Source organism: Gymnoscopelus microlampas (genome assembly GCF_963454915.1).
Source record: "Gymnoscopelus microlampas genome assembly, chromosome: 8".
Classification (NCBI taxonomy): Eukaryota; Metazoa; Chordata; class Actinopteri; order Myctophiformes; family Myctophidae; genus Gymnoscopelus; species Gymnoscopelus microlampas.
The window spans coordinates 43,237,515-43,309,603 of record NC_139945.1 but is presented as its reverse complement, the minus strand read 5'-3'; the positions used below and the strand labels follow the sequence as shown (position 1 = coordinate 43,309,603).

The window sequence follows — 72,089 nt, the reverse complement described above, 5'->3', positions numbered from 1 at the left end:
GTCTGTTTCCTACAGAATAAACTGTCAAACGTGGTTCCTGGTCTCATCCTTGCCTACCAAGTGGTATCCGTTACACTTGAGTAAAAGCACAAAAGTATTGGTATTAAAATGTACCAAAAGTACCAACAGTAGAAAGTACACATTATGCAAAGTGTCCAATTTCACAACTTTTTAAATGTCTAAAATGTATACAAATCTATTGAAAATAGCAGAACTACAAGCCCACATTGCATCCTATGGTCGCATCCATATGCATTGTGAGCTTAGATCGGCTATTTATAAATGGCGAAATGTGGGCTGAAGTGGGTAATGTATGTTTTGTAATAATAAGCAAAATCTACAAAGTAACTACTAACTAGTGGCTAAAGTTTTCAAATAATTGTAGTGGAGTAAAAGTATAATATTTGCCTCGCTCTGAGATGTAGCGGACTAGAAGTAAAAGTACAGAAGATTGGAAATACTCCATTAAAGTAAAAATACCTCCAAATCGTATTTGTAAATTGTATTAAGTACAGTACTTGAGTAAATGTACTTAGTTACTTTTACACTACAAAAGAAAGAGAAAACATGTATCTTGTATGAAAATAATGTTTGTCCCCCTGACAACCGACTAACCAATCATTGTCTGAGTCGGACCGTCCCTCCGGGCGATGGGCTGTAGACTTTACTTTTGGAAGAGACGCTCGATTAAGATTGAAACGGTTCATCTTTTAACTCTATGGTTATCATGCAAACACAACGTTTTAGCAACTTTGTGGACGGATACAAGTCAGCAGTGGTGTAAATTAACTAAGTACACTGGAAGTAGTACTGTATTCATGTACAATTTTGAGGTATTTTAACTTTACTGGAGTATTTCCAATTTTCAGTACTTTTACTTCTACTCCACTACATCTCAGAGGCAAATATTGTACTTCTTACTCCTCTACAATGATTAGAAAACTTTAGTTACTAGACTTGTAGATGTTTTATTACAAAACACACATTAACCTCTTCAGCCCATTCGGCCATTTGAAAATAGCCATCTACAGGTTGCGAATGCGATGCAAGGCATTGTGAGCTAGATCTGATACATTCTGCATAATAGACCAATTATTTGTTTACTAACATTGAGCCTGGACGCACAGGTGATTGTTTCACGCAATCAATTCCCAACCTGTTTCGGGGTGCACTGGTTTCAGCACACCCCAACCCCCTCTTGTGTGTGTTGGCTAGTGAGACGCGTCCTAACGAGACCTGATATAATGGGTTTCGTTGCGCGCATACTGGCTGCGTGCAGCCAGTGTGACGTCGTCTGTTAAGGGGTCTATGAGTAGCCTACTTACTACTTTTGGTACTTTAAAGTTTAAGTACATTTTGATACCAATACGTTTGTACTTTACTCAGTATTATTGCAATATTGATACTTTTACTTGAATAAAAAAACATAGTACTTTTACCACCACTCCAAGTCAATGATGTCAAGGTCCCAATCGGAGCAAAACAATGATGCCGTTTGGGTCACGCATTGTAATGTATTTATTTATTTGTCCAATTTAAAGTTAGCAACTACATAGCCTAATAGTGGATTGTGCAGGTGAGATTTACACACCATGGGCTTAATAAAGTTAATCTCACCTCATTTAACAACAAAATAACAATAGAAATAGGAAAGTAATAAGAAAAATAAAACGCATGCATGATAGTCAACAGCCATCGGTAGTCGAATCGTGTCTTCCAAAATAAAAGCTTTGCAGTTGAAACTCTCCATTATTTGATTGGCCTATGCTTTCAAAGGATACAGGATAGGTGGGCACTAGGTTCATCTGGGCACCATACTTTTTGGGAAGACTGGGCACTAGGGAAATGTGGGCACTTTCGGGTGGAGAAGAGTGGGCACTAGGGACATCTGGGCACTAGGATGAGTGGGCACTAGGGGAAATGTGGCCACCCGGAGGACTGGGCACTAGATGCACTGATGCACTGCCTGTGAGATTGAATACTTTATTAACAATGATGCTAGATGCTAAATGTTCCTGGTTTGGGGGCTGAAATAGTAAGAGCAGCTCTCATGTGGAAACTTGTGTCTTGTATGTCAAGACAATGTTTCAGTGGTTGTTCCATTCATGCTCATTCTTCAATTTGCATATACAAATGCTGCGATCAAACAGCTATCCCCCCCTCTCTCTTTTTTAACAGTAAGCTACTAATTTGTATCTATTTTTTAACAGCAGGCTTCTATTTATCAAAAATATACAATTTTCTCAAGAATTTGTTCTATTTTTTAACAATACTACTATTTTGGCAAATACACTCTTATATTGTACTTTGAAACTCTGTTATAATGTACTATTGACCTCAGTACTCATTTAGGCAAATAAACTCTTATATTGTACTTTTGACCTCGTTGTGTTGTGCTTGGGGGTTTAATACCACTTACCAACAACAAAGCAGCATGCAATGTAAAGTAAAAAAAAACACTTGGACACAAATCCTAATTCAGGTGCCCAGATTTCCCTAGTGCCCACTCTACTCCACCCCTAAGTGCTTGCTCACTCTTCCAGGTGCCTGCATTTCCCTTGTGCCCAGAATGTTTGGTGCTCACCTTTCCTGTTACCAGTAATCCTGCGTGGTAATTTAACTTAGTACTGGCCTACTTGCGCTTGTAGGGGAAATTCTGTTTCAGCTCAACCCAGCTGATTGCTGCCCACAAGGGGCGCGGAGCAGATAGGGGTTGGGGTCTTGCTCAACACTTGGACCAGTCGACACATTGTTTGCCAAGCCTGGAATCGAACCTGGGACAACTGGGTTCCCCAGACGGGCTCTCTCACCATTCAGCTATGACGCCCCCATAATGTGTAATGGAGCAACTTTATTCCTATGGTAGTATAACAGAAGTTGAAGTAGCCAATAAATGCCGCTGTGCAATTGTGTCGTATGGGTAACCGGATCAATACACACTCGCCCCAATTATTTTCACGGGCCGCACGCCCCAGCGGTTCTTGTATTTGTTTTACTGAGGTTAAGGTTAGGAATAAGGTTGGGCTTAGGCATAGTTTTATTGAGGTTATGTTTAGGAACACCTGGTGGCGTGCATGTTTTGGGGCGAGCGTTCTTTTATTCGTCATATGCATGCAGACACAAACACACAATAGTTTGCGTCTATGACAAAACATTTTATTGGACATTAAAACAATGCATATATTTTCAAGATGAAACAAAAACAATAATTCATTACTCATTTCAACAATCCAGAACATGAGGCTATTACATTTCAACACAGGCTAACTTGTGGTCACAGTCAGGTGCATTTGGCTTCTGTCAAATTGCTTCTCTATGCTTTTCTTATAAAAATGTATTCAATTTTGGAAAAATGTATATAAAAAAGATATGCTGGCTGCGTGCCCCCTGAGTAGTCATATCTTGTTTAAAAGAAAAAGAAAGATATTTTCGATGCCAAGTCTAAGCAAATATATTTTTGAATGGCATTTGTACTATTTGGAGTGAAACTAATGATTTTGAAAGGCACTGTGGTAATATAAGGCCACTGCAACTCACAAAACACATTCTTTCTCTACAATTTGCCATTATGCTAAATCGATTCAATAAAAACATTTTGGTGTACTCATTCTAATCAGTACAGTACAGTACAATTACGTAAGTACTCAACATTTGTGGAATGTATGAAATGTATAAGAAAAGGAATTCATAATCATCCATTTCCAAATTACTCTTTAAAAAAAGAAAGGGAGTTCATCTTTATCAAAAGTATTGATTGTACTGTTAAGTTATAGTGCTGCTAGTTATTTCAGTATACTGTAGCACCCTCCCGACTGCATAATCCATGAGACTATTCGATGGTAACTGGCGGTTAGGACCCCTTAATCCAGCACATATTCAATTATCATTGAGACAAATTTTAACAAATCTATAGCAATTGTAAATTGCATTTATAAATGTCAAACTATTGTGTCATTGTTAATTGCATGTGTCGAAACAGCATGTATCTTCTGTTACTTTGTGAGTATCAATAGGCGTCATACAGAGACATCATTTAAGGACATACAGTACACCACTGTCCTATCTTCCACTGGCTGTAGCTTGTTCTACAAGTTGCTGTGAAGCAAGTGGCTGTTTTTGTGTACAGTTTGACACAAGGAAGCAATGTTGGCATGAGAATAACAGTATCAGTCTAAACAGACCAGGTAACAAACAAAAAAGTATCTCCAAAAATACATTATGGCAATGTCTATGTCAAATCTTTTCCATTCAGTCATTTAGAAACTTTCTGTTGTTATTGTCGGGTCCATTCTGTACCACATGGGCCTTGCTCCTTGGGAAAAAGTCAGCGCGTAGCAGACGGTAGAAGTAGATTAGGATCATAATGTTCATCATCATCATGGTACAAAATAAGTAAAAACCATGGTCCAACCAGGAGTAATTGTGAATGATGTAGCAGGTTAGGTAGAACTGAGCACTCAGACGGAAGAAAACATAGGTAAAGAGGTTGAGTACTTTGTTGATTCGGTACACAGGAGAGGACTGCGCCCCTGCTAGCTTAAACAACAGTCTCAGGTGCAGCGTGACACTGTTGACCTCTACAAAGAGAGCGATCACAGTACCTGCAATATACCGATGGGTGTAGAGAGTATACAGGAAGCACCAGAGCACCTACATGGCGAAAAGGGAAAGAGACATGAAGTGAAGAGTTATACCATATGACAAACAGGGGATTCATTTTACAAATCTCTCTCCCTCTCTCTAAAATACAGCAAAGATAAGCAAAAATCTATGACAGGAAAAACACTGAATAAGAGGCAACTTTAGTGAATTACTGATAGAAATGTGCTTACAATGTTAACTGTGAAAACTCAAAACCAGCAATGTAACCATGATGCTGTTGAAAAGAGAATAAGGCCAGTGCATATTATATGTATATTACCAATACATGATGCAGTAAGAATTCCCATGATGCTTTTGTGTGTCCAGTTAAGATGATGTCACCTGCGTCTTGCAAAAAGTATCCTGCAAGCAGAGAGGAAACAAATGAATATATTTCACTGACCGATATGTGTACTATGATAGATTAATTCAGTATAATAATAAATGATGTAATCACAATTTGCACCTTTTTTTTTGCTAAACCAATCACAACTACGGTAATGCTTGTGCTTAACCCTTTAAGACCGGGAAAGCATTTTCATTTTAAGATTTCTTTACCGCGCTATGAGCTTGTAGATCTGCCATTTGTTTTTAATCTTGAAAATGTGTGAAAAGCTTGGAATACATCTTTTTTTAAGTGAACATTTGTAAAATATTTAGTTCCAGGGACCCCCCAGAAGCAAAGATTTGCGTTACAAATGTCAATTTAAAAAAATATATATATATATCAAATATTTGCAAAAATGTTCATGATTTAAAAAAATAGCAGATCTACAAGCTCATAGCGGGGCACTGTTCTGTGCCATGAGCTTGTATAACTGCTATTTTTGAATAGCCAAAGCAATCTAAAATGACAGAGTTGAGTTCCGGATTGAATGGGCTAACAGGAGATGACTGATAAATTGTTGGCATGCCACTGTGGGTCATTCTTTATGATCCCTTCCTGTGCTTGCTGTCATAAAGCAGTGCACAAGATTATTAACACAATGTATTTGACAGTATACTGTAACTCTCTCCAATGTGAGCAGCATGTTGCATTCAACCAGGACACTCGATAGACAGACAAACAAGCCACTATGATTATCAGTAATCTGATCTCCACTATCTGACATGGTTTGTCCCTGTGGAAATAATGTTTGTTTGATGTTGTTATGGCATTATCTCCACAGATTTGCGTCTTCATGGTTACAAACAGATGCACATAAATCTGAATGGCACACAGCACACACCCACAAATATCCCAGAAGCACAAGAATAGAACAGACTAGTCTTCAGTGGATTAGCTTGGCGCCCAATAACAATTTAGAAGTGACATGTCAGTTTAGTATACTAGAGGTGCGGCCCTCACACCTATGTCACACTGCCGATCTGACCAATATGTCTGAGTCATAGTGTTGGGGGTTTGTCAGAGTACCTGTTTTACCCATCTGTCTGTGTCCCTTTTGTGCCAATATATGGAGATGCCTGTTTCTGTCTGTCGTGTCCCTTTTATGCTCATATATGGAGATATCTGTATCTATCAGTCCATGTCCCTGTTATGCCAATATATGGGTATACACCCTTTTGTGTCCATATATGGAGTTGACTGATTTGTTTGCGGCTGATGCCATGACGACACATTGGGGTGTTAGACAACACACTCCATATTTGGGCGTAGCTGCATTGGGAACTCCTTATATGGTTATGGCTCAGAGTCAGAGTGACGTCAGAGGTCCGCCCGCACTCCCATTAGCCAATTTTATTTTATGCTACCATCTAAGACATCTTCAAGATTTACATTTTGTGCATGAGTCTGGTGTTCAAGTTACAGTCTGAGACCATTTAATGAATACATTTTTTTTTTTTTAGCGGCGCTAGCCGCTCTATACCTTTAGGTATACCTTTAGGTATAGAGCGGATCCTGCTCTATACCTGACTTTGTCCGTGTTCACCGTCAACGTTCTGATTGGTCAGACCCGTCAACGTTCTGATTGGTCAGACCCGTCAACGTTCTGATTGGTCAGACCCGTCAACAAAGTGATTGGTCAAGCTTCACGTGACACATGGCTATAAACACATTATAAACACATATCGATGACAAAATGTATCAAAGGCGCCGCTACCTTCACACAGGGTGTGCTTTTTTATATTATAAACAATCTGAATGGTACAGAGTGTTGATAAAATGTAACTAGAACATCAGCAGTGGTTGGAGGTGGTCTTTCTACTCTTCCATTGACATTTGTTTACATTACGATACGAAATTTAAAAACTAGTGATAACCTATTATCCATCCACCACAGCTTGCCAACTTGGACGGCGCACTTGTTGAAGCGCAAGGCCATCAGCTGCTTGACACAGGCACTCACGAGCCTCAAGGCCTCGCTGTTGGAGCGCCTGCCTTGTTGATTTGCATACAGTACGGCTGACTTGGCAATGACTTTCACGCAGATTGGACGCTAGATGCAGCGCCATCTTTATTGTTGTTATTATTGTAGACATTGTTGCAATTACCTCTCTCCGTTGGGAAAGTGAGACAATGGGGGGGGGCTTTGATATTTTCTCTCACAGACAGTACTGTAGGCTTGTAAATATTAAGTGTGGGAACTTACTATCCATTCAACAATGTTAAGGACTTCCTGCAATGCCTTGTTAACTTATTAGAATTAGATCAAACCTGGTGCCTTGTATTATGTAAAGTAAAGTCTGACAATGAAATATGATTTCTGACTGTTAACACAACAAAATCTTACATACTGTATCAATGCAGTCATTGCATGTTCTTTTTCCTTTCTGTAAAATGTGTTATGACCTGGTCACTGACCTGATGAGACACAGATGAGCAGGTAGGTCACAGGAGTGTAGTAAGAGTGGATGTCTTGCAGCAACTCTGGCCAAATCAACACACTGGAGAGAGACACACGTTATCAGTACAGACTTAAAGGCTGTTCACAGTCACACCAAGCACTTTATCGTTCACTATTGTATTTGTTATACGTAGTTGTGGTGTGAACCCTGCCATTCACTTGACTTAAAATATTTTTATAGTTGTTATAGTGCTCTGTGTGAACGGCCCGGCCTACACTACAGGAAAAGAAATTCTAGCAATCAAATTCCAACTATGTCACCTACTAATTACCATCTCTCCCTGACTAAGTTAATATTACATGTGGTCATTGACAGCTTTCTCTTGTGAAGTAGTAGTATCTTTGATCTGACCATATCACAAGGTGGACATTTTGCTCTTACGTCATAATGGAGGGAGGAGGGAGATGAGGGAGGAGGGAGGGGGGCACCTGCAGCAAACTGTCTGCCTAAAGTAATCTTATTAGTGTGGTTGCCCTAACATCCTCCCACAGGATTATGCAAAGGCTAAAATGTAACTTTATAGCATGTTGTGTAGACAGTTGCCAGGTCATTGTTGACCTGGCATCCTATAGTGTGTATAGTTTCAATGTAGGCTGATGATAGGTTCTTGGTTTACGTATGTATTAGTTATTATTAGATTATCGGTTTACTATGTATTACTTTATTATTTTTATGCATTTGATGTATTATATGTTTTATGATTGATGATGATGGATTAAGAGCGTCTGCTAAATGGCTAAACTGTAAACATGTACCCTGTATAAATAATGTATGTATGACCGTGAAATTAACAACCAAGTGTTTCGTTGTGAGCTGTGACAAGTCATTATGTAAATTAAAACATGTCATATCTCACATTTATCACCGTGTGCTTATAATAATAATGCCACAGGAACAATAGCTACCACACAAAACAGGATTCTTAAAAAAAATCTTCCCTTAAGCTTGGCTCTAGATGAAAGACAATTGTCTCCACCCCATGATGCCATCTGCAGAAAATCGTTTTTCAAAATTATTTCACAACAGAGCTCTGAAGTTCCCAACAGGTTTTTCCTGTTCATCTGCCCGTTTCCTGCCTGAACAACATGATCAGGATTGTGATTAAAGCGAGTAGGCCTAATATTTGACAGTTGTGGTTTGTAAACACAATGTTCAAATTCAAAGTTGGCCGCTCCCAAAGACACCAAAAGTGGGCCATCATGACATAGGCTAAGTGCTGATTGAGAGTAATTTGAGTAATGTTTTTGGTGAACACGTCACATGGTTATGATCTAGGCGGGAGTCTCGTGCAGCCAGGCTACCTTTCATTACACAACCATGTGTTTGCATTGCCTGATTGAGTAACATTTACTAGGCCTCATGTTTGAATTTGGGGTGTTCCCTATGAATGATGCTACCTTTCTTTTTAATGATCCCCAGAACACACCATAATGTACCAATGTAAACTAAACTTCAATGAACACAACAAGTAGCCTACAACCTCTGTGTGGGTGTGAACACTAACAGTGGTATTTATTTCCCTTCCCCACTTGAAAATGCCATTGTCTTCTGCAATGCATCCCCTCCCTGCTCCCTGTCTGAACAAGTTGTAGCTTCTTCCCTACCACCATGGACTGTCACTGACACACACACACACACACACACACACACACACACACACACACACACACATCCACATGTCATGTGGATCCACTGTGAATGAACAATGGTGTCCCAGTGCAGAAGAGACTTACCAGCTCACAGCCCATGCCCCTGTGAGCAGGGAGTGGATCAGGGAAACGGACAGATTTCTCCACTTCCACAGGCGAAACTCATCGTGTTGCACTAGTTTGGGCACCGGGAGTCTCTGCAGCAGCCGGTGTGCCACCCTGAACAGCAGCGAGCACACCACAACCGACATGCCGGGCCGGCTCTGTAGTACAGGAAACAGGGCCTCCATCCTCTCCTCCCACTTTCTTTTTCACACTACCGTGCTTCTTTTTGCTTTCTTTTGTCCGTTGTGTGATCCTTTAACACTTCTATCTCGAACTCCTGTCACTTTTAGAAGGCTGGTTCACAGTCGGTACGCGTGATGGAAGTCTTCTCTGTTTGGATCCAGGGGTTTGTCAAGGGAGGGGTGTGTGTGTGTGCGCTGCCTGGACCTCTCTCCACCCCTCTCTCTGTCTCTCTCTCTCTCTCTCTCACTCACTGTCTCTCGTAGTAGGCTACTCCTCCTTTCACTGGGCTAGTCTTCAACAGATTGTGGCTTTTCTCACTTCTCCAACTGTCTAAAACTCTATAAAACTGCTTCCAGGGGCTCCCGGGATCAACTCATTCCGACTTGATTTGCGTCGATGCCTTCGGTTCCATTTGCAGCGTGTTGCTGCTCAGCCTGCCAGATGATAGTGTGGCTGAAGTGAAGTAAAAGGGGAGTGGTGCAGCAGAGGTGCTGGGGGCGGTGGCCCGCGTTAAGAAAGCCAGAAAATCAAGGAGGGACAGAGCAGAGGAGGTATCATCTTACTGAAAACAACAAATCACATCCGACAAATCGAATCTGATGTTGTGTATGTATATCAGTTCACGCCCATATTATCAAACAAACAACATTGATCGTGTACATCCAGTAATGTTCTCTTGTGATACCTCCATTAAGATTTAAAGTTTACAAGTTTAACAATAGGCATCTTTTAGAAATTGTATTGATCATAAATTGGCAGTGACAAATGCTAAAGACGAATGACATCAAAATGTTTAGATGGACAACGCCCTCTTCTTTAGATAAAAGACATTCCAACTTCAGCATAAACAGCACACAAGTTCAACTCACTCCCCACAGCTGGCCTCTCTGGTCCAGTGGGGGGAGGGGAAGGGAAGTGAAGAGAGAGGATACAACTACTTGGCCTACTACTACTACTACTACTCTTTTTTTGTCTCTCCATTTTTACTGAATTCAAATGTTCTGTTGTAAAGTGTTTATTTTGGTTAGTTTTTTATGTAAAGCATTCTTATTGTTGAAATGTACTAAGCCTATTACTACTACTACTATTACTATTGCTGCTGCTGCTACTGCTACTACTACTACTAATAATAATAATATGAATACTAATAATAATCATCATCATCATCATCATCATCATTAATAATAATTATTATTATTATTACGACGACCACTCAATTAAGTCACATGCACTACCTGTTGCACCCATTTTCAAAGTATCTGTTGTACCCGTCTACCTGTGTCCCTTTTATGCCCATATATATATATGGACATCTTTGTATCTGTCTGTGCTTGACTGTCCCTTCTTTGCCCATATATTGAGATTCCTGGTGTAATCAGTATATGTCAGTATTATTATTGATGAATGAATTAGTGGTTATTGCCAGACCCAGGGGGTCGGGCCTACATGAGGCTTTGTACCTGTTTTCTCCATACATGGGCATGCCCCCTTTGCCCTTAGGCCCCAGCCATAAAAGTCTGTCCCCCTTCCGTCCATACATGGGCATGTTTTGTACCTGTTTTCTCCATACATGGGCATGCCCCCTTTGCCCTTAGGCCCCAGCCATAAAAGTCTGTCCCCCTTTCGTCCATACATGGGCATACACAGGCTGACACGTCATGTGAAGGCTTACAAAAGTCTGTCCCCCTTTCGTCCATACATGGGCATAGACACAGGCTGACACGTCATGTGAAGTCCGGCTTAGCCGTGACGTAGTGATCTTATAAAGTACTTATTCTGGGTCTGGCAGTACCAGGTCTCCTGGTTCCCTTGTTTATGTATAGGCTACTTGCAATATTTAAAAAAAAAAGTATTTGGTCAACCACAATGACATTCTGGATATATCCTGTCTAAGGAATGGTCATAATTCCTTTGTATATGGTTATGGGTTGAAGTAAATCCTGCTGTGAGAGGCAAGGCAAGTGTATTTCGCACATTTTATGTGTGGGAGACAAATTCTCAAATGGTAGTATGAATACCACTTCGTATTCAATACTCAAGCACTTGCACATCAACATGTCTAGACAATGCTGGCCAGGTATGAGGTTCATACCTATCCGTCCTCATACCATTGAGTGATTTAAAAGAGGAGCAGAATTTTTTAAGGCATGTTTATTTGTATAGACATACACAAAACATACACAAAGGCAATTCAAGGTATTTTTCATATGGCATAAAAAAGCATTCAAGGATAAAAGGCATCTAGAAGTATACTGTAAAATACAGAAAATTATAATATTAAAAAGATAATAAATACATGTGTAAAGTGATTTTTTTCTATATCCTCTTCAACAGGAGATCCCAGACCCCTAGGGGGTCTGCAGAGTTACTACAGTGGGGCCGCCAAATCTTCGTGTGACAGGAACTTACATGAACCACTTGAGAACATATCTCCGCCAGACTAGGTTGCCCAGCCAGGGCGTATTATGGGTTGCAGCAGTCAGGACGTGAGGAAGATGGGGGGGTAGATGTTTTTTTGTGAGGTAAAATCTATAGGAGTAGAGGCAAAAAGGATGTTTTGAAGAAAATGGTAAATGTCTGAAAATGCAGTTAAGCAGGCTTGGCAAAATGTAAAGTAGCTTGGTATAGTACCATGAGGCTGAAAGTTTTAGTGAAGTGTCTTCCTTTGCCTACTGGAAATGTGCATGCAAAGTTGGCCTTCATAAAAAGAGCACGATTTATTTTATTTATATTTTCGTTTTTTTTTATCAGTATCTGATGTAATTTAGATGTCAGAAATGATCAGATAATACAATATGTCTATGGTAACAACCTTTGAAATATTGAGACTCTTTGTGATAATCAAATGTAATGTGAGCCCCTGACTGTTAATGGGCCCTTCACATACTGAGTCCAATGGAATGGAAATCAAATTTGATACATTTGCAATGTAGGTTTGTGCTGGTGGTTAGTAGTTGAGGCCAGAATTCACCAGTTGTTGTTTTTCCATTATCATACTGTATGTCATGAGCTCCAAATGAGGACAGCTGGGTGAGAGGGAGAGGGGGAGAATGACCTCACCTGAGTGTCATCCAAGGGGTGACAGAGGCCCAAATATTGGCCATGATAGCTCTACTATCGCCACGGGATAATGAGACACACCACCAGATGACAGCAAAACCTCATGTGAAGAAAAGACCATAAGGACTATCTTCTATAAATGGCTCTGTTGTTGAGTTCAGTAGCTTGCCGTTCATCCATACACCACTTGGGGATGGTATTGGGTATATAATGTATGTATTAGGTGAAAACTGGCAGTGTTTCCTTTTCTAATGCATTTATATCATAATCCAATTATGCAATTCTATTATGTATGTATCTACAGTAGCATGTTGTTTGTCTTACATAGATTGTCAATGCTTCTGATCCTCTCTTTGTGTGTGTGTGTGTGTGTGTGTGTGTGTGTGTGTGTGTGTGTGTGTGTGTGTGTGTGTGTGTGTGTGTGTGTGTGTGTGTGTGTGTGTGTGTGTGTGTGTGTGTGTGTGTGTGTGTGTGAGTGTGTGTGTGTGTGTGTGTGTGTGTGTGTGTGTGTGTGTGTGTGTGTGTGTGTGTGTGTGTGTGTGTGCATTCGTGTGTGTGTGCGTGCGTGCGTGCGTGCGTTATAAATAATGTGACATTTGTGACAATCTACGCTGTCACTATACCGTAATATACAGATTCTGATACTATGTTTCAGACCCAATAAATAGGCCTGCCTTTTCTTTTCTTTACAGATGGTGACATATGGACTACTATAGCCTAGGATATAGTTTGCATAGATGGAACTTGTGAGGAATCTATATTCTGTAAGCACAAATAGCTCTCGGTAACAAAATAGCCTCTAATTTCAGAGGGAAAATGTAACACGATGCTAGAGCTTCAGTTTCATTGTTACTTTACAGAGGTTCTTTTGTAAAATAGTTCAGCTTTCACACAGACGTCAAAGGCTGAGAACCCAAGCTTTTGTCCTGGTATATCACTCTTTGTTTTTTATGTTTTTCATCACCGATACTAGTGCAATCTGTCCACTTCCCATACCATCCCCATGCATTCACCACGTTTACACTCCCCCCCGACGCCCCAAAATGATGTGCTTACTTTTGCATTGGCATTATTATCATGAAAAACTTGACACTGCATCACATAAACATTTCAGCTGAAAATCAGAATCTTCGATGTGTGAGAAAGTATGCATTTGGCTTTAAGGTCCTAAATTCTTGAGAATTAAACCAACAGGGACTTTTAGCTCAATCCAAGTGCCTTACTCCTCACATCGTGGTGTCTGGAAGGACTCAAGGAACCTTTGTGTTTGCATCAGCGCTCCTGAATTGTATTGATCACAGCTTTCCCCTGAGGCCTTTAAGAAAAGGCGACTTTTGACAGAAATGCTGTGGGTTAATTGAGGGCCAGCTAATGTAATTCAAACAATAATAGGTCTGTCTGGAGAGGGAGTAGTGGAAGGAAAATAGTTAATCCATTTGAGTCCTTGGTTGTACGTAGTAGTACTCATTATTAGTCAAAATAGTGTATTTCGAATTTTACATTTTATATGTTTTTGAACAGATTGGGTATGAGTGGTTAATGTCAAGACAATAATGTGCTGGCGCTGTAATTAATTGTGACTGTCAGAAAAAAATAGAAACTTATCTCCTTCTTGAAGAAATAAACTGTGTTGTAATTCAGGAAATATACCCCACAGAACACGTTTTACTGTATGCCCCACATTGTGTCCATGGCAGCCTGCAGGCAACAGTGTTATGCAATCATACACAGAAAGCAGACTATGACAGCCGCAGCACATTTTTTGATTTAATCGTAACAATGACATGCATGCATGGATTATCACCAAGGTGATAGACAAATTAAATAAGTTTACACTATGAAAGCATATCTTTAGCATAGTCAGTCTATTAGGCTACAGGACATCTACAAATAGCATGCCAGTAGTGCTGATAAAGGGCTTATTTAAAATTAGTCAACTGAATATTGACAATGCTGCTGAACAGAAATCATTTTACTTCCCCACACACACCACATTCTACACAAACTTCAAGTGGTTTCAGCATGATGCAACGCAATGATTCTCTTTGTCAGTAAGCTCATACCATGTGTATACAGCAGCATGTGTCAGCAACACACTGAACTGAGCCACACAGTGCCATTCTACCTCATAAAGAGATGTCAGACTTGCAATGCTCAGGCAGTTCTTGCCAACAGGTAGCCTACATACCTGAGTTTATCATCAGTTTCACTGTACAACCTGCTGTAGCTACACAAAGTGCATTCCTGGACATTGACTGTTGCAGTCAGACACATATCCAATGCAGACAGTCTCACAGTCTCTAGATAAAAGGACAAATATGTCACTGACAATATGCTATTCTAAAGAGTGAGAAAGAGTGTATGTGCAAGGTGCAGGTGGGTGTTCTGTTTGGTAACAGGACAGGTGGCCACCAAAACTATCTGGGCACTAGGGACAACTCGGCACCAAAACCATCTGGGCACTAGGGACAGGTGGGCACCTGGACAAGTTGGCACTTAGGGGTGGAGATAACTGGGCACCTGGACAACTGGGCACCAAACCCATCTGGGCACTAGGGACATGTGGGCACCTAGACGAGTGGGCTCCTGAATAACTGGGCACCTGGACGAGTGGGCACCTGAAGAGATGGGCACCTGGACAACTGGGCACTAGGGACATGTGGGCACCTGAATTAGGATTAGTGTCCACAAGTGTTTCTTAACTTTACATGAGTGATATTTAACGCACTGTTCTTTAAACCCGCAAACACAACACAATGAGGTCCAAAGTACAATATAAGAATTTATTTGCCAAAATAGTACTGAGGTCAAAAGTACATTATAACAGAGTTTTAAAGTACAAAGAGTGTATTTGCCAAAATAGAAATACTGTTAAAAAATAGAAAAAAATTGTAAAATGATAAATTACCAAAAAGAATGAAGGATACCAACAAATTGTCAAATGATCAATGTTAAGATAGAGAAAACATAGGTTAACAGTACACAATAAATGTTTTGAAAAAATATATAGTAGTCTACTGTTAAAAAAAGATACAAATTAGTAGCCGACTGTGAAAGAATAGAGGGAAAAAATAATTGAACAAGGGGAAAAAATGCTGGACTGAATGCTAGGATAGAGAAAACATAGCTATACACTAAACAGTGCACAATAAAATTATTTATAAAAAAACTAAATAAACAGAGATTATGTATACACAGGGCCAGTCAATCCACTAGCCTGCTTAAGTATCTGCCAGAAGGTCAGCTGTCCGTCTCATAGGCAGACCACAAGTTGGCCAGTTTGCCCTGAAAAAGTCTAGTTTGCTTGCCAACTTACCAACAACAGAGCAGGACACAAATCCTAATTCAGGTGCTTACTCATCCAGGTGCCCACTCGTCCAGGTGCCCAGTTGTCCAGGTGGCCACTCACCCAGGTGCCCAGTTATCTCCACCCCTAAGTGCCCACATGTCCCTAGTGCCCAGATGGTTTTGGTGCCCAGTTTTCCAGGTGCCCACCTCTCCAGGTCCCCACTTGTCCAGGTGCCCAGTTATCTCCACCCCTAAGTGCCCACTCGTCCAGGTGTCCACCCTGTCCTATAGTGCCCAGATGGTTTTGGTGCCCACCTGTCCAGGTGCCCACTCGTCCAGGAGCCCAGTCATCCCAAAAAATATGGTGCCCAGATGTCCCTATAGACATTGCCCACCTGTCTTGTATTCTTCTTATGTTTTATTATTGAATCTATTTAGCTATATTGCAAAAATGCATTTGTTACAGTTGAGTGTGTCTAAAATGTAATTTCTCCCTCACTCATCCAATCTAGTAGCCTATGAAAAAAAAAAACTCTTGTCTGGGTTCTGTCTGGAACCTGATATATTACAACTCTATCATGGGCCTGACAGTAAGGTCTACATTAGGGCTTTTCATGTGACTACTTTTGTCCCTCGTTGTTTCATGTAGGGGGAGGAGACGGTTGCCTGGAGACGACGGAAATGTTTGAGTACATCGATGGAGCGCGATGGAGAAGTATGAGAAAATCAAAGTTGTTGGAAGAGGAGCCTTTGGGTAAATGCCGAATACATTTGACTGTTGTAGTTGTACATATTACGCTCATCATTCATTACACGTTTTGCTTGTGTAGCTACTATTGTGCTGTCGTCAAGTTATTTTCGGAAATAGGACATTCTGAAGTCCTTTCTTTCCCAAATAGAAGTGATGTGTCAACGAATAGACTACACCCAGTGGTGTAGTCTATTCCCAGCTAAGTACATTTACTCAAGTACTGTACTTATAGGTCAAATTTTGAGGTATTTGTACTTTATTTGAGTATTTCCATTTTTCAGTACTTTTACTTCTACTTCACTACATCTCAGAGGCAAATATTATGTTTTTACTCCACTACACAGTTTATGAAAACTTAAGTTACTAGTTACTTTGTAGATTTGGATTATTATTACAAAACACACTAATCACTTGAGCCCTATATATATTTCGGACAGATCTACAAGCTCGCAAGGCATCACGATGCAACACATTGTGAGCTTGTAGATCGGCTATTTTCAAAAGATTTTTATACATTTTGAACTTGTGAAATGGGACATTCAGCATTATGAGTACTTTTACTTTTGTTACTTAAAGTATATTTTGAGGCTGAAACTTTTGTACTTTTACTCAAGTACATTTTGAATAGGGGAGAGAGTATTTTTTACATATTTGCAATATTGATACTTTTACTTAAGTAAAACAATTTAGTACTTCTTCCATCACTGTTTTTTTGTTGGCTTTATGTAAAGGTAAACGAGAAAGAGTTCACAAAATGAATTAAAACAATACAGTGACTTGCTTCGTATATATTTCAGTATAGGCTACCTTAGTCGACATTTCCACCCACTTCTTATTTCTACATAAATACAAGAGTGGGCACTAAGATAGAGGCAACTCAATGTAACATTTCCTTGTTTATTCCCAAAATTATGTTTTGTAGCAGTTGTAGAAATGTTAGACCTTATTTGTCAAATGTTCAAGCATGTTCTAATCATGTAGGCCTATACTTTACCATTTTCCAAATATTTTATTTTTTAACATTCTGAATTTTACATCGAGGTGCCCACTCTTCCTTAATAGTGCCCACTCTTTCTGTTACCTTCTACAGATCATACCTATACCTTGTCACACACTTTATCATTTAACTATCGTACTTCATCTGTTAGTAGGCCTACTAACCCTATGTCAGTCCAAACAGATTTTACTGTCTAGTTTTAACCTCTAAATGCTTCTGTGAAATGCTTTAATTGTAATTGTAGGATAAATTGTAACCCAGATTGTTGCTTTGTTTGGAGTGCAGGCTACTATTTCTTAGTTGACCACAGAGCTCATTTAATTTTGGTTTAGCATAGACGTTTTCATACTTTTCAATTTGAAATACAATTTTTTAAATTGTGCAATGAAAGTTATGGAAGTTATTCATGTTATTTATCTATTTATTTTCTTTGTTAAATTATGATAGGCTAATTTCATTAATCTGATTTTAAGCTTTTCTTATATTAGCCTATTTCATACTTTCTATTCATTTTCTTTCACATTATATTAGCCTATATAGCAAAGAAACAGAATATTCTGGAAAGGTCATGGAATTTCAAAATCCCATTTGCCAGGCAATTTCCCACAGGGATGAGATTAGCTGCATCCCCATGGGGTTCATTATTTCATCTCATCTCATGTGCATGTACGGTCATGGAAATTAAATGTGGGTCAAGGTCCAGGGGAAGTTTTGGAATTTTGTCAATGAAAAGAGGATCAGTGTATCAGTATTTTTCCTCAAATCATACCTATTTGAATGCTATGCTTGCATTCACTAAACTTAATGGAACTATGTGAACAAGTGTCAGAAAAGTGTGTAGTAACGATTCTATTTTCTCCTGTGACTAGGATCGTACACCTATGCCGCCGGCGTGGTGATGGGGCCTTTGTCATCCTGAAGGAGATCCCAGTGGAGCAGATGTCACGAGACGAGCGCCTTGCAGCTCAGAATGAGTGTCAGGTGCTGAAACTACTGAACCACCCAAATATTATTGAATACTATGAGAACTTTCTGGAGGACAAAGCCCTCATGATAGCTATGGAGTATGCACCAGGTAAGGCCTCTGTCATATCTTATTTCATCGCCCCCTATTTGTTTGTTATGTAACGGTGAATATAACGCTGCAGTTTCCCAGTATACATTTCCGTAGGGGCTGCATACCTCTGTGTTGGTCTTGTGACATATATTCCTTGTTAGTCCTCGAGAAGTAATCATATAGCCTGTCAGTTTCTGCTGTGATGCTTCAGGGGATGTGTGATTTGGTTACTGTATGAGCTATGACAATGCAACTTATACATTACACTGTGGAGGGAAGAACCTGATCTTTCGCTCTGGTGGTTACTTCATGCAGGTGGAACGCTGGCTGATTATATACAAAAGCGTTGTAACTCCTTGCTGGATGAAGACACCATCCTTCACTTCTTTGTTCAAATCTTACTGGCCCTTTACCATGTGCACAATAAACTGATTTTGCACAGGGACCTGAAGACGCAGAACATTCTCCTTGACAAGCACCAGATGATTGTCAAAATTGGTGACTTTGGAATCTCCAAAATCCTTGTCAGCAAGAGCAAAGCTTACACAGTGGGTGAATTTGAATTAAATTCTGCCGTAGTCACTTAATTCCGGCCACACACATTCAAGCTTAATAATATCCCATGACATGCCATTTTGTCTTCCCCTAGGTGGTTGGGACTCCGTGCTACATCTCCCCTGAGCTGTGTGAAGGGAAGCCATATAATCAGAAGAGTGACATTTGGGCCCTAGGCTGCGTGCTATATGAGCTAGCCAGCCTTAAGAGAGCCTTTGAAGCTGCTGTACTGAAACATTTTCTTTCACAGTATTTTCACATTTTCATTCATCCTCGATTAATTTTAGTCTTTGAAGTGCTTCTCTTTATCTCAATTAAAGTGGGTTGGATTTTCACCAAGAAAATCTGTTAAACCAAAATATCCCACATTTTCCCAAGCAGAATGTAGGCCTTTGGAGCTGCTGGATTTTGGATAGATGTATTTGTTATTAGAATGTTCCTGAATACAGACAGTAATATATTCAAGTATGACACTGATCCATTGTCCATTTGATAAGGTTTGGCCCACTCCTCTTTATGTTTCAGAACCTACCTGCCCTGGTTCTGAGGATCATGAGTGGTACCTTTGCTCCAATTTCTGACCGATACAGCCCAGAGCTCAGACAACTCATCCTGAACATGCTCAATCTAGACCCATCCAAACGGCCTCAACTCAATGAAATCATGGCTCACCCCATATGTATCAGACCCCTGCTTAATCTCTACACCGATATTGGCAATGTGAAAATGCGGAGGTAATTCACCAAACTATGAACTCTTAAGTTAACCTATGTGCAATCAATGCCCATAATATGTACTCTTCACTACTAATAAGTACTAAGTTTCACTACTATGTATCACTTTTCTAGAATTGAGAAGCCGCTGTATGTACAATCGGGTCCTCATGGTAGACCAGGGGGAAGAATGCCAGGCAACAGATCCAGATGTTAGTAATGTCCATCTGTATGTGAACATTTAGCACTATAAATGCATGCTACTGTATGTTCTTGGCTGATCTAGATGTAATTCTAGGTCTAGGAACAGGAAAGGTGCACTCCCTCCCGCTGTCCTCTGTGTACACGTGGGGCAGTGGCATTTCGACGCCTCTCCGTCTGCCCATGCTGAACACTGAGGTGCTGCAGGTGTCCCTGGGCCGCACTCAGAAGATGGGGGTCACAAAGTCAGGTCGACTTATCACCTGGGAGGTTTGTGTGCTCTGGGAGTTGTTTGGACAAAGCCTTTACAAGCTTGAGGATATTATCAATCACTTTTTTAAAAAATGGTATTTGCTTTAGTCATTCTCCTGAGTATAGCAGCTTGGTTTTCAATTTGTATCAACAATGTGTATTTTTTCAATGATCTCTGTCCTCACAACTGCTTATTTATTTGGTGTGTTACACAGTAAAATCTTCAGTGTTTATTTCTCCATTTGTGACTCAGAAAGTGAAATATAACCAAATGGTTCATTTGGATGCATTTGTACACAGAGTTAATTAACTGAGGATTTTCCCATGTAGGCTCCATCAGTAGGATCTGGGGAGCCCAGTCTGCCTGGTGCGGTGGAGCAGATGCAGCCTCAGTTCATTTCACGCTTTCTCGAGGGTCAGTCGGGAGTCACAATCAAGTCTGTGTCCTGCGGTGATCTCTTTACCACCTGCATGACAGGTTTGTATAGGCCATCTCTCTTTGGATAGCTACAGTATCAGAGAGCTAGTATGCTACTGTGTGAGGTTTTTCTACTGAAAATCAGTGTTTATACTTTGTGTTTGCCTTTACACCCTGTAGCACATACATAATTGTAAAGTGAGGTTGCAATAACCTTTTATTACACTTTTTACCAAGTTAAGTTGTAACATTATTTGTTCAGTGCTGTGTTGATTTCATATAGTGATGCCCTGTTAGAGGCAAGCATCTTCAGGAAGCTGTTGTTTATCCATCAGTGAACGTAGATAACACAGGATTAAAGGACCATTCTCCTCGCTTACTCGGCTCTCTCTCATTGCCACTTATCACTGTGGTGAAGCGGATTAGTATTCCCTTTTTAGGGATTATGGACAATATGTTGGTCTATACAATAATCATCAACTAATAGTCTGTCTAATCCCCTTTTTGATTGTCAATTTGCAGACAGAGGTATTATCATGACATTTGGAAGTGGAAGTAATGGTTGTCTAGGACATGGCAATTTCAATGATGTAATACAGGTAAATGGCTAACCTTTAGAGGAAAATGTGAGTTGTTGATAATGTTTAGAATTTTCCTCTAGATTTTGTGAGAATTCACAGTATCACCTTCTTCTCATAGATGACATAGTATAAAAGTCCTTGCTGCTGAGACGTTCCTAGTGATTCAGGCATTGATTCATCATTATAAATTCCACAGAGTTGTTTATTACTCACATTCAGGTTGTAATTTTGATAGCTGGCAGCAAGAATGATTTAATTCAGTCTGTTACATACATAATACATTCAAGTGGTGATTGTTGTTTCCACATTTGCGGATGATTGAAGCTGCACGTTACTTTTTCAATACATGAGCTGTAGCGTGAGAGAGGGGGAGAAATTTTGAATAATAATCTGTATAGTCTATTGGCATAACAGTGGTTTGTTGTCATGGATATCAGTTATGACACAGAAATGGAGCTTGATATAGTCTTTCCATGTTTTTTGTCACTAGCCCAAGATAGTGGAGGCGCTGCTTGGCTATGAGTTGGTTCAGGTGTCATGTGGTGCTTCCCATGTGCTTGCAGTGACCAATGAAAGGGAAGTATTTGCTTGGGGAAGAGGAGACAATGGTAAATGAGCCATGCCGTCTTTTATGTTGTTTTATGTGTCTGTTTTTTACGTGATGTTTTTTATGTGCATGTGAGAAAACTTTGCATTTGATTTGATCGTTCAGATTTCTGTCCTCCGTTCCTCCTCTCAAAGGTCGCCTTGGCATAGGCACCCAAGACTCCCACAACTCACCCCAGCAGGTGTGTGTTCCTGTGGAATTTGACGCCCAGAAGGTTTTGTGTGGTGTCGACTGCTCCATGATCATTGGCACTCAGTACAAAATTCTGGCCTGTGGAAGCAACAGGTATGCATCTTTGCTTTTCTTTTTCTTTTTCTTTTTTTTCTGGCAAAAATGTGTTGTGAAATTTACACCGGCCAAGGTGAGCGCACGATTACCAGTGAAGGATGGTTCCGATTTAATCAGATAGCATAGTGACTACAGTTATATTTCTTCTGATCATTTATTCATTCATATTTCACAGAAAAAAGCATTTCATAATGTTATTGTGAAATGTGCCTTACAGGCCGTGTGATAAAATACTTTCATTTGACATGTGCATGTTTGATGGGGATTTAAAAGGGATTATACTGTATGTCTTCACTTTAGTTAGTTGCACATCCTGTGAGGCAGCATTATTTCACCATTACAAACACGTATCCTCGTTGTCGATCTTTTACTTACTAAGGTTTGGGACAGGAAGCAGAGCCCTATGAGTAGGAGGGTGTATGTCAGCCCCAAGTGGAGACAGCATTGCTCAGATACCAGTGGCTTAGCTACTTCCTGCCAACTCCTTACACTGAACTACATTTGCACTTCTTTTTTAGTTGACCAAAAGACCTTTCTTAAGTTGTTGTTACGTATGTGTTAATACACAAAGTAGGTTTATACTTTTTTTTTTTTTTTTTTTTTTTTTGGCCTTAAATATTGCTGCTGTTCCTCTATCTATGCAGAGCTAGTTTTGTTTTTGATGGTTGTTTACATCATTGGAAAGCCTTTTCATGGCCATGTTGAGATCATATAGTTTAAAATATATTGAGATTGTGTCTCTAGAACTTGAACTGAATTGTCATCCTGAAACGTTTTTTAAGTGAAAAGATAAATCACACGCACGCAAGCCAAGCGTGCGGGCGCCTAAATCGTGTGCAAGATTTTGAGTTTTTTTTCCTCTAATCTAGCTAATTTGGCACTGTGTTATGTTAATTCTTCATTATTAATTACTTATGACGCATAAGTCGGTTTAGGTTCTATTAAATAAGTAATTTTAATCATTTTATCATTTATTTTTATTATTCTAAAATGGACTTGGGGGGGTCTCCCCCTAGCTCAAGCTAGGGGGAGACAAATCGCCCCCGTCCCCCCGGGGTCTCCGAGCCTGACCCCAGGTGAATTTAATAATTTGTTGTGCTCAGGTTTAACAAGCTGGGATTGGATAAGATAAATGTTGGAGAGGAACCGAGCCCCACTGACCAGGTTGAGGAATTGCACTCATTTACCCCTGTCCAGTCAGCCCCACTAAACACAGAGAAGATTGTCTACATTGACATTGGAACATCCCACTCTGTTGCTGTTACAGGTGAGCTCACATGTCGTATTGTAACACGTTGTGAGCATGTATATCTGATTATTATAATTTTTTATTTGCCTATAATGACATGGCCAAAATAGGGATTTCATGTTAGACTAGAATAGAATACTTTATTGGCAACAGTTAAACAAGTTTTCATTGTGGTCCAAAATCTGAAAGTGGGTAAACAATATACTGTATCTTTTAAAACCTCACATACCATTCGCCACAAGTACATGCATGCATTTACTGTATTTTCTGAAAGCTGACTTATAGTATGTCATGTTGCCTCTCTGGTTACAGTGAATTGTGTGTTTTCTTTGCCCATGGTCATGTTGGTTGTGCGTAATGTCATTTTGTTTCTTTGCCCAGAAAAGGGTCAGTGCTTTACCTTTGGCAGTAATCAGCATGGACAGATGGGGTGTAGTTCCCGACGTACTAGCCGCGCGCCCTACCTCGTGCCAGGGTTACATGGTATCACCATGGCTGCTTGTGGGGATGCGTTCTCCTTAGCTATTGGGTCTGGTAAGTAGTGGACAATTCAGATAACTAAATATACAGAACACACACACACACGCACGCACGCACGCACGCACGCACGCACGCACGCACGCACGCACGCACGCACACACACACACACACACACTTTCATATACTGCTGGTAAGGGTCAGTTTGTGTCACTGATACAAGAGGTTCACCCTGACAGCCACATCAAAGCTGAGGTCTCAGTCTCAGATCTATGTCTCCATCTATCTGACTTTTGATTGATTGATTGAATCAACCAGTTGATTGATTGACCAGCATGTTCTCTTTCTCTTTCTACGCTTGTTTCAGAAGGAGAGGTGTATACCTGGGGAAAGGGGGCCCGTGGTCGCCTAGGAAGAAAAGAAGAGGATTCTGGGATACCGAGGGCAGTGCAGCTCGATGAGAGTCACCCGTTCACGGTGACATCGGTGGCTTGTTGTCATGGCAACACTCTACTGGCAGTGAAACGTAATATTTCACCTATGACCTTTTGTTAAGAAATGTTAAGATATAGCCATAACAGCGATTTATACCACTCATACCCAAATAATGGTTTTGTCAAAGTCAGAGATAAAACCAAGGCTACCGAAAGGATTAAAATAGATGCAGATTTAGAAAATATTAAATGATGAAAATAAGTCAAACATTTTAGTTTAATCCCTGGAAGAGACAGAAATGCAAGTGGTAACTGTTCCAGTGTTCACCATGTGACAGGGACCTGTATTGTACCTATAGAGTAGTCTCTATAATTCATCCTTTAAAAAAAAATAAAAAATGATGGAGGATAGTGGGGAAGAAAGATTTAAGGAAAGGGAAATACATATGCCTCTATTTTTAAACATACTAGAACGGTGCCCGTCTACTCTGGGGCCATGCAAGTCGAGAATACACGCCTCAGCCATTGTGCAATACTATTATTATCTGATGTACTCATTGTACCTGTTGTCATTTCTGATACATTTCCGGTGTCATGTCATGTGCGAGGGTTGGGTCCAGACTAATAATTATGCTTAATAGTGTTTATAGAAATTGTCAAAAAACACATTATTGTTGTACCAAAATATAACAGTGAAACACAAAAAAATAATTTTGTTTAATTGAAAAAGTTACACAGTATATTTTTAATATCGCCATGGAATGAGTGCTGATGCGTATACTCCTGTCTTTTCCCTGTTTCTTATACAGCTTTGCTTGAGGAATCTGTCCCTAGATGATTTTGTCCTGAAGAGTGTTCTTCAGCTCCTCAGTGTCTGCCTTGAACGCCTGCAAGGGATGTCTGTCAACTTAAGTGAAGGGTAGCTTTCTCGTCCAAGAGGTTTTAATTTAATAAAAAAGATAAAGGTACGAAGTCACGCTTTTCACTGTCAAAGGAAGTGCATTTCACAAGCACTTTAGCAAGTGGACTGCATGCAAGTAAAGTGATTGTAACTGCATTTGCAGGAAGTCATTGTGGATCTTTCACGCACATCTTTTTGTCTTCTTTTGAGAGTGGGGTTACCATGATGAAAGACACACCCCAGCAGAAAGTCAAACTGGTTAGGTCTCTGTTAACCCTGTGCTGAATGAGATGTGTGGGGAAAAGAATGGTTCTCGTGTTTGACACTTGACTCAACTCAGCTCATACCACTTAAATGAGTTAAGTAACTACATTCATCTTGAGCACATTGCCAAGGGTCATGTTGTGTTTTATTGGATTAGTCCACATATTCTTGTAGGTAATCTATCTATGTAATTAAGACTAGTTAAGGGTGCATTGCTTATTGCCTTATTGCATTGTGCATTGTTTATTGCCAATTAGGGGTGCAACAGTTAATTGAAATAATTGATTTAACCGCTTATCAAAATAAAGAATCTATCACTATTTTGGGAATGTCATAGGCGAAAATTTGCAAAAATGTAAAGAATAGTGAAAATATCACATCTACAAGCTCACAGTGCGTCACATCGCGACACATTGTGAGCTTGTATATGGGCTATTTTCACTATTGTTGCACAACACCGTTTCACGACAGCCCTATTGCCAATAAACAGACCTAAGCATTAAGCTATAGGCTAATTGGTATTCTTTACAGTTGATGGTGTTGCAGTAATTTTGCTGCATATTTTTTGGTAGAATCTGTAAATATATTTTAATTCATTGAAATTCATGTCATCTTTTGATTTAGGCTGTATGTCTATTGTGTAAATTAGGCCTACGTTCTTAGAATAAGCTCAGGCCTTTGAGTCAAAGCATGTCTGCTGCCAAAACAATGTCCTTAAGACACCTATTAGTTAGTGTGTCATTGTCCCTTTGTTCTCCACTATGCAAAGTACATATCGCCAATCTCTTTCTGATGTCTTTTGATTTACATTACATTGTTGGTGTAATTGATCATTATATGTATATTGAGCCATTATATCTTCATCACTGCCAGTGCTACAAATTACATATTGCTAATGCCCTACACATTATGTTCTGATAACTTTTATCAGAATATACTGAACATGTTATATTGTGTAATATGTAAAATATAAAGGTTCATGCTTTCATAATCAGAATAGCCTTCAGTGAAATCAGTGATCAATAATTTTAATGTGTTATAAAGTTATTATATTTTTTTGCAGTTACTTTAATTTGTATGAATTCTATGTATTCTGAGTGATCCGATTTTAATTGACCATAATTAAAATGATTGTTATTATTGAATCTCCAAATAGGAACTAATCATGTCAATATATAATTATGTTATCAATACAATGCATTTTTATATTACATATGTATAAGAATATTACATGGAATACACATTTGACAGGCTATAAAGGCATATTTTGAAAGCATGGATTTATTACTATTGCTTTTCTGTAGTATGATGATGTAATGGTGATGTAATTCAGTGGCAATACAGTGTCTTATTACACCCTAACTACACCCTATTAAACCCTCCCTAAGAACCCCCTGTTGTTTTCTTCCCGCTCCTTGACAATAGAGCTTGATTTGATTGTATATATATTTGTTACAAACAGGCAGTACAAATATAGTTGTGTACTGTGTAAACATACAAGACCAGTAGGCTAGGTTCTTTTGTTTGCTCAACCGCCAGGGGGCATTTATCCCCCACGAGATCAAAATACCTATTACCAGTGTTGGAAGAAGTACTCGCATGTTTTACTCAAGTAAAAGTATCAATACTGCAATATAGAAATACTCTGTTACAAGTACGAGTCCGGAATAAAAAAAATACTTGAGTAAAAGTACAAAGTATTGGTATCAAAGTGTACTAAAGTAGCAAAAGTAAAAGTACTCATTATGCAGAATGTCCCATTTCACAAGTTTTCAAATCTTTTGTAAATAGCAAGCTCACAATGCGTGCATCACCATGCATTGGGAGCTTGTAGATCGGCTGTTTTCAAATGACCGAAATGAATATTTGTGGTGACGTGTGTTTTGTAATAATAGTCAAAATCTACAAAGTAACTCGTAACTAAAGTTTTCAAATAAATGTAGTGGATTGATTGATTTAATACTTTATTAGCAGTTTGCAAAACAAAGCACAGGAAAGTACAGTTCAATACAAGAGGAATTTAAACCCAAGAAAGCCTATGGCTTGTTTCCATTGGGGTTCTTTTTACTCAATTTATTCATCGAAACATTTAATGACAGACAAATATACAATACTATGCAAAACATCACATAAACAGTAGAAGAGAAGAGGAGTCGAACAGGAGTAGAAGTAAAAGTACTGACAATTGGAAATGTACTGAGTTAGGCTACTTTACACCACTGCCTATTACGTCAATTAGTCCAGTGTGTGTCTATCCTCCGATTCTCCCTTTAAAACAAACGGTCGGGGGTCTTTCTTCAGCACATGAAAGTTATCATTATTATTCGTTACGTGATCTTATCATTTAATTAGGTTGGCTCAACGTGGCTGTATATATGACTGTATATTCCCCTCTCATCGTGCATGAGCTGTGGCCATTTGACAGATAAAACATCTTATTTACTCTAATAACATCACACCGGAGGCTGCTACTGCAGCTTGACTATTATGTCCACTTTGAATACAGGGGGGGGGGGGGGGGCAGTGGTGTAAACAAAGTAACTAAGTACATTTTTTCCGATATTTTGTACCCATTGTGAGCTTGTAGATCTGATATACATTTTCATGGGACATTCTGCACGATGAGTAATTTTACTTCTGGTACTTTAAGTACATTTTGATACCAATGCTTTTTGTACTTTTACTCAAGTACATTTTTAATTCCGGACTTTGACTTGTAACAGAGCATTTCTACATACTTTACAGTACTGATACTTTTACTGAAGTAAAAAAAATATGATTACTTTTTCCACCACCGACTGTAAACGCCGGGATTTGGACTCCTCCCGCGGGGAGAAGGAGGAGGAGGAGGAGGAGGAGGAGTGGGCGGGACTCGCTCTACCTCAACACATCCAGGGCTATGCATTGTGTTTCCCATCTGTCAGTCAGTACACTGCATCTACACAGACACACATTCACACACACCGAGAGAACCAGCAGGAATCCTGTATCATTGTCGACCTGTGGAAGGAAGGCTGTCAGGGGAATCTGTAGAATCTGCGGCCCCATCGACTGGACTGTCGAGGCTTTTGTTTTGTGTCGCTGTCATTGATTCACCCGATCTCTGGAAGGACGAAGAAGGAGGACGGTGGACTGAAACGCACAATACATATCGTTGGTAACCGGAAGACTCGCCCCAAAACACGCGCGCCCCCATTTTTTTCGCGGACCAGCGGTGCTTGTTTGTTTTACTGAGGATAGGGTTAGAAATACGTCTAGGTTTGGGCATAGTTTAACCGGGGTTACGTTTAGGAATAAGGTTAGGTTTTTGCACCGTTTTACTGAGGTTACGTTTAGGAATAAGGTCTAGGCATAGTCTACCGAGGTTACGTTTTTAGGAATACCAGGTGAATACCACCGGATTTGCCCCGGGGCGACTGTGTTTTGGGGCGAGCGTTTTGGCGTTTCGTTTCAAAAGACGATCGTTTTGGTGGCGAAGGAAGGGACATGAACGTCGTAGCGTCGGCCCCCTGTTGTCGTTCATCGGCGTAAAAACGAGCACCACATTATACCTAGACTTCAACGGGGACAAAGAGAAGAGCATCCACCTGTACTAAAAGGCCTCAGACAGCGATTTGTTGTTTGCAGCAGCAATATGCCGGGTTTTGATTACAAGTTTCTGGAGAAACCCAAGCGAAGGTTCCAGTGTCCGCTGTGCAGCAAGGCGATGCGCGAGCCCGTCCAGGTCTCTACCTGTGGACACCGCTTCTGTGACACCTGTCTGCAAGAATTCCTAAGGTAAGGGGTTATTGTGTGTGCCTTTGTTTGTTTGTGTGTGCGTGCGTGCGTGTGTGTGTGTGTGTCTGTCTGCAAGAATGTCAGGTAGGGTGATTGTGTCTGTGTGTGTGTGTGTGTGTGTGTGTGCGTGTGCGTGTGCGTGTGCGTGCCACGTGCGCGCGCGCGCACACACACACACACACACACACACACACACACACACACACACACACACACACACACACACACACGACACACTGTGTGTGTGACTGTGCGTGAGAGAGCCAGCACTGTAGGCGATACTGTAGGCTACAACCGTGTTCAGTGTTGCCATGTCCGCTTTTTATAAGCGACCGTGGGCTTGTTTTTCTGTAAAGTTGCTTGTAAAGCTTGTTTCTAAAGTGTAGTTGCTTATTTGGGCTTGTTTCCTAAATGTTGTTTAAACCAGTGGTTCTCAAACATTTCCATGTCCAGGAGGACCTCCAGATTAATATGTATTTTATTTGGCCGCCCCCCCCCCCATCCCTATCTGAAAATATTTTGTGCCAGTGACCATTCGTGTAAAATGTTTCAAAAGGATTCCACATTTTTCACATTTTCTTTTAGATGTTTTGCATCGCAATGTGAGCTTGTAGATTGGCTATTTTCAAATGGCCGATGTATAGGTTTAAGTTTAAAGTGCTCATGTGGCCTATGTCGCTTCTGTTGGGGTTCCTTGACCTGCTTGCTTGTTTCTCTCTCAAAACCTGGCAACAGTGCAACCGTGTCGTGTGTAGTTTCGGTAGAGCTACAGTAAATAAAGGATGTGTAGGTGTGTCCTACTGTCCTCCTCACCTTGCCTTCCCCAGGCGGTTAACACAACAACACTAAAGATTCACTTCACTAGACCAGTGGTTCTCAACCTGTGGGTCTGGACCCCCAGGGGGGCCCCCACATGATTTTGGGTTGGTCCCCAGATGACAGTGAAGTGACAATTTAAGCACCTTTTTATAATACCTGAAAAAGACCATTACTGCATCAAAAGTAATCAACAAACTAGACCAGGGGTCTTCAACGTTTTCAGCCCAAGGACCCCCTAGCTGAGAGAGAGATGAAGCAGGGACCCCCTCTATATTATATAAAATTGTGTTTCAGATACATATTTGCAGCTCTTTTTCCCCTCTACACACCTATAACTCTTTCCCAAAAATAGCCGATCTACAAGCTCACAACGCCTCACAGCGCGAGGCGTGTGAGCTTGTAGATCTGCTATTTTTGGCTAAAGTTCTCCTTAGAGAAGGGATGCTAGGGTTCAAGTGGTTAAGGTAAAATTAAAAATCCTGTCACACAAAGATTTGGCGGACCCCCTGTAGTAACTCTGAGGACCCCCTAGGGGTATAGTACCCCCTGTTGAAGACCCCTGAACTAGACTATATTAATAACTGGTCAAACATTGGCCAAATTGTCAAATAATATAAGAAAGAGGCAAACAACCCCCCAAGGACCCCTGGAGGTCCCCGGACCCCACTGTGAGAACCAATGGTCTACTCTAACCCAAAGCGACACTTGCGCTGTTAACTGATAATCTAAAACATTATTGAATGTGTGTCTGTTAGAATAGGTCACTCACTGTCACCGACTAGATGTATATTGCAGGCCTTACATTAGAACAAGTATGTGTGTATATACAGACTACAGTAGGCTATGTATGTATGTAAGTCTATGTAGCCTACTAGCCTATGTATACTTGTTACTGTATGATGCAAGTATATTCATACACCAAGGCTGGGTGAGAGCCTTTGCCCTCCATCCTGTCTGTCATTTTGCCCTGAGGCTGTGTTGCCTGCCTATATAGATTTGGGGTCGGGGGCAGAGAGGCAGACTGGGGCATTTCAAACAAGTGCATGCCTTGTTTGAAAGATTACACACATCCCATCATGGGAATAAGGCACCCAAAACACAGAGGGATCTTCCACTGCAAGGTCATGTGTCTCTAAAATGCCGCTTCCATATTAATCCCCTCACTAGTGGTGTTATTCTTAAAGATGACCAAATATATTTGATGGACGCTTGCCTTTTTGTTAGGCCATGCAATCAAAAAACAATCAGTAAGTAAAGTTAGCTCAGTCACACGCACCCTTTTTAATGATTCAAATGCAAAGTGACACATCATTATGATATAATTATATAAGCATAAACAATTAGGGCAATATAAACCACAAGTTGACAGAAAATGCATTTTCATGAATAATTTAATTTCCCTGTGATGCTGACAATTTCAGTAGTAGAACCTTTGTATGTATTCCTCTATTCAGATGATCTAACAATAACCTATTTTATGTATTCACTAAAGCACTATTCAGTGCTATGCATGTTACTTATGTTCAATGCTCGTTGTCAGGCAGAGAAAAGACTGGGTGACTAAGCTATATTTAATATTAGGTAGTAAAAAAAAACGACTTCAGAAATAAATGAAATAACTTCAGCACTGAAGTGTTTGTTTTAATGTAAAATCAGAGCTCTAGCGTGTCTGCTCTTAAGTAGTAATTATATCACATTTTGACTTTAATACATAAACTAAAGAGGACACTGAGGAGGGAGAGAGCCAGTGAATACACGTTTTTAGACAGAATTAAACAGCTTTATGTCCTCTACTCTGGTTGGCTGTGCTTGATAGGTTGAAATACAAATAGACAAAGAGAAGGCGTGATCACTGCTGAATAATCAGTTTTATGCCATAACCATAACAATAGAAAGATGATTTGTTGCAACAATTTAACATGCACCGGTAAATCTCATGTTCACAGGGATGTAACATCCAGCCATGAGTTCACTGAGTGGGCTTCAACTCTTTTAATTGGCAAAGTGTGTCGGTAGAGGCCGCAGACATTTCAGCACCCAGGGATGGACAGCACAAAGGGTTAGCGTGTCTCATTCTGACTGGAGTACCAGTTTATTGAAGCTGAGAGAGAGAGTAGTTAGCTAATGCTCTTTACCCATTGTGCATCTAGGTTGATCCTCTCCTTTTGATTTGTGGGCTGTATGAGATTCAGGGTAGGCTTGCCAACCCAGTCTGCCCACTTTCACTCTTGACAGTTGTGTCATTGTAACTCACCAGCTCCTGTCACAATAAGCTTCCCACAATCCCTGCAATGTTCCGTCGCCACAGCATGTCAGGCTATGAATCCTGATATTTACACATTTTCTGATTTTTGATCATTAACTCATTCAGTGCCACTGGACATCTAAGACGTCCGTTGATATAAGCCCTGAGTGCCACTGGACGTCTAAGACGTTTTATTTTTATTTTTTTTTAAAACATGTTCAGAACCCAAGATATGATGATTTGAAGATTTGCTGCTCCATTCACTCTTTGTTTAACTTCTTACTGAAAAAGGCTGCATCTCGGCTCCTAAGCACTTTTTTTTTTACAATGAATTTTGGCTGTGGCACTCAGAGCCAAAATTCCATAAATAAGCTGGGCACTGAATGAGTTAATGTGAAAGCGATGACCAAAACAGGTAGAGGTATTTGTTGTTCATTTCACTCGGCAAAAAACATCAAATACATGCAGAACATTTGATATATTTACTGTAATACAGTCTTTAAGAAAAGACTACATTTAAACTCTATAGGACGATCAAAATCCCAGACAATATCAAGTCTCATATCACAATATTGATATATCACCCAACTCCATCTTGAAGAGATACATTTTCAGTGTATGACATTGCAAGTTAATGTGAAGCTATTTTAAAATGGGGTAAGCATCGTTTCATCTTGTCACAGAGTTAAATTTACTGAAAGGCACATAAGGAAGGGAAAAAAGAGACCAGCGTGAATGGCCTTCCTTTACTTTGCCACGGCTTAATGGTGAAAAGAGTTGGTGTATAGCTCTCTGTTTGCTGGCACGTGATTTCTAATGGGCTGTGTTTCCGCCACGGAAGGAATGTGTAAATACTATACAGCAGCAGCCCTGGAGGCTGCCCTAGCTCTGAGGGAGAGTCATGGGGTAGAGGCAGCCCATCCCTCCAGGCTTAACACTCCAGCATTCAAATGTGAGTCACATGTCTCAACATTTCACCACCACGTGCTGATTAGGCCTCACCTTTATTTGAGCAATGATGTGTCAGGGCTCTTATTGGTGAGATTAAATAAGCACTTAATGGTATTTAATAAAAATGTCCTCAGGTGTTCGGGACTAAGGGGTAATCGGGCCTGATGCCCATGTGCCACACATGGCATGGCTCATGGCTCATCAATCTTGGCTGCAGTGAGCCAGAGCTATGTTATACAGTGTTACTGTTGTGTCTCTGTGGGAATGATACAGTGCTATGGCCTGGCCTTGACAAGGGTGTAATTGGTTTGTTCGGCTCTGTAAGTTTTTCCTAGGCATAAACACAGTGAATCTGTAAGTTCTAACTCAGAGTCCCATGTCACAGGAAGCTCCGAAGTGGACTATTATGAGAAACTTTCATGGGTCAGTTATTCACTCCCATGGCCAGGAATTGGTGTCTTGAGTGGTTTTGGAACGGTGATGATTCACTGACTGTAACTTAGACATGTCAATGTTTTTGCTGATGTAGGCAATAGACTGGTCAATTCTTCAGCTGTAGTCTCCCACACTTGAACTTGATCTGAACGCCCGTGTGATGAATACTTGTTGCAGTCAGCTTCCACCCCTTCTTTCTTTCTTTTTTTTGCTTTATTTCTTTCATCATCATTCCCTGTTTGCTCTTCACTCCCAGAACGTTTCTGCAGGAAAACTTTGCAGAGTTTTTTGGAAGGACGTTTTGTGCGTGCATGCGTGTGTGTGTGTGTGTGTGTGTGTGTGTGTGTGTGTGTGTGTGTGTGTGGCCATGCGCAGAATTGATTAGAGGAACACATACAGAGGCACATTGACTACTGGGATAGTGGTATCCTTAATAGATGGGGTGGCATTAGTGTGCTGGTGCTCAATGTTGTGTGTAAGTTTGCCACACTTGGGCAGCTGGGCTTTTGTGTGTGTGTGTATCTCTATCCTGCATGGGACTTATGCCATGGATGACTAATGAATGACTGTGTTTTTCATTCCTATCCCCATCCTTTGGGGCATCACAGAGACATATATTCACAGTCCCCCCACAGGTGTCCCAAAGCCACAGGGGCATCCTGGCTGTCCACATCCGGGAGGAAGGGGACTTTGTGATCCATCCCCCTTCTGACTACAATGTTGGGTCAGTGGAGCTGCACAGAGAAGACTTGTTGTTTAGTTGGTTGAGTGAATTGGAGCCCCCAGGCCTGGACTCTGTACTGATGGTCTGTGTGAAGCTTCCTCAGAGCTCTGCACTGAAGATGCTGTCTGGGGTAACCGGAAGAGTGGGCACCTAAACACTGTGAGCACCTCAATGTTAAATTGGCTTTTCCCCCCAAAACATGAACATGCAACATTTAAGGCCTAATATTTCTACAATTGCTACAAATTGTTGCAAAACCTGTGGCTAGCCAGTCATATAGCATAGACAAGAAGTTGAAGGTTAAATTTGGTTCTGACAATGATGTACCGTGCATATTCAAATCATGTATACTTTACATTACTTCAGACCTTTTTTCCAAATTCTTAATTGTAATTAGGAAAGAATTTCCAATTTAATATTGAGGTACCCGCAACGTTTAGGTGCCCATTCTTCCTGCACCCTGTCTAGTAGTGATGCACTTGGACCTGACAGAACTGGAAACAGCTCTATAAACTTAGATGTTCATTTGTGTAAGGTAACAGGCACTGGCACAGAAAAGCAGGATAAAATGAGAAGAGATATATTGTATGCTGAAATACAATAGCAGCTAGCCTAGTAGTAGAATTATAGATATTCTGCCTCTAGCTAGATCAAGGCCTACTGCATGCTGTTTTCTAAACTTAAGAAATGCTGCTGGGAGTTGTTTCTGGAGAAGTGTGTGTTATAGTATACTACTACAGGTTGCTGAATGTCAGTGTTGTTGAATGGATAGGACCTTGCATCGCAATGACATCGACTTTCAAACAGAGTCTTTACATGAGCTTTTAATGATCTCTAAAACTTAACACAGTTGTTTACTTCGTTGCATTTGATCTATGTGCAGCTTAGAGCTTGAAATACATATTTTAGAAATGCAGCCCTCTCCTTTGACAGAAACTTTGCTCCTCTCCGCCCTTGCTTTACTGTCTTTGTGACTCACATTAGAGCCTGTCTGATACAGTATATCAGTTTGTCCAACATATGGGTCATTATTTGACTTGTTTGACCACAACAGTTTTGGCAATTATGCAGCTGAAATTAGGCAGACATTGTCATGTATTACATTTTAATATACTTAGATTTTTTAAACATTTTATCTATCAAAATGTTATTTGTTTATTTGTTTTCATTTGTTTGCTTATATGTTAAATGTACTCAAAAGTTTCACACACTGATTAGAATTGATTTAGCGCTTTTTGACAAAATACCAGTCCAATCATCGCTAATTAGTGGTCTAGGACTCATCATGACATCGGATCCAAAAATCTGGCATCGGTCAGGCTCTAACTCACATGGCCCTGTACAAGTGCTGGTGACACTGGTGAGACCAACCGGTTGCTCAACATCATATCACACTTTTCATCCTTTTGGGAATATGGTACAAGCCCTTGTTTTGCTGAGATTTGACCCCAGAGCGCGTTCAACCAATAAGATACATGTGAGTCAGATCTTTGCAGGATGAGGCAATAGCGGAGGGTCTCCTGGGAAGATGCTGAGGGGCTTTAGAGGTCCAGCTGTGATGATGACATGGTTGACATAATCTGTTCATCGTTTCACCCAGCTGCAGAGCTTTGTACTGTACTGACAGTTACTGTACACTACTAAGATGTTTAAGTTTGCAGATTGTGAAAGCTGTTTGTTTTAATGTTTCCCATAGCTCATTGTTGTTATAAGCTAGCTTATGTGACTAAATGCACTTGTCTTGGGATGGACTTTACAAACAAGGCACTTAAAATTCTTTGGATTCTTTTCCATTGAAATCCTCTCCAAACACAGCACTCCCATGATAGTGCCCAGTTCTCTCGATGTCAGCTTTTGACCACAGTCTGTGTGCTACAAAGAAGAGACTTTAATCAGTTTATCAACAAAAGAACATTCATGAAGCAGTCCAATAGCTGGTTATGAACTTGTCTGAACTTGCCCGTGACTATAGGACCTCCTATTGAAACAGATCTGCCAACCCTGTGGGCCAAACAAAGAGGCAAAACATTCCAGCTATGCAGTGGATCACCTTGCCCTTCACAACGTGAGCATGCTGGGACCAGGCTGCTAAAACCAAACCCAATTGCTGGAACTCAGCCAATTGGCCCATATCTCAAAGCATGGCCAGTGCTTACATGTACACAGGTATGCACGCTATGTGAAACAACTTAAGATAAAGATGTGTTTATCATAACACATAAGCTCTGCGCTCACACTGCTGCATGATCCACAGGCGTCCAATGCAGAGCAAACCAGAGGTGTGTTTCCAAACAGCTTATTAAGAGTCATTCTCGCAGATCCACCACACTGTAAAACTGTGCAATCATATGTTTTAATCACTTTGTTTCAGAGAAGTTTGTAATGAAGGCTTTTTGTGGGTGAATAAATGGCGGCCCATATGACATTTTCAAGGTTGAGCAGCAGACATGGAACATTTTATGGCACGTGTTTAGCACAGCTCAACCTTTCAGAACCATAGTGCTCAGTGTGGCTACATCTGCGCTCTGCTCCCTGTTGTGCTAATTGACTTCCCCCAATCTGTTTGTGTTGTGCACAGGTCACTGCACTGGATATAAAGACAGCTCTATGCACCTACACATGCATAAAGTAGTGCATACATGCACACATACTGTACACACACACACACACACACACACACACACACACACACACATGTGTTTAAGTTCCCACAGATATTACCCCAGCAGAATGCATTTTTATGATTCATGTCAACATTTTGCATATCATTTCAAAACAAAAGCTACCATCAGATAAATCCACATCTATAAAGTCCACTTGTACTTTATATTTTCAAGTACAAGTTTATGGACACAAGTAAAAAATAAAAATAGATTAAAGCAGAGTTTGTTAACTTCATTGCGAACAGAATTTAAGCTGGTTTAATGGGCTCTTTCAATCTTAAATTAGCTCCTATAAATCTGTGTCAACACTGTAATTGTTTTGTGTAAAAGTGTCCCACTGCTTTTTTCTATGTGTGACATTCGTGTATTTCAAAAGAGTAATGCTCTGACACAGCAGTATCTTTGCCTTATCGCCCATGTCCAACAAACTAAAGCTCCTGACTTTGTGACTTTCTGAGATTGTTAGCGGGGATCGCAGTGGTCATTAGCACCAGACTATAGTCGGGTGACCACTGGCTCTGGTTGCTGAGCTGACACCCAGGCATGTGTGGAATCTCTGTGTGGAGTCTGAAAGGAGAGCAGCTGGTAGTGAGGGAGTGAGGCAGCGTGGCCATGGGGGTGAATTGATGCACAGGCACCTGTCTCAGTGAAAGGCTCCTCTGTAGAGCAGAACAGGTGTCAGCAGAGCAGTTAAGCTCTTCACTTTAAGCGTATAGACTCTGAATTATCTCATTTTTTCAGAGTGAGCCCTATCAATGTTACGGTCAATGCCCATTCACCCCCACAGCTCTTCCGTCCCTTCCTGGGTCTAGCCAGTGAAAAAAAAGTGATGTGGTGAATGGTGATGGCTTCCTTCCTGCCAAGCCTTAGAATCTTATTATACCGTCCTCTCATGTGTTTACTGTGGTGGACCTCTTAACCACACAGCTCAATGACTCTAAGTCCACTACAGGCCCCCTGTGTGGTGTCTTGGAATCTCTCTCACAGCTCATTTTCAGATATGTCAACATAGCACAATGCCCAAAGCCCCCCACCCCTGCCCTCCCTCTCTGTGCACAGACAATCTATTGATGGCATGAAAGAGCGACGGAGAGGAAGTCACTTCATCACTTGCATGTCCAGATGCATCACTCAATCGGCTTGTTCAGAATGAGGACGAGGGGTCGTTTGTGTTGCAGGCTGGGTCTACTCATTCATCCCCAATCCCATTCCCCCAGCAGTGTCTTGCGAGTGGTTGATTGTGATGGCACATTGACCAGCGGGTGACATGCTTACTTGGATGTGAAGAGAGTGTACTATTTAAACTGTGACTGTCATCTGATTTACAGGTCATGCAGCAACTGCATGCTGAACAAAGTCAACAAACAGAAATTGGAATGATATGGTACATAAGATCGCTAATGACAGGCAATGACAGTTTATAACATCTGTCTGTTATACCAAATCATTGCAAATGTGAATAAATTATAAGCATTCATTTGAGTAGGTCATCTTAGCACTGTGTGTACCAGAGAGAGTGAATATGATTTAGCTGGCAGGAAATATAGAACATATAGCAGGATCATTTCAAATGATTGACTATTATAAGAGACGGGTGGCATATACATATATGATTAAGTCATCTCTTTGCACCTAACTCTACTCTTTTACTAATTGATATGATATGTCCTGTCATTCACCTCGCTGTTGCTCTCAACAGCAGGGGTAGTAGAATACATGCTAGAGGAGCAATGCAGCTGAGGCATATTGAGACAAAGGAGGCAGTTTGACGTCACCACCCTTCCTTGCTAAACAAAGAAATTGCATCCCCAAAAACAAGTGGACAGCTAAGCATGCTACAGATGAGACCTAGTATGATTTAGCATGCCTTAAGGAAAAGACTGGGAGAGAAAGCTAAGGATTCTATGTCAATGATTGATTGTTTATCTGCCATATCTATACAATATGCTTCAGATTGGAAAACAGGATCCAAAGCATGCCTGCAGATAAGCTGCTGGTAATATGAGCAGTTAGGGTTGGTTGTTTGTGTGTGTGTTGTGTGTGCCTCTGCAGCTTCTCCTTAGCGTCTGATAACTGTTCTCTCTCTTTCACACAAAGAAGCTCACCTTCCCTCACAGTTACCATGGACACAAAAGCACAGGGCCTAAAATTGTCACTGCCGTGATGCACACACCTCATTGACCTGAATCAGCTCACTGACAAATAAGTAGAATGGAGCATTTCCTCTGCCTGTTCAGTAAAAACACAGGTTAGGCGGAATGGGGCATCTATATAATTCTGTTTTTCTTGTAGATGTCTCACGGGTGTCAAGAGTAAATTACCTGTTTGAACACCTTTTAGTAAGCAGCATTTAGTGGGGGGGGTTTTGAGGGAAAAGTTTGCATAGTTTTCTACTTGAGATGAAGCCTGCTGTGACTCACGGCACAAGGATCCTCACTGTGTTCCCTGCACTGCACTGCACTGCGCTAACTGGTGATTCATGCGGAGGCAGGTCACACGTTTTTGACATGGGAGACTCTGCAGGGAATCAAATCATAATTCTCTTTCCACCTCCTCATTTCACCACGCCCTCGCATGTTCTCTGGCAAAGTTCAGACAGACGCAGCACAACGCAGTCGTCACGGCTTATCATCCAATCACTCTCAAGGTATATCAAAGTCAACATGCTGAGTCATAGTTGAGTCACACTCATAGCATAAACTAATAACTATTTTTATATCTTTGTCAGTCTGTTGTGACGAAAGCAACTGTCTTGTGGTGGTACCTGTTAATTAATGGATGTGCCACAGAGTAGAGGGCCTCACTCCATGGTGTTCCTGTGGAATAAGGCCTACAGTCAGTCTCCCACACATTACAGACCCTGACACCTTTATATCTCAACACCTACTCAACTCAGGAGTCTCAAACTGTAAAATCCTGAGTGTGAATGTAACTCTTGAGAGTGTACAAAACGATTCTTCTGATTAAAATGAACACTCTGGATTTTAGTGCATGTGGACCAGAGCATGCTGTTGAGATTTTAAGTTTATGACTTAAGGGTCAAGGAATATATGGATCATATATAGAGCTTATCTTTTCAGCATTACCATCAGTTTTGATTGATTCCTATTTCGGCCAGTTAGGGTATTAATGTAGTAGTGGACTATAAAAGGGGAACCAGAGAGAGTGTTCGTTGCTAAAGCAAATACAGCCTATCATAAAATACTCCACCTTAACACAGTGAAAGCATTTAACATTTATGATGGCTGGAGTAAGTGGGACAGATATCTTAAGATGGATTATTCATATAAATCCAATTGTATTAAAGCGCTTAATTAATGTTCTGCTGTTTACAACTGTGTTACGCACATTTCAATGTAAAAAAATCAATAACAATATAATAAACCATTCATTGTGTGTCACACATTTGCAATTGTTACTTTTGTGTTTGTACTGGGAGCAGATGCAGGCTAATTAAAATCTGTTTTCCATAAGACATCATCGGTTGGAGGGATTATCTGAACAGCCAACCTGCTGCCGTTAACCAGAGTAGAGAGCGGCAGTGTGGAGGTGGTGAAATAATCTGCCTTCACAGAATCCTCGGATTACTGCTGATAATATGGACCTCCCATAGTGTTGTTACCTTTGGCATTATTTCCTTAGATTTCAATCAGTTCCACGAAAATAGCCTAACTAGTCATATCATCCACACTATGGAGAGAGGGCACTACATATTCTATTCATCTCCACACACACACACACACACACACACACACACACACACACACACACACACACACACACACACACACACACACACACACACACACACACACACACACACACACACACACACATACATTAATGCCTTATTGTTGCTCCACTGGTGTGCCCAAGGAATGACAGTCACTCCTGGATGAGGATACAAGGCCACTGAAATTGAGTGAGTAGAATAAATCAGGATGGGTCCGAGGGACTCCTTTCCTTTCGGGCAATATGTCACCCTTTCCAGTAAAGGTTTCTGATCCTCCTAAAGAACCACAGTGCAAAGCTTTACGCGTAGATTGTTTTCTGACTGATGTGTTTCGTCTTATAGCAGAGTTTGAAGTAGATTATTTTTTTCAAAGAGCACCTTAGGTTCTCTCCTTGCCTCTGGCAGAAACAGATTACACACTTCAGATGCCATGCTTGAGGTAATCATCATGCAGTAAAATAATGTATAAAGTCTTGGTCTAATGTTAGAGCAGGCTCTATTTCTCTGTCTATTTCTGTCTTTATTTCCCCTTGTCCTCTGCATGTCACTGTGGAGCTTGCTCGCATACGTATGTATATTACAAGGCATCGATTCCTCTCAGTATCTTAACTGATCAAAGAGAGTGCTCTAAGAACGAAACCCTGTATCTGCCGATGGAGTAGCTCTGTTAAAATGTCTCATCTCTGGCTTAGCATTAACCTGCTTTGCACCCCCCCCCCCCATCTGCCAGACATCCTGGCCATGAAGAATACCTCAGATTAGTCAGGAGCTAGTGATGAGAGAGCTTAAAATATCCTCATTGATCAGGTTTTGACACAATATCTTATGACGGCATATGATGATATTTTAATCAAGAAGAATGATAAGAATTACATAAGATGCTCTGTAGTTTTCAAGTCAGACCTGTAGCCTTAATTCAATTAGGGATGCCACAATCTGACCTTCAGCCAATTCGAAATTCGGACAGCCCTGGCGAATATTTTTCGATTATTCGACGGCGCCGTTTTTTGAAAAATATTTTTCAAAAAAAAATTTTTTTTTTTTTTTTTCAAATTTTTTTTTTCTTTTTTTTTTTTCGCTCCTGTTTTAGCATTATCACGGTCATTTCCGGGTTGCGCGGCCCAATTATTAGTTACGTTAATGTTTGGGCTGGGATGCTTTCCAGCAGGGGCCTCAGTGCGGCTGCAGAGTTCATGTTTGGGCTGGGCTGAAACAGTGAAACGCTCTGAAACTGTGGCCATTTACAATTATTAAGACTATAATATTACTATTATTAGTATTAGCATATATTTTGATTGAAACTAAGGCATACAAAAGTAAAAAGTAAAAAAAAAAAAAAAGTAAAAAGTAAAAAAAAATAATTTTTTTTTTAATAATTTAAAAAAAATATATATTATTAAAATCGAATTTTAAAAATCATTTTCGATTATGGAGACTGTAACGAATATTCGAAAATTCGAATAATCGGTGGCATCCCTAAATTCAATGTAATGTTTTATGACAAATGCCAGTGACAAGGCGTGACTGAAATCGCAAGACATTAATTATCTATACAGCGTTCTATTTATATGAAGTCTATCATATACAGTGGTTTAATAGCGGCTTTATGTACTGACACACACTTCCACTGCTTCCACTCTGTTGCGGTTTCACACTGTGCCTCTCTTCCATCCAATCACTGATCCTCTTTAACACAGTTTGAAGGAAAGTGACATGGCGGTCTCCAGTGTCATGTCTCACACGTCATGTGTGTACAGCCGGCTGGCGGGCAAAGATGGGTGCTCCTTTTAATGGACCAGTCAACGCCTTGGCACTCTCAAAGGCTCCCTGACTGTCCACTGTATGCATTCCACAGGATTAGTGTGGCAGTACCACAGCCCTTCAAAGCCAAGCGTCATCGCTGCACATCGTCCTTTTAGCAGACATCTGCCCTCTGAAGCCTATAGCTAAAATTAGATCGCCAATCTGTAATTAAAAATGGCTGAAATTCGCCCATGTCTTGAAATGTTATAGCATATCTCATTTGAATTCTCAAGACCAGACTTGTCACGTTCTTTCGAGTGCCAATTGCCTACTTACCGTGCTTTCAAACCTATGTATACAGTGTGACGCTGGGTAGTAAAGTGGTGAGTGGTCTGTTTCACACTTCCAGTACCTTGTTAGTAGCTTCTAGCACTTCTTCAGAGACTAGTAGGTCCTTCTCACATGTGTGAAATGTTAAACCATGGGAGTTTCATTGGATTTTATGAGTGGCCTTGCCAGCCCCCACCCCCGCGCAACTGCCCCATAACCAGATCAAACATAACCATCTCTTTTCAAGCCCCCATCAAAAACCTCAATTCTGGGTGGGGTTTCACTTTGTATTCTCTGAAGTGCCTGTAAGTAACGCATGTGTGCATACAATGTTTATGGTGGTCTCTCTCTGCTGCTGCCTGTGTGACATTTCTGCTCAGTGGGTTAGGATGCAGCGCTCAGCTCCTGCTAGAATTGATGGGACTTCTCTCTCAGCCCCCAGACTGTGACCAGATCAGCAGGGAGTTAATGAAATTGAATTGATTTTCCTGCGCCTCGTCCATGCAGTATATACTGTAATCTGAGGATGAAAACAGGCAGAGAAAATGCATTACATTTGCTCATTTATTTGAGTTTCAGCCTGTGGAAGTGTATGCACAAAGGTAATTCTTACCTTTTAATACATACCTTTTAACGGATCCTTCCCAAAGCATTGGGAATTATTTAAACTCTGTGAAACACATAGACCTGTCCATTAAGTCGGTATTGTATTGGGAAGAAATTCAGACACAAAAATGATTGCTTGCTAGCAGACTAAGGATGTTGTGCTTGGCAGTGTTTTCTTTGGTTTGAACATTGCAAAAGGACAAACTCACCATAACGAAAACCGTCCATGAGTGTTGGTTTGGTAAGAAGGCTAGCGCTGGTTTAGCAGCCCTCCTCCCTCCTTCCGATAAAGACTCCAGGATGTCATTGTGCAATCACATTTCTAGAAAGAGATAGAGCAAGGGATTTTTAAAGCGTGTAAGTGCCATCTCCCTTCCTTACACACTGTAGGATGGATTATGGCATCCCAGAGGCTGGAGCTCAGTGTGCAGATGGCTGCATCTCTCCCTCCCTCCATGTATCGATTCATCCATCCATCCTCTCCTCTTCCCTGTTTTTGTGGCTTGGTTCTGTTCTGGCAAATGCCTGCTTCCTTTGTGGAGTCGCATGCTGTTTGCTAACATGGCAGTACAGAATGCTTGCATCTTAGCTGTACCTCTGGCATTGTGATGATCCTGGTGACAGTTTGGTTTGCTTGCTTGTCTCCCTTGGTTCTGCTCACAAAATAAGATGCTCTGTGTGTAGCACATGGAGCTGAAATAAAATAAATCTTGGTAACAGTGGTGAATACATCTAAAAATATACTCTTCCAACCATTATTACTGTATGGCGAGTGTTTCTGTATCAAAACAAAACTGACATTTAGAGAAAAAAATGACATTTTGTTAACTTTTGAACATCGTAGAACTCTGAATTAGCTCACCAAAGGCTTGTGCTCACAAATGTCGAGACGGAGAGTTCTAATTTCATAAACTGGGAATACGCAGTCAAATCCTCAGTGTTCATTTATCCATTTGTAACTCAGAGAGTGTGCAAATGGATAGGGCCATTTGGTAACATTTTGTCAATGTCAGAGTGGATTTCTTTGTGTACTTTAAAAAAATCAGTGATCCATTTAAAAAAGAAAACAGACTAGCCACTTGGCTTTTGTTTACATGGATGGCTGATAGCTCTGCTTCTAATGTGCTATTTTCATTAAAACATTTTTTCCCCCTATTTTAGTATCATGGCCATCAGTTTCCTCAGTGAATTTGTAACATGGAGAGCAAGAGAAGAAGCCAGGGAAATGGTGCCAGACATCTACCCACGCAGTGCACACAGTCTTTGTATTGGTCTCTTTCCTACACTTGCATCATTTTCTCCTGTTTTGGCAGAGTACCACAGGAAAAAATACCTCCGTTTATATAGTACCTCTACAATGCTATGGACTATAATATCCATTTCACAAGTATTTCATTCAGCCACCTGATTCTTATGTGTGTGTGCCATTTAGTCACATGTAGTTTGTTTCTTCCTCTTAATGACATTGCCCTTCAGATTGTCAGCTGTTGTCACGTCACATTAAGTGGCTGCCACTGGTCCTTTGTCACCAACGATGTAAGCAGTGGAAGTCAGAATGGATTTTACAGGTGGCATATTCTGAACAGGCATGCACATCGGGTCTGATTTATCAAGCTCAGTGGCTCACTTACCCCGCTCCGCTGTGTAAATGCGTTTAACCACTTTACCCTATATATTTTTGTCTCCGCCAGGAGACTATGTTTTCTTCCGTGTGTCCACCAAGCTAACATTGGTCAAGCTTCACGTGACACGTGACAATATGTTGAAGGGTGTGCTTTGATTGGCTAGCGAGACGCATGATGAAATAGAGTCCTATAAATAGGTGTGTCACTTCAAAAGATAATTTATATCTTTTGAAGTGAGGTAAGACAGGATTAATCAGGAACAGTACTGGCGGAGACCTGTGCTCCGAGGAGCACATTTTCTAGTGTTGACTTGATTCCGTTCTTCCTCCTCTCCTTTTTTCCCTCTACACCAAATCTCTTCGCTGAAAATAACCGATCTGCGAGCTCCCAGAACAGGGACGCTAAGGTTCATGTGGTTAAACTCCTAGTCTGGTATGACGTCTCATTTCCAAGCACAGGATACTTCTGTTGCCTTAATATTATGACTGGCCAAGGAGAATGTCATCGCAAAGGTCAGAAGGCTTATGCACGACATAATCCTTGGCAAACCATAACTATGCACAGTAAAATCCTAATCTCATTGGAATTAAATCTCACTCAAGACGCTGTCATGGTCACCATCCACTCTGGATATATCCCATGCACATGCTAGCTCAGCTCACACATACAGGCCATAGCCACTTAAACCCTATACTGTACTTTATTGAGCCTAGGACCACAATGGAAACAAGTCCCCTCAGGACCATTCGTGTTCTCCTTTTTAGCATGTTGTTACTGTCCGTGCAGTTTACATTTTTGACTAATAAAGTACCGTATTCAATCAATCAATTAAAGCGTCCCCCAGAGGTCTGTATTTGTCCCTCCTTTTTTCCATCGACACCAAATCTGCTATTTTTGCAGAATGTTTGCCTATTAAGACATGCCCTGCCAGAACAGGGAGGCTAGGGTTCCTGTGGTTAGGGAGGAGTTGATCCACCGATGTGCCACCAGTATCTCATCAAACACAGCAAAAGTAGAAGTTGCTCCTCCCCTTTGGGACAAAGGAGAGAGGGCAACCAGTGTTGCCAAGTCCGCTTATTATAAGCAACTTTGGGCTTGTTTTTCTGTAAAGTTGCTTGAAAATTTTGGTGGTTGCGTTTTTTGGCCTTGTTTCTAAAGTGTAGTTGCTTATTTGGGCTTGTTTCCTAATGTTGTTTAAACCAGTGGTTCTTAAACATTTTCATGTCAAGGACCCACAAATTAATATGTATTTGTCTGCGGACCCCCATCTGAAAATATTTTGTGTCATGGTCCCCCATACAAGATTTGTGTTGTTAAAATGTCAAACACACACACACACACACACACACACACACACACACACACACACACACACACACACACACACACACACACACACACACACACACACACACTAGGTTTAAAGCTCTCATGTGGCCTAGTCGCTTCTTTTGGGCTTGTTGTCATTGACCTGGCTGCTTCTTTCTCTCGCAAAATCTGGCAACACTGTCGTCTACATGCCGGCTTAAAGCCAAGTCAACGGAGGGGGAAAGGAGCTCTGTCCCTGTGGTGTATCGGCTTACACAGGTAGAAACACCACCCACACTGTCTGCCTCTTCACTCTGACCTCATTTAGAGTAGAGGATGCCTCAGTCAGCACAGGATACTTACATTAGGGTATTTCTCTGCTATTCATGAGAAGGACTGACAGCTCTGCTCACTACCCACCACCCCCTCAACAGATTTTCCATCAGAGATTCTATTCACACACTCTCAAAGCTGTGTTCACGTTGACTTCATAAGAACCAATGGGAAATAAACCTGAATTGAGTCAGTTGAAGGTCTTAAAAAAATGGCAGTCTGCTCGTTGGGTGATATTCTAAGCGTCTTTAGTCACAATTATACAGTGGTGTAAAGTAACTCAGTACATTTACTCAAGTACTGTACTTACAATGTTTAGGTACTTTTACTTTACTGGAATATTTCCAATTGTCTATACTTTTACTTCTACTCCACTACATCTCAGAGGCAAATATTGTACTTTTACGCCACTACAATTATTTGAAAACTTTAGTTACTAGTTACTTTGCAGATATAAATTATTACATTATAAAACATACGTTAACCACTTTAGCTCTGTTTTATACCTAGACTATTTGAAAATAGCCGATCTACAAGCTTGTGATCTGTACTTTTCCCACCACTGCAATTGTACTATTGTAAAGTAGTAGTTATCCAGCCAAGCCATTTGCTTTTGTTTGCATGTGATGGATATAGCTCGCTCTATATGCAGCTCACAGTAAATCATCTTAAAATGTTTTTTATCATAGACAAGATTGTCTGGGAGGTCTCTTCATAAAGGACTCTGGGGAGTTACTAAATAGACATCATGTGTTGGAGAACCTGTCCTGTACTAACTGTGTGAAATGTGGTTGCAGGCAGTCCACTTAATCCAACTAACAGGCACTTTTGCCTTAACCGCACTGTGCTTGGAATTACCTGCTATTTTCATCACCACCGACCACATGTACTGTACAGTAAATGCCATCATAGACATGAATTGTAGTTATTGTAGTGGTCATGTGCTATACAATAATGTGTCACTACTCCTTCATTACAGTACTAAGTGTTGGCCTTGGAATCAAAAATTAATGACTGCACACAGTCCCACCTGGATATGGACCGGTACTGGCAGATTTGGGGTGACTACAGCTAAGATTAAACAAAATTCCTGCTCCCTCCCAACTTCCTGGAAGTAGAAACATATACTTGAGATCAGTTAGGCGACAAAAGGCCATGGAAGCCTATACGGCGACAGTCAAGGTGTTGCTTGTGTTTAAGAGGTAATCCAGCTCTTTTGCTTGAAAAGAAAAGGGGGCTTGCATGAAGACCAACATAAACCTCATGGTAAGCTCTAGGAGGAGATAAGCAAAAACGTACCAGGCGACCCAGTCAAGGCTGCCGATACCATCTCACTCCATGAGAAAATCCTTCCTCTGGCTGCGATTGCAGAGGCCTGTTTACAGAGTTAATGTGTCACAGACTTTCTGTGCGCCAAAAGCCTTCGTGCTTTTGATTTTTGTTTGTTTAGTGTGCCTCCACAACCCTGCCCGCTACAATTGTAAACACAGAGGGCTTGTTTGTGAGTCTCTCTCTCTCTCTCTCTGCGCCGCTTAGCATGGAGCAGGTTTCAAGGTTACCCTCCGGCCTTAACCTAATTTATACTTAGTCATACAAGGGTTGCTCACTGTTGCATCACATTTGTAGTTGAAAATGAGTTGATTGTGGCAAACGACACTGGCATAGTACAATGAAGCATAATGAGGCTTTAAGTCTCTGAAAAGGCCTTGTTGTAGGCTGCTCGGCTGTACTCCGTTTCACGCTACACCCACAAGATTAAACCTGGGAGATTTGTCCCTCTCTCGCAGTCGTCCTGTCAGGAGTCGTATGCGAGGTGACAGAGCGTGTTGTGACGGCTGTTCTCGTCAGTATCACAGGGTGAATGGATGTCTGCTTAATCTGTGCCCAGGGCTTGAACGAAGATTTGTGGGGGAAGAGAGGGAGGGGGCAATTAAAGGGTAGGCAGAGAGGGTTTAAGAGAACAATGAAGTCTTCCCTCTCTCTACTGTACTCAACAAGCGCTTGGATGTGTATTGCAGGAAATTGCAGGCGACAGCTTTTGTTGTATTCCAATTTAGACCGTCTGATAGTCACCCTTGTCTGCATGTGTGAATGTGAGATGATTTGGATAATTAGCCAAGGTTTGGGGCCTCCTCAGACCAGGATCTCTTGCTGATCGGCACTACACAAGGACAGCTGTAGAGCAGGCTGCTCTGTTCTCACAGTATGGGGGAAGGCACTGGCAATGAAATTTTAATGTGGTGATTATATTAAGTATGCTATCATGCACTCATATAGCAGTAGCACTTAGCTGTTCTATTGTTATGTCAACGGACATGTGATTAGAACACACATTTATCAGTTTCTGACCCTGGAAAGTCCCTGAGAAATGGGTCCGACTGAGTATCTGTGTCATAAACATACTGGACAAGATCATAAAAAAATGAGGCCGTTTGTGAGGCAGCTAGACAGTGTGAGTGTCCCTACTGTAAGCTTCTACGGTGCGATAGTAATGTTTGTGATTCTAGTGTGGTGGGCCTTGAGTTATGATGTGATCATTTTGTATTCATTTTGAAACCCTCAGATACTCGGATCAATTGGAGGGGCGGGAACTCCGGGAAGATGGATGAAATTGAATAGAAGATATTGTTATGGCATTGTCTCCACTTTGTACTTTATTCACTTTCATAAAGAGGCAATGAGCTCTGCTAGAAAGTGTCCAGGAGAGTCACGTTGTATTAACCCATTAAGACCGTGAACGCGTCTGTGTCATTTTTTGATTTTAGCTAAAAAAGCATTATTTTACACTTTGGCTATTCAATAATAGCAGATATACAAGCTCATAGCGCGGCACCGAGTGCCACGCTATGAGCTTGTAGATCTGCTATTTTTGAAAATGTGTGAAAATCTTTGAATATATATATATTATTTTAAAGCGAACATTTTAAACTCAAATCTTTGCTTCAGGGGGGGTCCCTCCCCTCCCTGGAACAAAATATTTTGAGATGGGGGTCCGCGGCCAAATACATATCATTTTGGGTGTCCTTGACATGAAAGAATTTGAGCACCACTGACACAGCAATACTAGTTTTTCAGTAAACTGCATACTGGATTTAGAAGACATTTGTAGAATCGGCCTCAGGTCTTAATGGGTTAATCAGCGGTGAGTCAAACATGAATGTGTTGGTGCAGGACTTTCTCTGTGACCGGGGAGGGAATTATCCTGACACTGTGTGACTAGGCTCTTTTCGCTTGTCTGCCTCTCTGTGCATCAGATAAGCGGCCAGGACTGGATGGGGTTGCTGTACCCACCCACAACTTTACATCTCGCCGGTCTAGAAATGGGAGTCTTGTCACTTCCCATTTCCTCTCACGGTGCTTGTGGGACAAGCCATGGTCCCTGCACCGACACACAGGCCACAGCTGTGAAACCATTCCTGACTTACAGTATATCAAACATGATCGAACGGATGAGTCCATAATGATGGCTGAGCAAATTTCACACTACATACAGAAGAAGATGCCCTGCTAGCGGGGCCCTCCTAGTTCCTAATCGATTGGCCCTATTTTACAGTCCAGCGTGGCCTGTTAATTGGTCTCCAGCTCCCTGCTGACACAGTGACCCTAATGGACAAGAATTACTGCTGTCTCGTCGTGCATTAACCTCCATTGCAGCATTGCCTAATGCCTACTCCCCCTCATCAACCTCCTTCTCCTTACGAACCTCCTCCCCCACCCCCCCCCCCCACCAACCCTGATTTCACAGCAGCAGTGTCAGGGCAAAGTGCACACGTGCTCATGTGTTCTGTCACATGGGGTCGTCGGTCAGATGACACTGCAGCCTGCAGCCAAACGACTTAAAGCTCCAAGCGACCCTTGTGTCCAGCATAGGGAGACTGTTGCTCTATCCCCACGCTGGTTGTTATCCATTAATTGGTTTAAATGTAATTGGGGGAATGGCCAGGGGTCCTGACATCTCCTCGTTAAAAGTAATCTGTTTATCTCTTTTGCACAATAGCTTCGTTCAAGCCTTATAACCTGTAACTTTGTAGCACTATCTTGAAATACACAGAAAAACAGCATCTCTCCAGCTGTTATTTAAGCTTTTGCTACTCATTCATCTGACCTCTGACCTAGCACAGCAGACAATCACAGCACTGATAACGACTTGTTACGGGGCATCTCAGGGGATTAGCCAATAGCCACCAATGGCCCTTTTTTTCCTTCCATGTGTCTTTGTCTGGCAAGGTGGTGATGTCATACAGTGGCATGGCTTGGCTCCACCCACTAACTCCAGCTTCACCTCCTTTTTATTTTACCATTGTGAATATTTCATGATGTCATCTGGCTGGGGACGCACTGCATTGCCAGAGGGCTTTCCTAATGGTTTACCGTCTCATCTTGTCCTTTTCTTAAACAACCCTAAATCAGGCCAGTGAGTGACTGTCCTTCTGAGATGCTGTAGTGATGATGGTTGTTTTGCGTGAGGTGAAACCAGATCTCATTCTCAGCCACACACAGCCTCACTCGTAACGCTGGCCAATCAGACATCTGTATTTCCTGAGGGAGAGCAATGACGTTTTCCCTGCTTAATTCCTCAAAAGAGAAGCAGGAAGCAGTAGTTTTGACTGACAGCTTCTCTCACCCTACCATCACAATGGGCAGAAACACAATTGGAAGTTGTGGAGGAAATAAAAATGCAGGAAAGCGCACACAGTACCCTTTAATGTATTATAAATAGACAGATCTGATCTTCTCCTCTCCAGTAATAAAATGTGTGTGGAAATAGATCCTCAAACAGAGGGAACTCAGGGAAGATGAAAGTGCAATGACATAAAGGCCAATGGCTCAGAAAAAGTAATCAGGCTTTATTGTGCATCGTGTTGAGTGTGTGTGCATGTGCATGTTTCTGCTTGTAAGTCTGTACAGTACGCCATACAGTATAAGATGAGTCAGAGCGCTCCGATTTAGAAAGCGATAGACAACACAGATGGGTACAAGAAGAACCAACGGCAATGCAGGCCTGAGGCCTGTTCATTACAGGCAGCCACAAAGATTCCCTTTAACGCGGACGTCATTCAGTCATCAGACATCAGTCATAATGAATTCTAAATGAATGCATCCCGCGCCTATTTAAAAATGTATGACGGTTTAACGCTCGTGCTGGCTGCAGTCGGTGGTGTTGCTAACTAATGCTTTCCTCTTTTCTTTTGTTACAGTGAGGGTGTCTTCAAGTGTCCAGAAGACCAGCTGCCTCTGGACTATGCCAAGGTACAGTTGCTACTCACTGTCAGCTGAACTGTAGTGTGGAGAATTATTAGCATTTGCATGCATACAAAAATGATCCCATTTAAGGCCTATATATAGCAGGTGATAGGAGATGATATATATACTTACTATAGTAGTGTGTATTAGTTTGTAACGACAAATAGCAAAATGTTCTATTGTTCTATTTCTATGGTGGCACAATTATGTTAATTAATTGTCCAAGGACATGCTTCTAGAGTTTTATTTCCAGGGAAGAAAATTTTGCTTTTCTTTCTTTCATAATTCTTTGAAAATAGATAAAAGTGTTCATCTGCTTGTGAGCTTGCTATTTTCACACAGTCTAAAAATTATACTATAATTTTTGCGCGTCGGTTCGCTGATATAGAAAAACATTTAACAAAATATCAAAGAAAAAACACTTCTAGATTAATCAAAAAACAAATTGTTAGAATAATAGCTAAGAAAATAATCAATAGTTGCAGCCCTACATGCTTCTGATAAACACATTGTGATTCAAATTAAACACTTTGACAAACAATTTTTGTATGTCAGCAGGGTAGAAATAGAGAAGACAATTTGTAGAAATGGCTTTGATACAGAACCTTTTCCTAAATCTCTGCCAGTCCAACGAAAGAAAAGTACTATTCCAAATTCCTATGTGAGCTCTTGAGTTCTGTTTTTTCCTTCATATCTTTTCTTTCAGAGCAGTTAATCAGATTGTGGTTCTGGGGGGGATAACAAGCCAACTATATAAGAGTGCGAGTCAACGAATTTCACTCTCTAACACGGTTTTCCCACTGTGAAACAAGAATGTGCAATGCGGATAAGGGATTAATTCTGCACGTTGTATGAGATTGTCTTGAGTTCAGTGAAAGCTGTCAAAGACGCAATTGACAGAAAATGATCATCTCTGTTGCTGCGCTGCTTTGGCACTGACTGATTCTGAAACCATTCCCAATCTGTGCTGTATGAAATTCCTCCCTCTCTGTATGAAAACTGTGTTAATAAAGTATAGATTTGTAACGGTATAGATTTTTTAACCCCCAGGCAGCAGCATGCCTGGTCAGCAGTGCTGGCTAATACACTCTCTGTTGTGATTTGCTATGCTGTACTGCGCTGGGCTGGGAGCAGTGAATGGCACTGGAAGAGCAGGACTTCCCACAGGGTGGATGAGCTCAGCGCACACCTGTCACTGTCAGACATTGTTATTTACCAAGGCCTTCACAGGCTCCCAGTCGCCTGTAAATTACCCCATGCTGGTGGTCTTGTCTCTGGGTTGTAGTAACGCTCATTACACTCTTGTCCTTAGCATCCCGTTAGTGAACTTGCTCAGATAATGCACTTCCCGCATAAAGAACTCGCTCAGATAATGCACTCCCACTCCCAGCGTGCACGTGGCCTTGCTGAGAGTGATACTGGCATTTCAGCAGGAATGTGCTGCTGTTTGTCGTGTTAGAGATGTAAAGTAGTGGGATGACAGCCAACGATGGCAAAAGCAAATAGAGTAAAACGTTGAAGGGCTTACTCCCCTGATACGCCTGGGTCTAAAGTTATTAAAAGGTCGTCATTGTAGTCCCCTGCAGATTCAGATACTGGAACAATGAAAGACTGTTTGGGTTTATTTTAGAGGATTTAACGCCAGCTCGGAACATGTGATTATGGCAGCAAACTACTATCTGCTTCAGTTTCGTATTTTGCTGCACAGTATTCACAGCCTGCAAGCTGAAGTACAACCCTGTGGCTCTGCATCTCTGTTTTAGTATAAATATCTGTGAGGACATTTCTCTGCTTTACTGCCGACTATTGCAAGAACTGGCCATTACAGCATAATGAATGTGATTTATAATTAACATTAACCAGTTAAAATGGTGCCGTAATGCTTGCATTCAATCTGACACAGCCACCCGCTGAGTTTAACGGACCCCTGTAGAGAGATGGCGTATGTGTTCAGATTTTTCTGAATATTAACTTTGATGGTTATGGCTCCCAAATGAATGGTGCACATTGAGATACTCTCTCTGTAGAAAGCACGTGCACACAGACAGATGAGGTGTGATTTTTTTTTTTAGAGGTGACTTTTTTGTCCTTTGTCCTTGTGTGCCAGTGTGGGCCTGTCAGTTATTACATAATCACCTAATTATTCAAATAATCACCTCGCAATTATATGAGATAATCTTAATCATTTTCTAACATTACATTTGTGGGGGGAAATAGCAGCTCTACAAGCTCACAACGTGTCACATTGCAAGCTTGCATTATGAGCTTGTAGGACTATTTCCAAAATTCTTTTTAACAAATATTGAGTATACAATAATTAAATTTGGCAAATATTGGCCATAAAACATTTACATTATTGACTTTGATTATTGGAGTCATTATTTGTGTACGCTATTTCAATTATTTGTCATATTTACCCTGAACAATATTTGTTTTCAATGCTTTAATAGAAATGTATTTTTTTATGTTCCGATAGTCAATGTCAATAACACAATAAATAAATCACAAGTAAAATGTCATGATGGTGACAGCCCTAGATGCATACAGAGCTGTAAATCAACATCAGTGTAATGTAGCGAGACAATTTGGTACCTGGGCATCTCTTTATCTACAGTACCTATTGATCTATCTCTTTGTTTCTTCACTTGCATTCTCCCCAGTCCCACATATGCTTGAACTGATTTTCCAACAGAATCTCATAACCATGCCAAATATTCAGAATGTCCTCTGTGCATTACATTTCCCTCTAATTAATAAAGCACAGAAATCATCATGTTAGAAATGTTATTAGTGAAAATAGCAGACCTACATCCTCACGACGCGTTGCAACGCAAATGTTCTCCTATTTTTGCTGAATGTTTGCCTATTATAACGTATTACCCAGAATAGGGATGCTAGGTTCATGTGGTTAGTAAATAAAAGCTGTTAGTGCACTGGAAGACTCAACCCCCCGCCCTCTGTTGTTCCCCAGATCTACCCAGACCCAGAGCTGGAGCAGCAGATCCTAGCACTGCCCATCCGTTGCATCCACAGTGAGGAGGGCTGCCGGTGGACTGGCCAGATGAAACAGCTCCAGGTAACAGAGTTATTTTTCAGGGCATTTCTGAGCCTTTATTTGATAGATGTATAATGGAGAAGAGAGTAGGGCAGTAAATGGCCTGGCTGACTGGGAATTAAACCGGGGACTCGTTGTCAGGCATTAGAGCCCAGGTGGTATGCGCTCTAACCACTCGGCTATTGTTGGGACACCCAGAGGTAACACAGTTTGATCATTTTTTGGTTCTCTTTAAACTCCTGTTCCGGAGGTGTCTCCCTCCATGTTGTCATCGGTTTCCCTCTTTCATCTGCATTACTTTCTCTTACACCATTGTTGTGGTGGAGTTGTGTATATTATCTTTAATATAGACCTAGATCTACACGTTGTGAACTTGTAGATTTGAACTATTTTAAAATGTTTTTCAAAATAGTAAAAAATGCCAAAAAAGTTTAGGCATAAGGGGGAAGGCAAGGTAGGGCCCCTAAAGTCTTTACCTTGGTTGTAGATGTTGTGTGTCATCTCGTGGCCTAAAAGGTGTTTTAACTGGTATTTGAATTATTTTTTCCATCAGGGTCACTTTACCACTTGCGCCTTCAATGTGATCCCCTGCCCCAATCGCTGCTCCAGCAAGCTGACACGCCGCGACCTACCCGACCACCTGCAGCATGACTGCCCCAAGCGTAAGGTCAAGTGTGAGTTCTGTGGCAGTGAGTTCACCGGCGAGGCCTATGAGGTAAATACCAAATACTACAATGTTTTTCTTTCTCTTTTGGATCCCAGTGAGGGTTTTGAAGTAAACAACTTGTCCAAGGCCACAATATTTCCATTCCTGCACCTGTATGAAAGACTTCCTTTGTGAACTGTATTCAGAAACCCATTCCAGTTATGTCCCTCCCACTACAGTGTGTCACTAACATTATGTGTGTTGGCAAAATGAAAGGAGATTTTACTTGTCCTTTCATACTGTATGTGGTTTGCTCGTGGGGATACTATAGATAGAATATCACTAAAAACCTCAATTAGTCCCAGCCTTACCCTATGCACACCGGCCTATGTGGCCTGTCTTCTGTATCCTATAGCTCATTAACCACTTGAACCCTAGCATCTCTATTTTGAGGCTAACATTCAGTGAAAATAGCTCATCTACAAGCTCACAACGCAATGTATTGTGAGCTTGTAGATCGACTATTTTCAGCGAAGATATTCAATGTAGAGCAAAAACAGGAGGAGGACTAGCATAGAGCCCTTGGGGACCCTATCAACTAAGTATAGGGTTTAAGCCTCCAGCTTTTATTTAGATTTAGATTTTAGATTTAATTGTTCTATACACATAATTATAAAGCCACAGGTCTCTTATTGTGCTAGTTATTTTGTTCAATGATAATGAATTAGTTCACATTCAGAATTAGTTTTTTTGGTGGAGCAGCATACAGCCATTTATTAATGCACAGTCACACACACCCATTTAAGAAATATTATAATTTTGAATATTTGAAAAAGGAAGGAAAACATGAATGTTTGCTTGATTTTGGAGGGATACCTCACAACAGCAGTCAGTGATTTCATAGTGCGACAAATGGATTGTTTGACCCTTTCCCTCTCTCTCTCAGAACCATCAGGGCATCTGTCCTCAGGAGAGTGTGTATTGTGAGAATAAATGTGGGGCGAGGATGATGCGGCGTCTCCTGTCCCAACATAGCCTGTCCGAGTGTCCCAAACGCACACAGCCCTGCAAGTACTGCGGCAAGGAGTTTGTCTTTGACACAATCCAGGTCAGTTATACAGGAGTTGACACTTTTTAGCCGACACTGCCAAATGTTAAATATGTGCCAGAATGTCTTACTTGACAATTCAGTTTCCTAATCCTGTACAACCTAAGTGGACACATTCTCTCATCTCTGAAATCCACTTTAGTGCCCAGGCTCTGAAATTTGAAAGACATATGGTGCTAGTGTCCAAATTGCTTCTCCCACCTTTGTCTTTATACACAATAAAAGCTGTGTTCATTTGTCCATTTATAACTATTGAGAGTGTACAAATGTAACCACATGGACCTGTAAGGTCCATTTTGTTACATTTGTAAGAGTTAAATTAACACAGGATTTTACTGTATACCTATATGTAATCTCACATGGTTATAGAGGAATGTCAGGTTGGTACACGGTCCATGGCAGTAGAAATGCTGGTATTGAAGGTGTCAGTAGCTTGTGGCAACCATGCATGCATACTATATGTGTATGCTGCTACTGTATGTATCTTTGCTGGCAAGGTTCTCCCCTGGGAGAATAACTTTACACACATCCTGTCCATTGGCAGAACAGTTATTCACGGGCCAGAGATTATATCTCAGTCCTGCTTGTTTTTATGAGACTAAAAGTTTAACGCAAGCTTATGTTCCAAACATTAAATAGCATTTAGTAATGAACTGATTGGCAATTAAATCGCTCATGCATTCACTCATTATTGCACATATGGACACTGTCCCTGTCTGTCTCCCCCGCAGAACCACCAGTACCACTGCCCTCGGTTTCCTGTCCAGTGCCCAAACCAGTGTGGCACACCCAACATTGCCAGAGAGGATCTGGCTAACCATGTGAAGGACAACTGTGGCAGTGCCCTTGTGCTGTGCCCCTTCAAAGATGCCGGGTGCAAACACAGGGTAAGATTTTTGCACTTCGATGTACTGTGAATGTCCATTACATATTCCTTTATTTATTCGTTTTTGCCCACGGTAGATTTCTTGTTGATGTACTTATCTTGTTTTCTATGTATCTCTATTGGTTGTATTTGTGTGCTGTTGGGTTATTTGTCTTCTTTACAAATTATCTCATTTGTAGCTCTGCTCAGCAAGAAAAACCTGTGATTCTTTTAAATTGTGTTGTGCCTGTAGGGTGTTTTAATGAGTGATACTTCCAAACTCTGACCGCACATTTTTGTCTGTTTTTGACACTGGAGTCAGAATGGGAAAACGTAGCCCAGCACTGGGCGGGGAGAAGATCAGCATGACATTTTGTGTCCTCAGTTCTGTGTTCATAATTACATGTCTTCTGAAATGCTCGATGTATAGCATTTACATTGTGGCCAAGCATGTACAGCAGATATCCTGCACAGTAAACAGTGGATGGGAGAGGGTATAGCTGATCTATACTTACAATATAAATGAGTTTGCACGTGCCAACAAGTAATAGAGATATGTGTGTACCTGTAAAGCGTGGCTCCCCCACTCATTTAATATACTACAGAGGCTCTGACCATTCACCGTGCTCGCTTTCTCTCTCGCAGTGCCCCAAGTTGGCTGTTGGTCGTCACCTGGAGGACACCACCAAAGCTCACCTGACAATGATGTGTAACCTGGTCGGGCGCCAGCGGCAGGAGATCTTGGAGCTGCGGAGAGAGATGGAGGAGCTATCCGTCAGTCACGACGGGGTGCTCATCTGGAAGCTTAGCGACTACTCCCGGAAACTCCAGGAGGCCAAGCTGCGAAACAACCATGAGTTCTTCAGTCCGCCCTTCTATACCCACCGCTACGGATACAAGCTCCAGGTGTCTGCCTTCCTGAATGGCAATGGCAGTGGGGAGGGCTCTCACCTGTCCATTTACATCCGTGTGCTGCCTGGAGAGTATGACAACTTGCTGGAGTGGCCCTTCTCCTACAAGGTGACCTTCTCCATCATGGACCAGAGTGACCCATCTCTCTCCAAGCCCCAACACATCACTGAGACCTTCAACCCCGACCCAAACTGGAAGAACTTCCAGAAGCCCTGCAGTAGTCGCAACTCGCTGGACGAGAGCACCCTGGGTTTTGGCTACCCCAAGTTCATCTCTCACGAAGAGGTCAAGAAGAGAAACTACGTCCGTGACAACTGCATCTTCCTAAAGGCTTCCATAGAGATACCACAGAAGATAATGGGTTAAGGCACCTGATTAAGCCCCTTTACTCCCCCCCCCCCCCCTTTTTTTTTTACAATGAAGGACACAGAGAGGTTTAAGATCGGAACTGACACTTAACCTTGAAAACATCTACATACACACTTATCCTTTCTTTTCTTACAGCCCTCTCCTCTGTAGAACAATTGGCACTAGTCTGTGTGGCAGGGTCGGCTGACTGGACTGGAGGACCTTTATCTACCATGGAGGAAAATATGTGTTTGGTCTGCAGAACCATCACACTCCAATCCTTTTTTCTTATTTTTTGTTTTGTTTTACTTTTACCCCATTCTGCAACAAAAAGCCTTGGAAATCAACAGTGCCTAGAGAGTTTATCTTAAGTTATATATATTTTTTGGTTTCTGCAGTACTATAAAAGACAATGGAAAGATGGAAATGGAATGAGAAGAGTGACAAGGCTTGGAAAAGCCTTTGCACTTACAATGGAACAAATTTGGAATCTGGAAAAGAAGTGTCATTTGATCACCTTGATCGAATTACAATGAAGCTTAGCAGACTCAGCTCAAACCCAACTGCCTTTTGTTTACATGTACTTCTAGTATACTCCCTGTCATTCTTTAAAAACGCATAAAGCCCTTGGTAAGAGATTACTGGCAAGATGTGTGTGCACAAACTAACAAATTATGGATCTGTCTCTTATAGTTACTGCTCCAGCGCTACAACAGTGCGTGAGTCTGTGTATTGTAGTTTGGTCCAGTTGATAATACTTAAGGAACTTATTGATGTACCAAACACACACATCTATAATCCTTTGAGGCAGCCAACTGTCCACCAATAGAAAAGCACCTTTGTTGGTCTTTAGATTGGTAGACCAAGACAGTCATACTTATCGGAATACATGTGCATTTAAGAGTGAAGGAAAAGCCATGTGGCCTTTTTACATGTCTTGGCATGAGGGTTGGGGAGCTATTATCAACACATGCATGCTTCATGTACTACGACTCGGACCACGTTTTTGTACTGTAACCTAACCTGTATTCTTGAAATCCTCTCCCCTTGATGACGTTTTGTCATTTTTGCAATGGAGGAACTGTTGAATGGAACAAAGTTGTTTTTATACACAGAAAATGTGAACATTGTTGACAATATATCCTCTAAAAACCCAGTGGTTTTAATAGGAACTCTTGGCTGTGAAGTGGATTGTTTTACATAGCCTGCGCATGGATGCTATTAAGGGACTGATTGAAACATGGCTAATGTTGTGGTCATTCTGCAGACATGGGGGTGTCCAGAGAGTAGTGCAAAGGATTGGCACGCTCAACTCACAAGACTTGGATTCATAACGTGTGCAGATTCATAACCACCTTCACCCTGAAAACGTTCAGAAATGTAAAAAGATCTTAGCCAATCTACAAGCTCACAACGTGTCGTGTTGTGAGCTTGCAGATCTACTATTTAACATTTTTGAATAGGGGTGAAGTGGTGAAACATGCAAATAAAAAAAGGGAATATCGACACTCACAAAATAAGTTTAAATGCTTTTCGTAATGCATAGCCGCAGTCAAACAAATGAACACTGACAAAGGCCAGAGGGCTGAAAAGTTATTTTGCGATCGCAGACGTTTCCCTTTTTTTGGTGTCTAGAGCATGGTTTCCCAAACAGTAGGTCGGGACCCTTGTGTGGATGGTGGACCAATTTTTATGGGTGGCGAGTAAATACCCCTGTATTTTTCGTGTCCTACATTTTTCTTTTTTTTTAAAAGATTTTCAAAAAAAAATCCAAAAATGCAACATTTTTCATGAGTTAAGAAGACATTCGAACATTTTTCAAAAGAATTCCATAAAAAAAAAGTCCATTAATTAGAGGGAAACAATACTTTTAAGAAGTAGCGAAAATAGCAGATCTACAAGCTCACAACGTGTCGCATCGTGACACATTGTGAGCTTGCTAAAAAGTTTGGGAACCACTGGTCTAGAGAGTGACTGCACCTGTCAACCAGTCACTATTGTATTTTCAGCTCAGCACGCATTGGGCTGTCTGCACTGGTTGGAGGGGGGGGGGAGCAGTCTTGTGCAATACACCCGTCTCATCCTACATCACACAACCATCAGCGAGCTGGAGGTCTCTGATTATACAGTACATTCATAATGTATGTGAATACTAATGTAAAAAAAAAGGAGAAAAAAAAGAAGCAGAAGCACACTCTCTGTCTTTTTATTATACATGGAAATTCCTGGGTTCTTATTATAATACCAGCTGATATTTTACAGTGATTTAAAGAAGTAAGAAAATTAAACTTTTTGTAAGATTCTGTATTTTTAAAATACGTCAATGTTTTATACATTTTTTTTGTTGGAGAGTCGGGGTTGACTTTGGGAATTTTCACACCCTTTCATCTCTTGGACATTTGGATAATTCATTTGTCCGTGTGGTTTGAATCTCATATATTCTGTACGTATTATTTCCTTTTAAAAGTATTTATTTTAAGGCGCCATCATGTGAGCTTGATTGAACAGATGGCACAAATGTTTTAATATGTTGATTGATGAGTGCTTGTCAATTTCTTAAATTTAAATAAAAACTATCTATTATAATTGCTTTGACAGTGATAATATTTTGTACAACTACTGTAATTATGTAATATCATTTAATACTGTAATGTATCCCATTTCTGGTACTTTCTACTCGCTCACCTGCACATTATATCAGACATCCGCTGCCACTCAGAGACTGGCAGGCTGCCAGTCTCTGAGTCTCCCCGTGTTTGTTTCCATTCATTCATTTAAATCTAGCTGATTATGTTGTTTTGATGGTAACATCATTCAGAATTTTATATGGGAATCTGTTTTTTAGATCTAGATATAGATAGATACTGTAAATAGATGTATGACTATTACAGCTATTGAGTTTCACCAGATGTTACTGTGTTTCAGATGCAGTTCAGAAGAAAGAGGCTACTATTTTACTTCAGATTTGAAAGAAATCTCACCTCAGCCCTTTTTTAAAGAAAAGGTTTCTAAGTGAGGTTCCTCTGTATGTTTATTTGCGTCCCATGCCTACTCCATCATCGAACTCAACATCCAAGTTGTATGACTGCTGCTGCATTACTTGCCAAAAATATGGATTTCAATGGAAAATCTGACGCTTTGAAAATGCCACATTTTCAACAACAAAACATGTGTTGAGATGTGTCTGCTCAACATGAGCCTCTGTCCTGTATACCTGTAGTGTCTTTGCTCTAATACCTCCAGAGATGACGAAAACAGCAGGGAGAGGAAGTGAAGCAGACTCTTGCCCTGCTTTGATGTGGTGCCAGGAGTTTGCTTTAGCTTGCAACTTGGACGATGTTCAACGTGGGGTTTATGCTTTTCACTTCAAAGTCACTGAAAAGTCCCCCTGAATGACAGTCCTCTGTTCAACGTAACTTACTAGTTGGCACAGTGTTGGAGTTACATTTACTCTCCTATGGTAAATGCAGGTGTCACTAAGTAAATAGTAATAGAACAATAAAAAGGAACCATGGAAAAGCCAACCTGGCATTATGTAAAAAAAAAAAAACACCAGATCCACAAGCTCACAACGTGTCACAATGAGACTCAGGTGAGCTTGTACACCACCCTATGACGAAGTATAAAACGGTATAAGTGGTTAATAATCAGAACACACATTGAAAGCAGGAAGGAAAATATGGGAGGGTGTGGTGAAATTGAGACGTGAATTAAGACGCATGTGTGTGGTTTATAATGACACCCTTGCCAGATTAACTACTTAAACCCTATACTTTGTTGACCGGAGTCCCCCAGGGCTCTATACTGGGGTCCCTCCTGTTTTCTGTCTCGACACTGAATATCTTCACTGAAAACATTAACATATCGTCGGTGTCCAGCCGGGACCAGCTAACTCCATTTTCGTTTTTTTTTTCATAAATCGACGCTATTGAACACCCTTCACATCTGTGTAAAAAAATCTAAACATTTGAACCAATGAAAAGTATTAAAAAGCGCCTCAGACGAAAACTCCCAACTCCATTGGATCCTCAAAGTGTCCGTCAAAAACAAACAACTCCCCCCTCTCCGCTACGCAGTGCTACAGCACAGCATTAGCAGTGCGCGGTGCGCAGTGAACGAGGAGGAACAACACGTAAACAGACTCCCCGTAGTCTGTTAAAACTATGCAGTGTACCTGTTTATCAAACAGCACTGACGCTAATGTTATGAAAACAAGTAATTATATTTCTAAAATCTATGAAGTGTTTAATGAGGATAGCATTGTGATAAGAAGAAAGACGTTCATAGCATTTCTGTCGCGCTAGTGTTCTACCTCTTTGCAGAAGTTATTGTAATATTTAAAGTCCTGTTTATTGTTGTAGGCCTATATAATAAGTGTCATGAAGCATCAGGGCATTAATTCACACGTTGTTGTGATGCATTGTGAGCTTGGAGATCCATTGTTAGCTTTTGGGAATCTGTACCCCTTTGAAACCTCTCTCAGCAGCGAGTGGAGCTACTGTTGTTTGGACACCTAACTCCATTTCAGCTTGATTTCTGCTCGTCTGAAACTTCTAACTCCACTCGCGCTGGGTAAAGTGTTGATTTACCCGCGATTTGGGTAAAGTGTTGATAATATAATGACACATGCAAGTATCTCACAATATATACAGTCACTATACCAACTTTGACGAGGTAGTATTGCTTTGTTTTAAAAATATAAGGTTTTCTTCATTTTCTGAAAAACGTATATCTTGTTTTTTCGTTTCCTGAGCAATGAGCGTTTTGGAGTTAGCAGTTTCGGGCTGGACAGCAGAGATATTCAAGTGCATATTTTCTTCATCCTAGACTTTTTTTTATTAACTGTGCAGTCAAATGAGGCGTAGTTGCACGTTTTTATTGTTATTCATTATTATCAAAGGACACTACAAGAGAACCTCTTTCAAACACAAGGAACTAGAATGCTTGCATAGAAGAGAAATTAAGAAAGAGATGGACAGGTTAAATACACCACTCCTCCTCACACACCATGGTTCTGTCATGCCTGGATTTCATGGTGAGACCAAATCATTAGGCCATTCTGGACATACCATTGTTGCTAAGGCAGTTGTTAGGGTGTAGTAGGTTGTTGCTATGGTGGACTAGGTGGTACTAGTGTGTTGTCAGGTGGTGCTAAGTGTGCCTTATTAATTGGTTGCTAGGAACGCAGCAATCACAGAACATCCCCTAATAGCAAGTACATAGTCCTGTGTATTGAAACTGAATGGTGTTGCCTGTCTCTCCTTTTCTAAGTGCCAGCTGTCATTCTCTCATGAAGCATGACCAACTTGACAGTCGAGGATTTAGCAGAACCAGTGGAACATTTTGATGTATGTATAAGTGAACTAACCACTCTATGCACCATCACAAGTTTAAGCAAAAGTAAGATAAAACAGGCACAAAATCTTAAATATTTCATAAACTGTGCACTCAAACCTTCCACAAAGTAACAGCATAAATCCCCATGATGAGGTGGATATTATTTCATGACCATGTTGCGTGAAAACTGTGGGAGGAGTAGTGATTGAAAAGTAGGAGAATAATAATATGCATTTGTGAGATAATATGTCCTTGCTGACAGCAAGAAGGCTAGTATAATGTTGAAGTTGAAGCTTAGCAGCCAAAAGTCACAGTCTCAGAGTTTCCTGGCGCTGAGAGTTCAAACAGCCTTGTGCTGCATGAGGCCATGATGCCTGCAGAATGAAAATAGTACCAACTAATTATACGTTAGCAAGCTCAGTGTTTCCCATGTAGAGTTGAGCAGTCACGTGCAGCTCAGCATACGGTACTGCCCTTTGGCTTTGCTCTCTTTCACATGACGCACCACTTTGTAAATGAATTGCAGGTACACCACTACAGATTCTCACACCAATGTACACAGCATTGTCATTCCTCACTGGTGAGCTCACCAAACCTTTGGTCAACGTGTTCTGAAAGTCATACGCCAGCTGGATAAGAGAAGGGAGGACCTTGCCTCTGAGGTTTTCCTCAGCCATAAAAAAAAAATCACACATCAAAGGGAATCTGTGGTTTACTACTGTATGTAGTGGTGCCATGGTGACGTTCAAGTTAAACTGTGTCATGCACGTGGGATGGCTGGCTGTTGTATTTCTGCTGTGATATCACCATGGCCTCGCAGTGATAAACATCAGAGCAGAGATCCTAGAGTCTCCTGACAGATGCCTGGATCCACCGATGCTGGCAGGGCGCTCACAGAGTCAGCTGACTCAACAGACTGAAAGAGTCTGACTCTGGATAATTACTATAGAATGTTCAATGGGGATTCAGTCCTTGTAGCCTACTTAAGTTTTCAGAGTGTGCATAGTAGTAATTCTATCTGATTCTTGAATTTTTCAAATCTGTTTTTCATATTTATTTGATTCTCCCACCCAAGTACCAAAGCAGTGATGTTGAATGCTGACAGGCTATTTAGTGTAGCACTATAGTGACTGCTGCAGAGTTTTGGATCAAAGATACAGTAACTGCCTTGTGAGCAGTCAATATTTAACACAAATATTAATTTTTTGTTTTAGTTTTTTTTGTAAAAGTCAATAAGTAGGGACCTAAGACCCTAAACTACTAATTAGTTAACACTTCAAGTGAAATAGGGAAAAGTCCTTATGTGGATTTCTTACTATATTGATTGTTTTGCTTCTCTTCAAGGCCACAATCTTGGCCACATGAAGCCACATATTTTAAGGCAACAGATAACAAGGAAAAAGAGACTTCCTGCCTGGTGCACCAGCCATGCACCAGCAACCACATGGCCCACATTCATGTCAACTTGAACTTTGATCACAGATTGGACAACACAATGTTATCAGTATGAAATGAAACAAACATAATACGTCTATCTTGCCATATTCAGCTCAGTGATCATTACCACGGTCATAGTTGTTTTCCTACAAAAGAAAAGCAGTGAAGGACTACTACAATGCCCAATTCCGCCTGAAAGGCTTTTTCAGGTATAACATAAAAACCTGAAAGTGGGACATGGATGATAAATAATTTATGCTTAGTGCTATTATATTTTGTGATGTTGTGCATTCATGGTCAGCTGCACCCCGTCAATGAGTGTGTGCTGTTTTTCAAGCCCTCTCAAAAGCCATTCGAACGAGACCAGAAGCAGTGACCCAAGAAAAAACCCAGACCCTCCCCGACTGCTTTTTAATACACCGCTGCTTATGCTGGATCAATCAATGGCTGCTCTGGATTACTGGGATAGGATCATAGCCTGGGGGATTTATCTGAGAATGCTCACAAGCCAAACATTCACCCACGCATGCCAATGAGATCTCCAGCTGATCATAATAAATATGCTGTAAATTAGGTTTGATGCTTCCTACAGGCCAGGGGTATGCCTGAAGCCCTGAACCTCACGCATTTCAGCCTCAGAATTCCCCAAACAAACTAGATAAAACCATGCAGCTATACAAATACTTTCATGGCACGTAAGTGTTAGATTATGTAATGATCCAGGCAAAGAGAAGCATTCTCTTCTAAATCAGATCAGATAGGGTCTGGGAATAATGTATGTGCAAATGCCTGTTTCATGTTTTCATTATATTAATCCAAGTGTTTATTCATCAACCTATCATTTCTAAAGGGTTCAGATGAGCAAGATTCCATTATATGAGAAAGTGTTATATACAGTTTGATTTATGATTTGTTTTTTTAAAGGCAACGATGTCTCTCTTTAGTCTCTCTGTAGTACATCTTTCTTACTCATCCTCTATCAAAAAAACTCACACAAAACTGTTTGTGTTTGAGCTTTCCTCCCCAGTTGGCAACACCACCAACATTTGCTAGTATTCATGTCCTCTCACTTGTTCTCTAAGAGGACACTGCTCAAACATGAACACGTGCTCATAGGGCCTGGGCCATTTTCTCGTGCACATGGCATAGGCCCAGCACTTAAGGCTTGAGGGGTTAAAAAGAACATGCCATAAAACAAGTCACAAACAACAGTATTTGACACATCTGTGAGGATTCGTCTCGCCAGTTCTGATGCAAACAAGCAGAAAGGTGTGAGGAGCTGTCAAACATTGAAACTATACAGTACTGTGAGAGAGAAAAGTAGATGTTGGGCAAGTGCATTCTTTCACATACAATGCTGTGCATGATTTAGAGTGATCACAGCTTGAAATCATATGCACATATGGGTGCTTACATGTACATGTAAGTACAGTACATGTACTGTAGGTATGTGGGTGAGTAGGAAGGGCTAATTTTAAGATTGTAGTAGGATTTCTTCTGAAGATAGGCTGTCTGTCTAAGCTTGTTATTAGTAAGTTAAGTTAGTGTATTTTAAGATACTAGAGGTCCGGGCGCCCCCGCGCACGGGGCTCTAGCGAGGGCGCGCTTATTTTGGGGTACCAAAATCGTGGGATAAAAATTTCCCAAATTAAAAAAAAAAATAATAATTTATTTAAAAAATATATATAGCCTACATGGGGGACCGAGTGTTGGGACCCCCGCGAAACATCGCGGACCCCTTCGGCTGTTTTTTTTTTTCTTAATGAAGGTGGTTGCTTGTTTCTGGCGCACATCTGGCAACACTGACCTGCTTGCTTGTCTTTTCGCAACGTGGCAACCCATACTGCCGGTCTGAAGAGACTGCCGGTCGGTGGTGGTGCTCACGCTAAAGGGAACAAAATGGTGTACCCGTGATGTTGTCCGGCTCGCGGTGTTTCGGTGTGGCGGTGGTCGGCGGTGACGCTAGGGAACAACATGGTCGACCGTAATGTTGTGAGTTTGTGCTGGCCGCAATGAATTATGCTCCGAGGAGGCAAATGTGTTGTTAGCAATTACAAGTAGCCTACACCACCCGTAAATTAATTGCGCGCGTTGTGGCTTCTATTGTTGTGGCTTGTGTTGTTAGTGACATGTGATATGTTGTTGTTGTGTTTAGTGCGAAACAATGACACAGGGAAATTTTGGCTTTTCATCTTTCCAATGTATTATAGGATATGAAAACCAAAATCTTTATTCAAATGTAAAAACATTAATGTCAACAACTTAAATGACACAGAGGCGTTCCCGGCTTGAAAGGTATAACAATGTATAGGTGAACAGGTCTAAATGGGTTAAGGACATCTTTTGACAGCAAGCATGTTCAATATGATATTAGCTAGTAACAGAATGGATGTGGTCACTAAATAGTTTTTCCATCCTTGTAGCAAACACATATGGCTCAGACTTAATAATGACATCTAATACTATATGGGAGCAGTCCCAGATATGAAAAATACATTTCAAGTCAGAACCATAAAACCATATAGTCCACACTGTGGGAGAATGAATCATCAGTTCTCTCAAAGGTAAAAACAGAGACTGACATTTGCCACTGACAAATTGCTTGACACTTTTTTCCCTGGCTTAGACTTAAATGACCACCATGGCGTTATTTTCAGTATTGCAAAAATAAGTAAATATTCAGTGAGTCAGAGATTAATGTTCACTGATTAACCACTTAAACACATATTTTTGCTGAATGTTCGCCTATTATGACATGCCAAAGAATAGGGACGCTATAAGCTCCATTTGGTTAATCAAAGGATCTCAGCTGCTAAATTAGCCTGATGATGTTGCCACTCCCGTTCTGTGATTGGAAGAATGCACGATGGACAACCACATTGATGGAATGGTTTGCTTTATGGTGCTCATGTTGGTACAGTATGCACTAAGCAGAGGTTTGTTGTTTGGGCCTGGCTGAGGCCAGCTTAAGTCTCAGTTACATAGTTGTGTGCCAGTGTGATGCTCAGTAAATAGCAGATCTACAAGCTAAGCTCACAATGCGTCACGAATGTGACGCATTGTGAGCTTGTATATCTACTATTTAAGCCATGCAACACCAGAGTGTATGAAGTATCAGGCTTTATCTCCATGTTCCTGCAAGTGACAGTTGTTTACACAAGCAACCTTCCATAATTACAAATCCTCCAGGAGGTTTCCTGGACATCAAAAACGCATTTTTAAGAATGACTGGGCATGGCGGTGTATTCCTCTATAAACAGCCATTTTTCCAAACTCACAATGAATCCCAAATCACAGAGCACTCAAACTGGAATTGTCCCAAAGTGATTTGCCTTTCATTGTATGGCCACTAATCTTATGTTCTGTGATCTCCCATGGTGACACATAGACCACAAAACCTAATCCAACATTTTACAGTAGCTTATAGTTATAGTTTTTAAGTCTGGTTTGTTCACCCAATTAGTGATGCATGGTTTACGATGGTTGTGCGGGAGGACCATAAAATGCTCATCAATACAGATTAGCTGAGGTGTCATAATCTTCCTGCGCAGATTTAACCATTGCTACACAAGAATCCTTCCAGTGTTTACTAAATTGCAGTGTTGTGTCTGTGAATACAAATCTCTTTGGCCTGAGGTCCTACAGTTAATCTTGACTCTAGTCTTTAGCCCTTAAGTGGTGGCTTTCTGTGGCTGTGACCATGCATACCATAATCTGGCTTTATGGTGAAGCCCACATGGCCAATGCATGAGCAGAGAGAAAGCCAGAGAGGGGTGGGACTCAATATAAGTATCATCATGACAATCTTTGTGTCTGCAGACTATAATAAGTCGTATAATATATAATAAGACAGTGTGTCTGACTAGCCTATATTATGTCCCTTTATATGTATTCAATTATTTAGTTTTATGAACAGATAGAACAAAAAAGGAAAGAAAACCTTACCAACAAGGAGATTGTAGAATTCTGGCAGGTGCATACAGTATGTTACAGGTTCATATAATCAGTGTTGGAATATTGTTCCTGCACCTCTAATCTTAGAGACAACACATAACCCTGATTAGACAATTACGGTCATCTTCTCCAAGGAACTGTTTTGACTCTGTTTGAGTAGAAATAACAATGAGCTACAAAGTGAAATGTGGTGTTATTATGCAAAGAACTGACACATTTGTATAAGTGGATTGATTTATATTTGAAGATTGATCCACGTTATGTAATTGTTTTGTGCAGCAGCATCATTCATTCAACATTCAGGTAGGCTATTTGTTAAAAATCTGACATTTGAAAAGATAAGAGCTTCTTTTGTACACCCGCCTTCTTTTACATTGCAATAAATCTAAATATATTTATTGTTTTTTAAACTATGGATACATCCCATTTAATCTGACAGCACATTTCTATCAAAAACGTGCACACCATTCAAAGTAATAGGGTGACAGAAAAGAACATGGTGGCCATTGAGTTGAATGGAGAAGTGACGCCCTGTTATATTCGGTTCCTCAAGCTTCTGTATATAGTTTGGCATAACACTATGTTAAAGTGTTACACTTATATACGATTCATTCCCTGTAGGGGTTGTGTCACAAAGCCACTACAACTACTTTCAACACGATAACAACATCTAGATGAAATGTCCTGTGACAATATCCATTGTGGGGAAGGGGGAGGGGAGCACCATTGCTGATGTATAAAAACTGGACTGTGTGAACAGTAATACAGTGTGAAGCTCATTCGGTAACTGGTTGATAACCCCCTCTCTCTGCAATGACTGCCACGTCAATTCCATACTGTGTTTTGTTTTTCTCCCTGAATGACATGAAGTGGTAAATCAAATCCAGATGACCTCTGAATTCTGCAATTACAAAAGGACATTTGGGGGTTTTGTTTCTTGGGTGGGGGAGTCAGAAATAGAGAAGAGAGAGAAAATCTTGACCAGATGGTCAGGGCAAGATTAACTTCTAACGTCTTCCTGGTTTCTTTTAGCCGCCCCTAATGGCAACGTCATCACAGAAAAGCAGGAATAAGTAAATTGTGCATGCAAATGTGCTGCATAGAACTGCTCAAGATGACACGATGTAGCGAGAATTAATGCTAGATTACCTGATGTTTGTTAACACCCTGTTTGTGTGTGTGTGTGTGTGTGTGTGTGCGTGTGCGTGTGTGCGTGTGCGTGTGCGTGCATGCGCACACGTGTGTGTGCACGCCATGGGCATGTGTGTGTGTGCGTGTGTGTTTATTGGGAAGTTGGATTGAGGTGGCTGGGGGGGTCCAGTTTGTTCATCTCTGTTCACACAATTGTACATTGTTTTGTATTGCAAAAGTGTGGTCTAGGAAGGCTTACTCCCCCAAAAAAGAATAGTGTGGTTTATGTTTGAACCCAGCTGTATTGAAACACACAGAACCACCTACGCTTGTCTGGAGTATTTTGTCCCCACATCCGTGCTGTGGGTCAAATATCACTTCCCCCACAAGCATCTGCTATAGGCACTGGATTCAGACTTTCACAATCCTGGCTCTGAGTTTGTCTAATATCTCAATTTCTTCCAATAAACATTTTAAACATCCTTAACCTCCAACATCTAATCTGGCTTATAAGGTCCAGGGTAGCCTACTACACACACACACACACACACACACACACACACACACACACACACACACACACACACACACACACACACACACACACACACACACACACACACACACACACACACACACACACACACAGACAGAGAGAGAGCAGCCCTGCCTCCAGGGGGATCGACAGGGTTACCTCATCCTGTGCTGCAGGAATGGCCGGTTTCAGTTGACCGGTGGGTGTGATTTTGGCCATCTGACGGAGGGAGCGGACGGTGTTATTCTGACAGTGAAGAGAGGTAGAGTGGAGTGGTTGCCAGGGTGAAAGTATTCTGTTCCACTAAGCTGAGCTGTGATAGGCCAGAGCAGCTACTGAGGGAAGGAAATTCTGCCAATTGGAATCAATTGATGTTTTGTTGCCGGGCCAAGCTGTCCTGACACAAAGCTGACATTTACTGGCAAGAGGATTGGTCCTCGGGTTTGAAAAGGTGACTCTTTATAATAAAAAGGCAGAGCTATCCAGTCATTTGCTTAGGTACAATAGCATAGTTTGTGATGCCAACTGTGGGGCCACTACAATCATTGTTTATGGGTTCATCTTTTTTGATAAAATTGGCAATTGATTCTATATTTTTATTAATGTGATTTGAATCGGTGATTCACCTTTAAAAAGAAATGTTGCAATATTTGAAGCCCACATGCAATAGTTTAGTAAAAGCTTAAAATATTGCATAATATTTACCG

General features: G+C 41.0%; 3 protein-coding genes across 3 annotated transcripts; 2 read left to right on the top strand and 1 right to left on the bottom strand.

Moving 5' to 3' along the window:
- Positions 1–3,142: 3,142 nt before the first annotated feature.
- tlcd1 (TLC domain containing 1) lies at positions 3,143–9,888 on the bottom strand. Its single transcript, XM_084064454.1, has 4 exons — positions 9,222–9,888; positions 7,445–7,527; positions 4,922–5,004; positions 3,143–4,650 (listed from the first exon to the last, which is right to left on the bottom strand). The coding sequence occupies exons 1-4, from the start codon at positions 9,425–9,427 to the stop codon at positions 4,249–4,251; spliced, it is 774 nt and encodes a 257-aa protein (XP_083920580.1). The 5' UTR covers positions 9,428–9,888; the 3' UTR covers positions 3,143–4,248.
- A 6,540-nt stretch (positions 9,889–16,428) lies between these two features.
- On the top strand, positions 16,429–25,637 carry nek8 (NIMA-related kinase 8). Its single transcript, XM_084064921.1, has 15 exons — positions 16,429–16,527; positions 18,391–18,596; positions 18,894–19,126; positions 19,228–19,359; positions 19,659–19,867; positions 19,982–20,058; positions 20,145–20,317; positions 20,630–20,777; positions 21,240–21,316; positions 21,789–21,906; positions 22,040–22,190; positions 23,297–23,460; positions 23,824–23,976; positions 24,287–24,445; positions 25,163–25,637. Exons 1-15 carry the CDS (start codon positions 16,481–16,483, stop codon positions 25,189–25,191), a joined length of 2,076 nt encoding a protein of 691 aa, XP_083921047.1. The 5' UTR covers positions 16,429–16,480; the 3' UTR covers positions 25,192–25,637.
- A 2,810-nt stretch (positions 25,638–28,447) lies between these two features.
- Positions 28,448–60,741, top strand: traf4a (tnf receptor-associated factor 4a). Its single transcript, XM_084063912.1, has 7 exons — positions 28,448–29,295; positions 52,009–52,060; positions 55,026–55,130; positions 55,663–55,824; positions 56,702–56,863; positions 57,595–57,750; positions 58,374–60,741. The coding sequence occupies exons 1-7, from the start codon at positions 29,153–29,155 to the stop codon at positions 59,004–59,006; spliced, it is 1,413 nt and encodes a 470-aa protein (XP_083920038.1). The 5' UTR covers positions 28,448–29,152; the 3' UTR covers positions 59,007–60,741.
- The last annotated feature ends 11,348 nt before the right edge of the window (positions 60,742–72,089 follow it).

What these genes read in the sequence shown, in the direction of transcription:
- nek8 (XM_084064921.1), top strand. Translation starts at nt 16,481, where the DNA reads ATGGAGAAGTATGAGAAAATCAAAGTTGTTGGAAGAGGAGCCTTTGG. An exon ending in GCAAGAGCAAAGCTTACACA is followed by an intron (nt 19,127 to 19,227) that starts GTGGGTGAATTT and finishes GTCTTCCCCTAG; the next exon opens with GTGGTTGGGACTCCGTGCTA. An exon ending in CCACTCTGTTGCTGTTACAG is followed by an intron (nt 23,461 to 23,823) that starts GTGAGCTCACAT and finishes TTCTTTGCCCAG; the next exon opens with AAAAGGGTCAGTGCTTTACC.
- traf4a (XM_084063912.1), top strand. Translation starts at nt 29,153, where the DNA reads ATGCCGGGTTTTGATTACAAGTTTCTGGAGAAACCCAAGCGAAGGTTC. An exon ending in TGTCTGCAAGAATTCCTAAG is followed by an intron (nt 29,296 to 52,008) that starts GTAAGGGGTTAT and finishes CTTTTGTTACAG; the next exon opens with TGAGGGTGTCTTCAAGTGTC. An exon ending in ATGCCGGGTGCAAACACAGG is followed by an intron (nt 57,751 to 58,373) that starts GTAAGATTTTTG and finishes TCTCTCTCGCAG; the next exon opens with TGCCCCAAGTTGGCTGTTGG.
- tlcd1 (XM_084064454.1), bottom strand. Translation starts at nt 9,427, where the DNA reads ATGGAGGCCCTGTTTCCTGTACTACAGAGCCGGCCCGGCATGTCGGTT. An exon ending in GCTCATCTGTGTCTCATCAG is followed by an intron (nt 5,005 to 7,444) that starts GTCAGTGACCAG and finishes CTCTGCTTGCAG; the next exon opens with GATACTTTTTGCAAGACGCA. An exon ending in TCTTACTGCATCATGTATTG is followed by an intron (nt 4,651 to 4,921) that starts GTAATATACATA and finishes TTCGCCATGTAG; the next exon opens with GTGCTCTGGTGCTTCCTGTA.